Consider the following 72,089-nt stretch of genomic DNA (forward strand, 5'->3'; position numbering starts at 1 on the left):
CTTTGCTTACACACACACACACACACAACTTGCCCTTTGCTTACACACACACACACACAACTTGCCCTTTGCTTACACACACACACACACAACTTGCCCTTTGCTTACACACACACACACACACACAACTTGCCCTTTGCTTACACACACACACACACACAACTTGCCCTTTGCTTACACACACACACACAACTTGCCCTTTGCTTACACACACACAACTTGCCCTTTGCTTACACACACACACAACTTGCCCTTTGCTTACACACACACACACAACTTGCCCTTTGCTTACACACACACACAACTTGCCCTTTGCTTACACACACACACAACTTGCCCTTTGCTTACACACACACACAACTTGCCCTTTGCTTACACACACACACAACTTGCCCTTTGCTTACACACACACACACTTGCCCTTTGCTTACACACACACACTTGCCCTTTGCTTACACACACACACTTGCCCTTTGCTTACACACACACACACACACACACACACACACACACACACACATACTTGCCAATGCTTGCATTTCAGCCCTCATTTTCTCCCCCTCCATGAGTTCTTGTACCCGCCTCTGTTCATTTGGCCATTGTCTCACCGATGAGAAAATTTTTGTTGTCTTATCTGAGGGTTGTAGTTTGTACCCCTTTGTTTCATAAGGCGTTTCGACCTTCTTAGCTGTGGGAAATTCTCTTCCCCCAAAAAATGTTCCTCCATTGATTCCTTCTCAAATTTAGTGTTAATATCATGAGATTGTACATTGTCCTGATCTCAGGGCCTATTCATATGCCATTCCTGTGAGGGTGGGGAGGAATGATATGCCACATGATTTGAATAGTCCTTCATTTCTAGTCAATTTTTTAACCTTTCTGTTCTTAATAGAAACCATTTTCTCCTCAATTGAGTGAAAAATACGATCATATTCAAATTTGTTATTGTTGAAGGCTGAGTCACTAACAATCTGTTTATCCAAGACAGACACCTCATGGCTTAGTTTGTCAATTTCTTCTTGGTTATGTTTAATAACCATGTCCATATATTCAAATCCAAACTTATCAAATAAACTAAGTTCCTTGTGAAAGTTTGAACCTGGGATGAGGTCAGTAGGGTAACGCCAGATGTGCAAACCCTTTGGTACAACCTCTAGTCTTATGCATTCTTTAAAATATGCATTGTTCGTTTGCAGTTTTTTTATTTTAAGTAACAAACAACCAAAAGCAGAAAGCCGGTCATTCAAAGAACTAGTATGTGAAAAACAGTACTGTCTTTAAGCCAGTTAGTTAAAACAACATCATATCTTTGGTTGGGGTTATTGCTGTTTAAAACAGGTTCTGTAAGCATATTACTAACCTCCAAGCTACTAGCATCCAGTTTTGAGTCCAAATTCCTAATAACATTGCAGTTAGGGCACACAGCTAGTTGAAAAGTGCCCTCCATTTGTAAATGCTGTGTGGAAGCGCTTGAGGTGGGATGTAAGGACATCTGTGTCAGCAAAATCTGCTCAGAATGATCCATTCACTGACTGAACTGTGGTATAAGTAAATTAAGCTCACAATGGATGTAGAACCATTTCCGTTGCTCGTCGTTGTGTTCAGTACACCATTGGCTTGCTCCAACTTCATCCTTTGTGACCAAAACCATAATCCAAAAAATGAATAAAACTGCATGCAGGAAGAAAGTCACAAACCACAGAATGCAGGCAATAAGAGCCAAGGAATCCACACCAAAAGAGGATTTCCAGCCAAAAATGAATTAGCATGTATGCCAGGAATTCCAACAATCACTTTTAGTTTATTGCAACAGAAACAAGTGTGGATATAAGCGCTTTTGTCCCAAATAATAACAGGAACTTCATCAGATACAAACAAACTGCAGAAATGCATTCCTTTAACCACTTTTTAACATGATGTCATTTCCTGATCTAGTCAAATGCCTTCAATTAAGGCTTAAAGCAACACAGGAATAAAAAAGAAAAAAGTCAAATGCAGCAGTAATACATAAAATTAAATGAATTACTATAGCTACAGATGTAACCATCCCAAAATAAAACTAGACAAGAATAAGTTGTAGAATGCTGTTATGTAACAATTTAAATATATAAAGTGTATAAAACCACTATCTAAGTTACATATAAAAACTATCCTAAATTGATATAAAATGGATACAAAATAGCCCAAAAATTACATAATGAGTTTATGGATTCAACCCAATAGCAAAACAATAACAACACTCTTGCCAAGCACATTAGATATTTTCATAATCATAAATTTAAATGTATTGTCTTAGAGGTACAAGAAAATACATGACGGGGGGAGGGGGCGTATGGCCCTATCTTTTTGAGAAGGCTGAACTAACCTGGCAGTTATGACTAGATGCTCTACACTGGCCAGGTTTGAATGATAGCCTGCCCATTAGTTGCTTATTAAAACTTAAAGCACTTAGATGAATTTTTATTTTAACAAATTTTAACTTAATTTCACATATTTTTGTACAATTTTATATGTGTCATGATGGTTGGGCATTATTGCTTTGCTATTGGGTTGAATCCATAAGCTCATTATGTAATTTTTGGGCTATTTTGTATCCATGTTATATCCATTTAGGATAGTTTTTATGTGTAACTTAGTGGTTTTATACACTTTATATATTTAAATTGTTATATAACAGTATTCTACAACTTATTCTTGTCTTGTTTTATTTTGGGATGGTTGCATCTGTGGCTATAGTAATTCAGTTAATTGTGCCCAATTGTGAATGCTAGTGGTGGGGTTTTCTCAGTAAAAAAATAATATCAGTTTCAACCCAGATTTTCTATTTATTACAATAGATGTGGTTGATTTGTATTCCGTAATCCCACACACATTAGGGGTGGAATTTGTTTTTGATTATCTCCATTCAAAAGGGGTTGCACAGGAACGCATACCTGTTTATGAACAGTTATTAGGCATGGTCCTTAGGAATAATTATATCCTGTTTGACAATGAATACTATTTACAATTGCAAGGTGTTGCGATGGGTACTGCTTGTGGGGGGGGGGGGGCTGTATGCAAACACTGTTATGCTTGAATGGGAGAAAAGATTTTTGAGGACATCTACTTTTTTCTCCATTTTGTCACACTTACATGAGATATTTGGATGATATCTTTGTTTTATGGGAAGGCCCCAAAGAACAAGTTCTTGAATTTTTAGATTACATCAGTTTGACCACCCCTGTTTTGAAGTTTATCGATAATGTTAACAGCACAGAGATGTCATACCTAGATGTGTTATTAAAAAAGGATATAGTAGAAGAAATATTTGTGGCCAAAATATTTAGGAAGGAAATATATTCCAACAGTTTCCTTCATTATGATAGCTGTCACCCCTTTATACAGAAACATGCTGTGGTAAAAGGACAATTTGTACGAGCAGCAAGTATGATTACTGCATGATCAGCCTTTATTAATGAGTGTCACAATTTGAAAGAAATGTTCCTTAAGAGAGGGTACTCCTTACATTTAATTACCAACATTATGTCTGAAGTGAGAACTAAAAGAATGGATGGCCATTTTTAGCCAATTCTGGGTACATCTAATTTGAGGCCCTCCAATACTACGTCAGTCACTTCAGAGATGGTGACAGTAGCAAATGTCCCCAGTTCCACTAAGAATTTGAACTATCAAACTAATGGTATTCCAGTTGGGAATAATGGTAATTCCACACAACTTGTAGTTATTAACTACAACTCTAACTTTTCTACACCTTTGTCATGTGATGCACAACACATAAGGGACATTCTCAATAAAAATTCGATGTTACTTAGTCATGAGAGGAACCTCTTTAACATTCTGGGTGAGAAACCTCCATGCATATTTAAAAAGGGACATAATTTAAAGAACATTTTTGAACACACATCTAGACAATCCAGATATGGACATATGTTCAAGTGTGGAACTTGTTAATTTTGTTCACATATTTTGGAAACTGATATGTGCAGAATTAATAATGTCATGGTTAGAATCCCAGGTAGATGCAGTTGTATTACAGAGCGGGTAGTTTACTGCACTATTTGTTCAAACTGTCTATGTTTTTACTTTGGTAAAACTGAATGTAAACTTAAGATCAGGATTGGCGAACATTTGAGAGATATTAAGGATCAGTATGAAGTCAATGCTCTTGCCAAGCACATTAGAGATTTTCATAATCATAAATTTAAATGTATTGTCTTAGAGGTACAAGAAAAACATGACAGTGGGGCTGCATGGCCCTATCTTCTTGAGAAGGCTGAACTAACCTGGCAGTTATGACTAGATGCTCTACACTGGCCAGGTTTGAATGACAGCCTGTTTGTTAGTTGTTTATTAAAACTTAAAGCACTTACTTAACAGATTCATTTTTATTTTAACAGATTTTAACTTTATTTCACATATTTTTGTACAATTTTATATGTGTCATGATGGTTGGGAGTTATTGTTTTGCTATTGGGTTGAATCCATAAGCTCATTATGTAATTTTTGGGCTATTTTGCATCCATTTTATATCCATTTAGGATAGTTTTTACGGGTAACTTAGATAGTGGTTTTATACACTTTATGTATTTAAATTGTTACATAACATTATTCCACAACTTATTCTTGTCTAGTTTTATTTTGGGATGGTTACATCTGTGGCTATAGTAATTCAGTTAATTTTATGTATTACTGCTGCATTTGTCTTTTTTCTTTTTTCTTCCTGTGTTGCTTTAAGCCTTAATTGAATGCATTTGACTAGATCAGGAAATGACATCATGTTAAAAAGTGGTTAAAGGAATGCATTTCTGTAGTTTGTTTGTATCTGATGAAGTTCTTGTTATTATTTGGGATGAAAGTGCTTATATCTATACTTGTTTCTCTTGCAATAAATTAAAAGTGATTGTTGGAATTCCTGGAGTACTTGCTATTCATTTTTTGGCTGGAAATCCTCTTTTGGTGTGGATTCCTCGGCTCTTATTGCCTGCATCCTGTGGTTTATGAACTATACTATAACTTACCAGTAGTCAAAAAATATGAATCAAATATATAAATATATCATACTTTACCTAGTGAAGGATGAATCATGTATTAAGTATATATCATACATATAGTCTTAAGGATTATGTAGGATTTTATTTTTTTATAATACATTTGAGATGTCATCTATCTTAAGAGTACTGCTACATGGGGATGAGTGTACTTGCAAGTTAACCACTGAACTAGCATGTGTTTTTGTCATGTGTCTTCATTTGCTAAGACCTTTGCTTATTGTGAGACATTTATGGTAATACCTCAATCAGACATAGGGAGTGAAAGACTCAACAGCTGTCTATGGTATAAAATTGCAATGTTTTTATTGCTTATTTCCATATGTTAAAGAATCTGTAGCAGCTGTGTAACTACTTGATTATTCTAATTAACTGATCAAATTAGTAATCACCAGATAAAGCACCTTCTATGAACTTGAAAGAAGTTAAGAGGCATAAAATCTTAGGTATAGTTTGCAAAGAATTAAAAACAGTTCTGACATAGAAAAGTGGTTAATACCTAATCAAGTCACTAATCCAATGACCGGTACTAGTCCTGAAAAATATTTACATAGCAGTAGGTGCATAAATGTAGTTACACACTCTTCTGTATAGTAACATAGTTACACACTCTTCTGTATAGTAATATATTTATTTGGTACAAAACTATATGTTTACAAAATGTGATAGGTAAAATATAAAATGTGCTTAATGCTGTTGCAGTGGCAGACTTCTGATTTAAAGGTTGTAATGTCAGTTACAAGTTAACGCAGTTCCAGATGTGTATAATATGCTTGCCTCAGACCCCTGCAATCTGTACATCATGCTCAGAAAATGATTGGATGCATTTTTTGCACATTGTATAGTTCATAGAAAATGTAATGTAGTTCTTTTCCTACCCCAGAAACAGCATTCCAGCGAATATACTCAGCAGGTAATCCTAGTCTCTACAGTCAGATTAGTGTGCCTAAAAAGATGATGGTTATAGTTGTGGCAAATATTGTCCTCTGCTGACTGCAAAAAAAGAACTTGTGTGGACCAGGTATTCTTTGTTCTGTTAGTTATTTCATCTGTCGCACTTGCTACATTGTAATACTGTCCAGCCTGTTGCTTATTTGTTCATGTTGAGAATAAGCATTAGTAAGAATCCTTCAGGAGTCCTTATATGGAAAGCCATTGACTTATATGCATGTTTCTGTACTGCCATAATACCTAATATGTTTGGTAGACCTGCATATTAACAATGGGGATGGTAAAACACCATAGTCAAGGAAAGAAATACCATTGATCAATAACCTTAAATATTAAATATATATCAGTGTTATACATGCTGTTGAATAGCAAATACATAGACAGGGCTGTACTGGGAATACATTGTACTGGGGTAGCCAGTATTGATCACAGACCTGATCTATTCATAAATTCATTCTGCGAACTACCCAAAAAGAACAAATAGGGATACTTGGTATTAACATGGCTAGGATTGTAAAGGTTCTAGGACTATGAGCCTAGTAAACTCCTAAGGACCTATATACTAATGTAAAATGCTTCCTGACTATATAAAATATTATACATATATAGATAGATATATTACAAATGTTAATAGCAAGTTTCAATATCTCTGCACAATACCTGTATAGAATAGATAGCCACATTGTACTAGAGTGATGCAGAGGGGTGGCTATTCACATGGTCTGATTTTCCTCTTATAAATAGCAGTTGATTGAATTATGGTGAATTACCCTAGAATCCTTTACTGAACTTCATAACAATTCAAACTTATTGGTCTTCCTGGTTGTATAGATTGAAATAAGCTAGGCACTCTTGTTGATAAATTCCTTATCATTCGACCATCATGTCTTCATAGTAGTTTGGAAAACCTTCTATATGACTCATCCAATTTTCAAAAGCATATCCACTAGCTCCAAAAAATGTCTTAATTCCCTTCTATACATATCCTTTCAGACCCATTATTGAATATAAAGCAACTTTTGGCATGTATTTGTGTAAACAACTTGAAAAAAACTCAGAGATTCATAACTGAAAAGATCAGTAGCCTGAAAAATCTTAGTTATCAGGAGAGACTAGTAGTACTTTCCATGTATTTATCAATTGTAGAGTCCTTTCTGGCAATCTGTGTTTAGCCTTCTAGTCAAGAAAGATCCCTGTTTGACCTCCTATTCATTCTCAGAACTAATGGTACCTCAGATACTCAGTTAAAGGAACTAAACATTCATTTATTATTTATTTATTTTATTCTATATTTGATTACTGGGTTGGTCTGACTGGGCAATCAGGTGCCCATTTTCAGCAGAGACCCGCGAAGAAAAGCTCTACATACATGACAATCATAAAAATACAAAATACAAAAGCTCCACGTACATGACAAAAATACAAAAGTCAGAGATGAGTACAAATTAATAGAGCAAACAATAGTATATCATTGCATAGTATGATGAGAGGTTACAGAAGTGTACAATATACAGAGTGTACAGTAGTAAAGCAGAAAATATAATGTATTTGAGTAAGAAAGTGCAGTAGTACTGTATACAATTATATACATTAATTTAAAAATACAGTTTGCTATGGTAGTTTTTTTTATGTGTATGACCTTTGAGTAGTGCCAGAGGAAGATTTATCTGAATGGTGTCAGTAGGGTAGCCTTGGTCAGTACAGGTACATTGCCAGCTGAGATTGAGGTGGGCTTTTAATTGGGTTTTAAAGGTGGGACTCCTGTTTTGCAATCTGATATATTGTGGAAGAGAATTCCAGATTTTAGCAACTGTGTAGGAGTAGAGGGATTTCTCCAGCACTGTGTCTACAATTAGCTACTTCAAGAAGGGAATTGTTTGTGGATCTTAGTTGACAAGCAGAATTGTGAAAGTTGAGTAAGAGTGAGAGATCAGGAATCTTGTTTGGGTGGTACAGCAAGTAATTACCCATGGTGAATTGGTTATAGTTTAGTAAGTTGGTGAGTTCTAGCCAACTTAGTTGTTTTAGAGAGACGGTGGTGAGAGTGGAAATTAGAACTGGTTGTGAGTCTAGCTATTTTATTATAGCACATAGACAATTTGTGTAGGTCTGTCTTGTTAAAGTTTGTTAATGCAGGGGATGTATAGAGCAATGTAGAGAGAAGGTGAGTTCTGGATATAGGTTCATAGGTTCATAGATTAGTACTAGACTAACTGCCCTTGTGGGCCATTTTAAGCCTAGCCAATTACCCCCTGTGCAAATCAAACCCTGCACCTTGTGTCTGTAAGGTAAACACCTTAACCATTATGCCAGCCTCCCCACCATCAAGATTATATCATCCCAGATGGGACTAGAACCCACAATCCCTGGCTCAGAAGGCCAATGCCTTATCCATTAGGCCACTGAGGCCTGATATAATAATTCTGGTGTCTTTGGTGAGATAGTTTTTGCAGTGGTATAGAGTTCCAAGTTTTTTATGGACTTTAGATATGGTTTGTACTATATGATTGTCAAACTTTAGGTTTTGGTCAAGTATTACACCAAGGAGTTAAGCTTGTGATACTGGGGAGATTTGGGTGTTATTGGCAGAACTGATAGAGAAAAGAGCAGAAGAATCAATAGTTTTGGTAGGGTGGAAAAGCATAAGTTGAGTCTTTTTGGGGTTAAGTATTAGTTTATTTATTTATTGTCACTTGTTAACCGGTTTGGTCCAGCTGAGCCAGGGACCCATTTTCAGTGGAAACCTGAGGAGAAAGGTTCCAAAATACGAGTTACAATTTTATAAAATGTTTTTCTTCTATTTTTATACAAATTATAAAAAGTATGCTTTTATGATACAATTACAGTGGAGCATGTACTAGAAATTTTACATTAGGAAAAAAAGAGACATTAATTTTATTTATATAGTTGTGTTCAAGTTTCATAAAATAGTGAAGTATCAGAGGTATATTCTTCTGCAAAAATTTATACAAGTAGCAGCCACAGACTCAAATAAATAAAAAGCATGTACATGAACAAGATGTAGGTATACAGTAGGAAACAAAAAAGAAAATAATAAGGTGTGTTAGGGGTAAGGGTGTAGAAAGCAGCAACATTTTAGGTTGGAGATTGACAAGGACAGGACAAGGTCTTTTGTAGGTATTGTTTAAGCTCAAGTTTGAATTGTGTTTTCTGAGGAATACATCTTATGTTGAGGGGAAGGACATTCCAGGTATGAACTACAGAAAATTTATATAGGGACTTTCCAATGTCCTTTGTACATTTGTAGATATCTAGGGGATGTTTGTCAGATGTACGAAGCTGACACCGTGGGTTATAGAGTGATACAATGTTAGAGATGGAGGGACAGGATGTGAGGTTAAAGAGAACAGACTGAGTAATATGTAGTTGTGGAAGAAGTAGTTGTTTCTGGAACTCAGGCCATTGTAAAGATTTAAGGGCGAGACAGTGGTGGGTTTTATAGGGTAGATTGGAAGAGAATTTAGCTATTTTGTTGTAAATTTGTTCTAATTTTGAGAAAAGAGATGACTGAAGATTAGTAAGGACTGGAGCTGCATGCAGAAGACAGGGTAAGAGAAGAGACATGGCTAGGGTGGGTTTGGTGGAGGGGGAGAGTAATTTGTGATTAAGGTACAGAAGACCAAGATTTTGGTGTGTTTTCTTCATACAGTGATTGAGATGTATATCAAATTTAAGTTCAACATCAATAGTAATGCCAAGTAATTTAGTATAGGGTACAGGGCTGATGATAGTGTTTTTAAGTGAGGTAAGGGAGAAGGAGGATTTCTGGTGAGCCAGTGTTTTGGGAAGAAAAAGTAGCAGTTTTGTTTTTTTTTTGGATTTAGTTTTAGTTGATTATTGGTGAGCCAGGTTTCAATGTAGGTGAGGGTTTTTTGGGTACGAGCAAAGAGTTCAGGGACACTGTTGCTGGTAGTAATCAGGACTGAGTCATCGGCATATTGCAAGAGAGTGGAGAGTTTAGTGGCTGTGTGTAATTGGTTGGTGAAGATATTGAACAAAAGTGGACCCAAAATAGAGTCTTGTGGAACGGTGGTGTTGACGGGTAGGAAATGGGAGGTGACAGGTTGCCAGCGAATAGATTGTTGTCTATCAGATAGGTAACTCAAGAACCATTTTATAGAGGGGGTAGAGAGATGGAGATCAGAAAGTCTGGATAACATTTTGGGGTGTGAGACTGTATCAAAAGCTTTGGAGAGATCAAGGAATAGACAGGAAACTAGAAGATTGTTGTCACATGCTACAGCTACAGTTTGGGTGAATGAGAGTAATGTGGCAGATGTGCTATGGTAGGGTCTAAATCTGTGCTGGGTGGAAGATAAATGATTGTTATCTATTAAGTGTTTAAGTAGTTGGGTGTGGACACATTTTTTGAAAATTTTGGAAAGGTGGGAGGAGTATAGCAATGGCCCAATAGTTGGATGTGTCAGCGGAGTTTCCACCTTTATGGGAAGGGATAGTGAAAAAGGCCTTCTATATGTCAGGGGCAAGGGCTTTGGTAATGGTATGATTTATGAGAATAGAGACAGGGTAGGAGATGGAACTGGCAGTGATTTTAAGGAAGTGGGGAGGTAATTTATCAACAAAGGGTGAGCAGGGTTTGAGTTTATTCAGTTGAGTTTTGATAAGGTTACTGTGGTGGATGACTCTGTTAATGGTAGACCAATATTTTTTGGGGTTATTGTGTGGGCTGTATTGGTTGGAGTTAAGGAATTTTTTTGTCTTTAATGACTATTTTTTTTACACAAGTTTCTAAGTTCTTTGCAATGTTGTAGTAGGGAACCGGTTTTATTTTTGGTCCAAGTTTTCCAGGCAGCATCTCTCTGATGCATAAATGAGCATATATGCTTAGTGAGCCATGGGGCACAGTTTGATTTTACCCTGATTCTTCTGGATGGGGCCATGGAGTTAAGTACACCATGAAGTATCTTGTTGAAGGTAGTAACAGCATTATTAAGGGGAAGGTTATGAAGAATGTTCCAACTGATGTTAGATAATATAGAGTTCAACTTGACAGGATCAAACTGTGCCAGATTGTGACATTCTCTATACTGATGTTCTTTGGGTGAATGTTTGAAATTTCTGTGAATAAAAGTAGGGGAATGGTCACTTAGAGAGTTTGCAAGAATGCCAGGCCTATGACAGAGACTGTGATTGGAAGTAAGGATCCAATCCATTATAGAACCAGTATTAGAGTTTTTGTTGGTCCTGGTAGGTGAGGTAATAAATTGGTGAAAGCCAAACAGGTTGAGGGTATGAGTAGGTGGCAAGGAGGAAAGTGAAGCTCAGTCAATGTTGATGTCACCAAGTATAATAGTTTCATAACGAACATGTAGGGTGAGCCAGGAGAGGAAGTTTTAGAGAATAGGGGTGTTGTCACCTGGAGGGATATAGATGGATACTATGGCAAATTTTTTGTGAGGATTGAGATGGCAGTTTGCAATAAGGATTTCAGCAGCGACAAAGCTGGGTATGGGAGTTGAGAATGAGGAGAGATTAAGTTGGTCAGAGTAGAGGATGGCTACTCCTCCACCACTCTTGCTTGGTCTATCAGCACAAAGGATATTATAGCCTGGGGGTGGGATTTCAGAGTTGGATATGTGAGGTTTTAACCAGGTTTCTGAGAGGGTTAAGATATGAGAGGAGTTGAGATTGGTTCAAGAATGCAAAGCTGTGATTTTGTTAATGATGCTTTGGATATTCAGAGAGAAAATAGTTACAGATCTACATAAGGGAGAATGAATTTGTGGTTGTGTCTGAGGGGGAGAGGTAGTGGGTGATAGCTTGTGATAGTTTGGGGAGGTAAGTCCTGGATTGGGGTGGAAGTCCCCATCCAAGAGTAGAGAATATAGGAAAGTAAGCAAAGAGAAGAATAGGATTAGAGTGAAGGAAGTTCTGTGTGTTAATGGGTTGGAGGGAGAAATGTTAGTGTATGTTTTTATAGTAAAGAGATTAGAGGGAGAAATAGGGAATAGGTATGGGGAGATATGATATATGGGGGTGTTGAGAAGTGAGTGGCAGTTGTGAGAGAGGGTAGGTGTAGGTGTTTGGTATTGTAGTAGAGAATGGCATGATGTTGACAGTGATAGGACGAGGGGGATAGTAAGATATAGGGGCGACATGTAAGATATGTGTAGTGGTTATTTAAGTGAAGCAGTGAAAATTATTTTATTAGAGTAGAGAGGAGGGCAGAGTGGAAAGGTACTAGTGCAGTAAGCAGAGATGTATATAGGAGATGTAAGTAGAGTAGGAGGGGGAATAAGTAGATAGAGGGGGAGGTAATAATTGGTTGGAGGTGAGGGTCTGCTGGTGGAGATGGAGGATTGGCTACTTGGAGGAGGGGGAGGAATATAGAGAGTATAAATGTAATGAAAGTGGGGATGGGTGAGAATGGGAGTAGGGTAGGGGAGCAGAGTGAGCCCAAATCTAGTGAGGGTGAACAGACAGTGTTGACCCAACTGGGAGAAGCGCTTAAAAAAAAATCAACCAGGTATGCCTGAAAGCAGGTAGGTTGGAGAGCCACAATGCAGAGTGAGTGGAAGTAAGGCACTGAGAGCAAGGGCAGGAGAGAGCAGGCAGAGAAAGTGGTGTCCTTGTACAAAGAATGGCCATATGTTAGGTGAGTCACTGTCTTAACCTAGAGGGCAAGCGCAGCATTTAACCAGTTAGTCTATGTTAGCTGAAGTTAGAAATAAAGAAACAGCTAATAGCTTACAGTTCAGAGGTGCGGGGCACCGCTCCAAGAGACACAGCTGAAGGAGCTAAAACTGTTAGTGAACTAATTATTTCTAGGCAATACTGCCATCTAGTGGTGTACATGGAGATTTAAAGTAAGTGAAAAAACAGTGTACGATAAAACAATGCTGGCAAGGGAATAAAGAAATAACATAGGTTTGGGGGGGGGAGTCACTCGGCGAGTGTGCAGGCCTTTCTGATGCATATGCTAAAGTACACTAAAAGGTACTTGGCAGCACATTAGGCAAAAAATACCCACTTTCTTTCAAATAAATGGTGTGCGCATCCAGTTCTGCTCTATCCTGATGGATAATCAAGGAGTCCGATTCCGTAGAAGGTAATCTTGAGGAAGGCTGAGCTTTTAGCAGACTATTAGTCAGGCTGGATAGAAGGCTGTAAGTAAGAAGAAAGAAATACAATGTTACAATGGAGTACAGCTGGTTAGGTAACAGAAGAATGAAAAGGGAGACAACCAGAGAGAGAGAAGAGAGTAGAAGAGGTAGATGCAGCAAGGTATGAGACTAAAAAAATGCGTGCTCAGCAGAAAGTACAGAGAGAGGGGGAGGAAGGAACAGCAGTGCCAGTGGGAAAAGCAGTTAAAGGTAAGTAGACAGCAAACAAAGCTTGTGAGATAAAATCTATGGCAACAGTACAAGGCAAAACACATAATTGGTATCAAGGAATAACTATTACAGACATGTGCATCTCGACAGTTATCAAACATAATCATCGACAGAGCTTGCTTTCAGCTATTTACAATACAAGCAGCAGCATGTGTCTGTCCATGCCAAGAAGTACAAGTGGACATAAGAGTATAAAGATGCTCAATTCATTACAGTTCACTTAAAGCAGCCATCAAAAGAACAAAATGCCGCTACGCTATTAGCAAAGAGAGTCTAGCTCGTAAGTCCCTGAAGCTAATGTAACTGTAACCAGGAGCAGTACAGGCTGAGAGAGTAGTCAATCCACAACATGCAGTCAGGCACTGTAATACTGATACAGACTGTATGAGGTTCTAAAAAGCACAGAATAGCATAATTGGCATTTAGATGATGTGTTTGCAAAAAAAAAGGTATGATACGACAATCAATATAAGTTTCAAAAACAAAAGTACAATTGCATACTTACAGACAAGCACACAACGCCAGGGAGACAAGGAGTGTAGAGTGTAAATTAAAAATGGTGCCAGATAAGCATCTTCTCTATTTGTAAATTCTCTTTGGGGTGAGAGGGGATAAACACAACCTAGGATGTAGTATGCTAAAAGGTGGGGGGGTATACAGGATGTAATGGTGGACAGGAGGGTTGGATATTGCCTGTGAGGAATGCACAATTGACCCTGCTGGGAGAAGCACTTAGAAAAACAATCACACAGGTATGCACGAAAGCAGGTAGGTTGGATAGCCATAATGCAGACTGAATGGGAGTAAGGCACTGAGGCAAGGGCAGGAGAGAGCAGGCAGGGAAAGTGGTGTCCTTGCACAAAGAATGGCCATATGTTAGGTGAGTCACTGTCTTAACCTAGAGGGCAAGCGCAGCATTTAACCAGTTAGTCTATGTTAGCTGAAGTTAGAAATAAAGAAACAGCTAATAGCTTACAGTTCAGAGGTGCGGGGCACCGCTCCAAGAGACACAGCTGAAGGAGCTAAAACTGTTAGTGAACTAATTATTTCTAGGCAATACTGCCATCTAGTGGTGTACATGGAGATTTAAAGTAAGTGAAAAAACAGTGTACGATAAAACAATGCTGGCAAGGGAATAAAGAAATAACATAGGTTTGGGGGGGGGAGTCACTCGGCGAGTGTGCAGGCCTTTCTGATGCATATGCTAAAGTACACTAAAAGGTACTTGGCAGCACATTAGGCAAAAAATACCCACTTTCTTTCAAATAAATGGTGTCTGCATCCAGTTCTGCTCTATCCTGATGGATAATCAAGGAGTCCGATTCCGTAGAAGGTAATCTTGAGGAAGGCTGAGCTTTTAGCAGACTATTAGTCAGGCTGGATAGAAGGCTGTAACTAAGAAGAAAGAAATACAATGTTACAATGGAGTACAGCTGGTTAGGTAACAGAAGAATGAAAAGGGAGACAACCAGAGAGAGAGAAGAGAGTAGAAGAGGTAGATGCAGCAAGGTATGAGACTAAAAAAATGCGTGCTCAGCAGAAAGTACAGAGAGAGGGGGAGGAAGGAACAGCAGTGCCAGTGGGAAAAGCAGTTAAAGGTAAGTAGACAGCAAACAAAGCTTGTGAGATAAAATCTATGGCAACAGTACAAGGCAAAACACATAATTGGTATCAAGGAATAACTAATACAGACATGTGCATCTCGACAGTTATCAAACATAATCATCGACAGAGCTTGCTTTCAGCTATTTACAATACAAGCAGCAGCATGTGTCTGTCCATGCCAAGAAGTACAAGTGGACATAAGAGTATAAAGATGCTCAATTCATTACAGTTCACTTAAAGCAGCCATCAAAAGAACAAAATGCCGCTACGCTATTAGCAAAGAGAGTCTAGCTCGTAAGTCCCTGAAGCTAATGTAACTGTAACCAGGAGCAGTACAGGCTGAGAGAGTAGTCAATCCACAACATGCAGACAGGCACTGTAATACTGATACAGACTGTATGAGGTTCTAAAAAGCACAGAATAGCATAATTGGCATTTAGATGATGTGTTTGCAAAAAAAAAGGTATGATACGACAATCAATATAAGTTTCAAAAACAAAAGTACAATTGCATACTTACAGACAAGCACACAACGCCAGGAAGACAAGGAGTGTAGAGTGTAAATTAAAAATGGTGCCAGATAAGCATCTTCTCTATTTGTAAATTCTCTTTGGGGTGAGAGGGGATAAACACAACCTAGGATGTAGTATGCTAAAAGGTGGGGGGGTATACAGGATGTAATGGTGGACAGGAGGGTTGGATATTGCCTGTGAGGAATGCACAATTGACCCTGCTGGGAGAAGCACTTAGAAAAACAATCACACAGGTATGCACGAAAGCAGGTAGGTTGGATAGCCATAATGCAGACTGAATGGGAGTAAGGCACTGAGGCAAGGGCAGGAGAGAGCAGGCAGGGAAAGTGGTGTCCTTGCACAAAGAATGGCCATATGTTAGGTGAGTCACTGTCTTAACCTAGAGGGCAAGCACAGCATTTAACCAGTTAGTCTATGTTAGCTGAATTTAGAAATAAAGAAACAGCTAATAGCTTACAGTTCAGAGGTGCGGGGCACGCTCCAAGAGACACAGCTGCAGGAGGTAAAACTGTTAGTGAACTAATTACGTCTAGGCAATACTGCCATCGGGTGGTGTACAGGGAGATTTAAATTAAGTGAAAAAACAGTGTACGATAAAACAACGCTGGCAAGGGAATAAAGAAATAACACAGGTTTGGGGGGGTCACTCTGCGAGTGTGCAGGCCTTTCTGATGCAAATGCTACAGTACACTAAAAAGTACTTGGCAGCACAGTAGGAAAAAATACCTACTTTCTTTCAAATAAATGGTGTGTGCATCCAGTTCCGCACTATCCTGAGGGATAATCAAGGGGTCTGGTTCCGCAGAAGGTAATGCTGAAGAAGGTTGAGCTTTTAGCAGACTATTACTTGGGCTGGACAGAATGCTGTAACGGCATGCATACAACGTCGAGGAGACCAGGAGTGTACAGTGCAATTTAAAAAGCACTGGTTGTGAGTTTTTTAACAATTTTTCAATATTGGAGAAGGCCTCTTGGGTTTTAGTCTGGAGTATTTGGAGTATGAGGGCTGGGCAGATCAGTGTAGTATCATCTGCATATTGGACTGTTGTAGTTTGCTGGGTGGCAGTGTGGAGGGTATTTGTAAAGATATTAAATAGTACAGGTCCAAGAATGGATCCCTGTGGTACACCTACTGTTACTGAGAGAAGGGGGAGAGGAAATTATGCCACTTAACTGCTTATTGGCGGTTGGATAAGGTAGTTCTGAGACCAGAAGGAGGGGTTGTTTAGGTTGAGTTTGGCTAGGATAGTAAGTCGTTTGCTGTGGGATACTGTATCAAATGCTTTGGACAGATTGAGGAAGGTGGCAGATGCTAGGCTTCCTTGGTTCCTATATTGACTGCAGTGTTGGTGAAGGCTGTGAGTGCTGTGATGGTGCTATGGGATAGGCAAAAGCCATGTTGGGTGTTGGTAAGGAGGCTATTTGTTAGTAAATGTTTCATCACCTGGGAATGGATACATTTTTCAAAGATTTGTGATAGGGGGGATAAGATTGCTATGGGGCAGTAGTTGGTAAGTTTGGTTGAGGGACCACATTTGTGCAAGGGTATTATGTAGGAGGTTTTCCAAAGGGCTGGAATTTATGCTCATTAATAGACCGGTTGATAAGTCTTGAGATGTGACAAGCTATAGCACTTGTGGCAATTTTGAGGTACTCTGCAGGGAGTTTGTCGATTGCCAAGGTGGTGGGTTTTAGTTTAGTGAGGTGCTTGTATATTGTGTTGGTAGGAACTGGTTTGAGAGTGAATGGGGGTATGAGTTTGGGTTGCTGATTGGTTGTGGTGGAGTGTAGGTCTGGCTGTTGCTAGTTAGGTTAAGGATGGAAGAAGTGAAGTAATTGTTACATTCAGTAGCTATCTCTATATTATTTCCTCTGACATTGGGGGGAGGGGTAGTGGGTTTCATCAGCAAATAAATAAGACTCATAGGCATGATAGATTCATGCAACAATGTATCCCTCACCCCTGGAACAAACTTCAAATACATGTCAAGCAGAGTAGTCCCTGCCACCTTCAAGGTAAACCTAGATAACTGGATGGGCAAACTCAAATTCTCTCCTGGTCTACCTTGTCATGCCCACCATGAGGCTAGAAAGAATTTTTGAATAGTGTTTTTTTTGGTTAGGCTTGTAATGGTCTGCTGACCAATTACCTAGCACTTACCTAGGAACCTACTGCATGGTGGTAGAATTAAGGACCAGCTAACACCTCCATACTAATTCATAATTTAGTTAAGTGTAGATACTGAGGGAAGTTCCTTGTCCTATAAAACATTTCCACAGGCCACTGTTTAAAATTGTATACTATTGCAATGTTTTTGTTTTACCTTTGTAAACACTGAACCTGAAGTCACAGATTTATGTATGTGTTCTAATGTAGTAGAATTGGCAACTGCTTTTAGCACCAATGTGCAAAGTGGTGTAATATTTCTGAGGATGTAGACAAAAATAAAAAATGTGTGATACAGCATGTTGGATAGAAATCATTTTGTGTATTTTCCTTGCTTCCAGGTATGAAGACTAGTTCCAACTTCCGTTCAGTAGCTCTGATACAACAGTGTGCTGACACATCCTACCTAGGCATACTCTTGAATACTGAATTCTTTCTGCTCAATTGACAACTGCTCTGTGTTCTCCTCCCTGTCTGTTGCCAGAAATTTTTCTTTTTCTTTACTGGTTATACCATTCCTGTCCCTGTATTTGTTGACAAGTATAAGAGAGACACTAGACTAGTTATTGTTTGTCTCCCTATAGGTTTGAATGCAGGAAAAGTAGAAAGGTTTAGTTACAAGAATCCCCTTGTATTAGTTAACTGAGCTTCTTAGTGCTATCCTTTGAGGGTGTCATTTCATTAGAACTAAAACAGTGTAAGACAAAGTAGAAATCTATGCTGCATGTATTGTAAGAATGGCTACATAAGAAGAAATAATGTATTAATTAATGATACTGTTCTATTAGTTACCCCAATGTTATGACCACAGGAAAGACAAGACTGTAGTTACAGATGAAAAAGTTTATCTGCCTGCATTTGTGGGTTTATTATAGTGGTTGTTAAATAACAGATGGACACCGAGTGTGTGTTTCAACGTCCTGTGGATTTACTAAGAGTAAATCTCTACAAGGACATGTACCATAAGGCATGCAACATCCTATAGTTAGCTCTTTAGCATTTAAATATATGTACCCACATATACTACCCTTCATTGGTTATAAATATATATTTAGACATTAAGGCATGAGATCATGTAGGGTTATTTTCTGATAATTGTACACCCAAGAGGATAATAAAGCAAAAGTCCAGGCCAAGTGCCTCTATTCACTGATGTGTGCTGTTATCACACAATATTGAACTTTGTGGCATGTCTTAATTTGCTTAAAAAGATGTGGGTGTGCTAAAAGTTTAATTCTATTTTAATGTGTTCATTAATTGTTAACTATTTTAAATGTTTTTGTATATTTAAATTTTCTAACAGAATGCTTGTTATTGTTGATTTTTTTCACTTTAGTACGATCAATAACTGACTGAGTATTTGAAGAGTAATAAGCCGTAATGAACTTTGAATAGGGTGATCCTGTTGTTCAGCCTTTTCACCTCTACAGGAGTATGTAGTATGACTGAGACAGTTGTGCATTTTTTTTATAATTGGAAACATTATTTTGCTGCCTTGATGCTTTGCAATTGTTTGAGGATCTAAAGTAGTCTTTTTTTTTTATTTTCCACTTTGACTGAAATGTTGGAAATGTTGTTTTTTTTAATTTATTTTGTAAGCTTATTTCTGTTGGAACTGGCCATGTATGATATGTGGGTAGATAAGGATATAAAAGAATTATAAAAGAATATTTCATCATGTGTTTATTTTAATATTTATGTACTATTTTGTTAATTATGGGATTCTCCCATACAAAAGGCAGCTTTACTTTTAATAACACCTGCAGAACTGTGCAGTTTTGAAGGATGCTTTATTTTACTTACGGGTTTCTGTTGTTTAGTTTTTTAACCAAAAAAAAACACCTTTATTTAAATAATATTTTGCAACACCTAATGCAGACTGCTTCTACTCTCTTCTCTCTCTCTGGTTGTCTCCCTTTTCATTCTTCTGTTACCTAACCAGCTATACTCCATTGTAACATTGTATTTCTTTCTTATTAGTTACAGCCTTCTATCCAGCCTGACTAATAGTCTGCTAAAAGCTCAGCCTTCCTCAAGATTACCTTCTACGGAATTGGACTCCTTGATTATCCCTCAGGATAGAGCAGAACTGGATGCGCACACCATTTATTTGAAAGAAAGTGGGTATTTTTTGCCTAATGTGCTGCCAAGTACCTTTTAGTGTACTTTAGCATATGCATCAGAAAGGCCTGCACACTCGCCGAGTGACTCCCCCCCCAAACCTAAGTTATTTCTTTATTCCCTTGCCAGCATTGTTTTATCGTACAGTTTTTTCACTTACTTTAAATCTCCATGTACACCACCAGATGGCAGTATTGCCTAGAAATAATTAGTTCACTAACAGTTTTAGCTCCTTCAGCTGTGTCTCTTGGAGCGTGCCCCGCACCTCTGAACTGTAGCTGTTTCTTTATTTCTAACTTCAGCTAACATAGACTAACTGGTTAAATGCTGCGCTTGCCCTCTAGGTTAAGACAGTGACTCACCTAACATATGGCCATTCTTTGTACAAGGACACCACTTTCTCTGCCTGCTCTCTCCTGCCCTTGCTCTCAGTGCCTTACTTCCACTCACTCTGCATTGTGACTCTCCAAACTACCTGCTTTCAGGCATACCTGGTTGATTGTTTTTTTAAGCGCTTCTCCCAGTTGGGTCAACACTGTCTGTTCACCCTCACTAGATTTGGGCTCACTCTGCTCCCCTACCCTACTCCCATTCTCACCCATCCCCACTTTCATTACATTTATACTCTCTATACTCCTCCCCCTCCTCCAAGTAGCCAATCCTCCATCTCCACCAGCAGACCCTCACCTCCAACCAATTATTACCTCCCCCTCTATCTACTTATTCCCCCTCCTACTCTACTTACATCTCCTATATACATCTCTGCTTACTGCACTAGTACCTTTCCACTTTGCCCTCCTCTCTACTCTAATAAAATAATTTTCACTGCTTCACTTAAATAACCACTACACATATCTTACATGTCAATACAATAATATTTTGCAACACCTAATGCAGACTGCATGCGTGGTGTGCATATATCACCCAGTGGCTGCCCTGTTTAAGAATATTAATATCTAACCCTATGTCATTGTCTTAACTTTCACATACCAGGTACAGAGCAACACTTGAAGTCACAACAAGACAGTCCACATTCCTTAAATCCAGTTGATCAAACAAAAAGGCCTGTTCGTGGTTTATTTTCTACCAAACACTTTTCAATTTATCTGGTTAATTTTTAAAATGTCCTCTTCTATCAATGCTGAACTCCCATTTTTTTTCCTGTGAAACTGACTTGCCCTGTGTTTTACAATCTGGCAAAGGCAGACTAACTTTAACACATCGCCAAGGCTAGACTCCAATTTGATTTCTAATTTTTTGCAATAGTTTTTTTTTTTTTGTCACCGTGAACCAGTCACACTGACACTTTCACATATCAATTTACTGAGCACTCTTATACCTAAGTTAAAAGAAAGTTAATGTCTTTAATCTGCCAGTGTGGTATTGTAATCTTACCTATTAGCCTTTGTAGGTTCTGCCTAAAACTCATAAATTTGTTACATTTCAAAAATATGTCTCCAATCTTTTTTTGACGTTAGATTCATACCTCCAATGATTCTGACTTACCCCAGGGAAAATTTTGTGCAATCTATTAGGTATAAAAAAATATTTGTGGAGATACTTCAATTGAAAAATTCTGAATTTCTTAGTTTCATATTTTTAGCATATATCTTTCCTAAACTTTCCCACCATTCTACCAGTCAAGTTATTTTTCTTGATCATTTAACCTTTATTTATGCTCTATATACTCTGCTCACTAGTCTCCTACTTTTTGTGTCTTGTGATCTGGGTTTTACTGCTAACTTTATGATCTCATGTCTCTCTTTGCTCTTGCAATTAACATCTGCATCACATTTCACTAAAGTATGATATACTCCTCTAAACCTCGTTCTAATCCCATGAATCAGTACTTTCCACATATCCCCTCAAATCCAGTATTCTGTCCCGTTCTTTCATCTGCTCCCAAATAAAACTTTCTGTTGTTTTTCTACCAGTCTTTCATTCATTGTTTCAATCATGGGTGTCAGTTGGACCCTATATAATCCTTTTGGCTCTAATTCAAATTTCCACCCCCTACATTCTTTGTTCTTAATATTCTCTAATGCCAAATGTCTATTAACATCTCTCAGGTTTGCTCCTTGTGATAAGAAAGACTCTGTAGAGGGTATGCCAGCCTTAACTGGGCAGCTCTAAATTATCCGGGTCTATATTAAAATAGCGAAATGTCACTTACGTGAATGCCTAAACGCAGATACATAAATAATGAACGGCAAAAACACAGAATGTCCTGAAGCGGGAAATTCAAAATATTGAATTGTCATAGTTGGCTCTTATCCAGTACAGCTCCCTAACATAAATGTGCAATAGTTACGGACCTTAGGGTTAGGGTGTGGGTTAAGGTAAGTGCATACATAGTAATACATGTGAGCTTTACTTTAGGGTTAGAAGTAGGGTTATGTTAAGTGTATATATAGTAATATAGTTGTGTAGCTGAATGCATACATAAATTATACTTTTCCTGTAGTTGGGTGTTGCTTGTTTATAGTTAGATACATTTGTGTGTAGTGAATGTTTGATTAGGATATGGGATATATGGGCGAAGTGTAGATATGGGGAAGTGTGTATTATTTATTTTGTTTGGGTAGGTAGTATGCAGGGGGTGGTGGGGTTGGCCAACTATGGCAATTTGATATTTCAAATTGTGTGCTTCAAGACGTTCGGTGTTTTCACGGTACGCTATTTATGTGTCAGTGTTTAGGAATTCTCACAAGTGAGGTTTTGGTATTTTAATATAGACCCAATTATCCATATAGGTTCGGTACCATCAGTCCTCCTTCACTTGTTAGTAAGGTAATTTTTCTCCATTATACCTATTAGGAGTTTTCATTCCATATATATATTTCATTACTTTCCTTTGTAATACTTCGTTAAATCTCCTTCTTAGATCAGGAAAAAAATGGCCATGGCTATTTACATCTCTGTTGTACAGTTTTATTAAGTTAGTTTGTAATAGACATTTATGAGATTGATATTATTTATCTAATTTTATGCTGATGACTACTTTTATTTGTTTTATCAGTATGTTGGAAATCAGTGTGTATAAAATTATTTGGGATCTTTTTAATATCTAACAGTCATTGGTATCGTTTCTATATTCTACAATCATTAGACATTTTACTTATTTGGAAGGTCAGTTATGTTGTTTTGGTATGTTGTAAGTTTTAATGAGGAGTTACTGAGATGTTCAAGATAACAGTTGTTTCTTGCTTTCTGAAATTCAGATTGACTTTCTCCTTTATACATTTTTTCCAAATAATGCATTTTCAGTGAGATACTCTTTATACAAATGATGGCTTAATGCTTTTGTCCAATCAGATCATTTTAAAATCTGTCTTTTTTTATAAATATGATTGCATTATATACAATTTATGGGACAGCATGTATTATGTGACATCAGTTATTAGATTTATCTAGGTGAAATATGTAATTGTCTTTCTGTGTCAAATATTTTGTTTTGCAGATTCAAAAAAATATTTTAACAAGTGTAATTTACAAGAATTAGTATTGCGATAACTTTAAAAAAATATTTGTATATCTGCCTCCTTATTCAGTCTCTGACCAGATTTTGAGAATTTGATAGGGCTGCTCATTATAAATATCTCATCTCCTTTTTGTTACAGTTTTTGCTGTAATACAACTTTATGTGCAGGCATATCATGCTAAGCCTCTTCCTCATAATCTGTACTATCACAGGTCTTGCATTCTTTACTTGTATGTGACCGTTCATATAGACTGCCTTGTATAAAAGTCTGTGATTGTGCCTATACAGCTTTTTATTATCCTTACAAGCAACATAGGATCCTGGTTTGGCCACTTAACTAGTTCAGCTTCAGGATACAAATTTTTCCATGACATTCAAATTTTTTGCTCTATCTTTTGCAGCGCTACTACTCTTTCTCATAAGATTTTTTTGTTGTTTGGATAGTTATGTCCACTCTTCCCTGTGTACCACAGTCAAAGGCCCTTGACATTATTTGTTTGAACTCCCTGTTATAGACAAATCCTTTGTATTGCAGGTGATTGCTAGGTATAAAAATCTTATTTTTTCCATTTCTTGATAATATAGACTTTAATGTACAAATCACTTGAACTTCTATCTGCCAGTTCAATTTATCTGATCTTGAACCGTGAAATAATTGGCTCTGCTCTTGTACTGGTCCAGGATAGTCCTATCATTATTTTCACTATCGTACTCAATCTATGATAGATAATAGATCATGTATTTCATTAAACATATGACTTTTATATATCATTACTTGTCTTATCAAACTAACTTACATATCTGTATGTACCATTATTGCATATTTGCAACTACTTATAAATGATGGATACTTCCAAAATGTTCATAACTATTGTATATTCTGTCTTGAATTCATTTGTTAACACTATTATTATGTATAACTACATCACCTTTGTACATTATTGTTTTTTGTCTGGAGATTTTCTCCCCAGGCCTCCACTGAAAATGGACATGTGCCCAGTGAACCTTCCTGGTTAACAAATGTAAAATAATGAATAATAATAAATAAATAAAATAGCCTACAAATGTAGGCTATATGGCTTATTTTGACTTAGAACTGATGTTGTCCACTATGTCCGATGGGCAGTGATGATGTCTGCTTTTGAGGTAACCAGTAAGCATATTAATTAAAATCTTTTTTGTGATTTTTTTGTTAGGGTATGCATTCCAAATGGCACAGATCTCTACTTCATGCTCTATTTGACATTACATTTCTAATAGTACGTTATATTCCTTGTTCTTTCATTGTGCTTTGTTATTCCCATATCTGACGTGTGCATTCTTCCAAGTATTGTCTTCTCGTTTGATTGAAAACTTTTCTTTTGCCAGTTTAAACAATAAGCCACAGTCAAGATTATTTATTTTGTCAAAGAATAATAGGATGTTATTTCTTTCCTTACTGATTATTTTGCTCAAGCTAGCCTTTCACTGTAACATCTTTTAGTAATAGCATTTTTTAGCTATGGTCAGCACACTTTTATAATTCTTTTATGTTTACTTCTGTTATTGAATTTCTAGTTCTTCTAACAATTCTACATGCGTCACTGTAATTATCAAAAATACATGCTCCTTACAGCTCCTTCCCTGATCTATACTCTTTTTTTCCTATTATACTTCTCTGCAATCTTACAGGTGTTTTATGCAAAAACTTTCTGAATGCCTTTCATGGGCTTGTGGTCTGTTTCTACCTGACTTTATTCACCATAGACATATTCATTGATTTTCTCACATCCATACACTGTTGTCAACAGTTTATTTCCTATGTGAGTGCATCTGTTTTTCAGTATTATTAGTATATGCTCTTGACTGATAGGCAACTGGTTTACCCCCTTTGTTTGAGATTTTTACTGGTCTCTAGTTGTAAACCATTTAGTTTATTCACATCATAATGCTTAATTTTGGGCTATCTTTAAGTATTTCAAACAACCTTAGCTGGGGGCATCATGGTGGTTCAAATAATAGCATCTCTATCTCTCAGCTCCATTATCTAGAGCTTGAATGATCAGCAGTCATTAAGTGTGCAGAGTTTGCATCTTCTCCCTGAGTCTGTGCAGGTTTACAGTGGGTTCTGAGGTTCCCCCAACTCTTAAAACCATGTTTGCTGGCTACTCTTATGTTTTCATATGTATTGCATTTACTCTTCCACTGTGGCCCAAGTTGTGGCTGACAAGAGTCTGTGATGACCATTTCAACTACCCAATTGGCAAATGATTAAATAAATAAAAATAATTTATTGAGCATTTCACAATCATTTTTAATTATAATATAATTTCCCAAGTTATGTTTTGCCCTAATGGCTTTCTCAGAAGCATAGTTATCTCTGACATATTAGGTACAATCTTTATAATATACTTCATCATTTGTGGAAAGATCTGTAATGGCTGCTTATCTTCTGTCCTTGGCATTTGCACAACTGCTCTGAAATTCTTCTGCAAAAGGGTTTCAGTCTCTCTGACATTAACACATAAGTCATGGATTTCAGACTTGTCTCTTTGATTCTGAAATTACTTTTAAAAACAGTTTAAACTATTTATTTATTCTTCTTAGCAGGTGTAGAAGTGTCTTGTAGTATATCAAGGACTCTGGTCATGTTCTGACTATGTGAAAAAGTATGTTTTCTTAAACGCTTTTCCTGATATAAAAAAATACATACACCATTTTGTTAAGGAGCTTTCAGTGTATGTAAAGCCATAGTACTAAAACTGGCCATCAGAGAACAGCAGCAAGAAGTTAACCGCTTTTAAAGCTATAATGTAGCTCAGACTGCCACAATTCTTTCTGTATGTGTGTGGTGGCATAAAGTCTATTACAGTTTTTACAGCTGTTACAGGTCAAAGATTCACGTTGCTTCTGCCCACAGACATTCACTTAATACCTATGAGCTGTGGAATGCCACTTATGTAATAGCCTGCTTACATCTTTACATTCAGGAACATTTTCTGAAAAAAATAAGTTAAAAAGCATAAGACAAACAAACGTAAATATATTCTGAGCAATGAAAACTAGTAAAAATGATACAAACAGCAGTGTCATCAGTAAAAGAATTACTTTTTTTTACTGTCAACAGTCAGTGCATTCACATATTTTATATCAATAATGTTATGCAATGCAATGCATATAAACCCAGAATTATATTTTTCTCTGAAGTCTCACAGACAATTGGTCATTCCTTGAAAATAGTACTGTCTAAGTCTATATTGTGAAAATACTTTTTAAAATAGACAACTTTCATATGACAGCAAGAAATTCCTCTCTGACTGATTGTTTACTGAGATAGTTATAGAAGCATGATTGTTTATGCTTAATTCTATAATTAGCAATATAAATAAACACTGAATATCTCTCATGAAGTGAAACTTATAGTGAAAATATCAATTGCAGTCTTCTTCAACATCATCTATGGTGTCAGCTTATGCCAAGCAATAGTTTATAAGTCACTTAGTTTTGGAAATATTGAGGACTTTTGTAACTATTGTATATCTTTATAATTACTAACAAACAAACAGCAGTATCTCAAATACAGTGTTCTTTGTATTTTTTCCTGCCTCCCACCATGGCATTACACACCATGGCCCTCAAAAACATATTTCTCTGCCAGTTTTGAAAATATAACTATAGATGTTAAAATATGAATAATGGGTGGCAAACAGTGGGTAATACTACTTCCGGACATTGTAGATTAATAATCTTAGTGCAATTTTGTTTGCTTTTACATTGCCATTTCTAATAATATCTATTATTAATTGGTAAGTCTCTCAGTTAAGGAAGCCAGTCACAAAAAATGTAAAGACAACAGAAGGAGCTCTAAGTATTAACTGGTAGTATACAAAAAGGGAACCATAGTCTTGAATGAGTTAAGGCAGTGCTTTATAACAGTCACAAAGCACCAGGGTAGAAGCTTGACATCTGTAATTGTCTTTCTCATAATGAATGACCATGAAAGTTGTATATCTTAGAAGGATGTATAATTAGAAAAAGTTGGAGGTTAAGAATACCCCCTGTACATTTTTCTGAATTTTCTGTAAATCAAGTGTTTGGTTCAGTTGTCAGGTTTTCTTGTTAATAATCCAGAATTTCATGTTTCTGGATTGCTCCAGTCATATATTTCAGCAGATTGGGTGAATGTGACTTGACTGCTGCAGGCTGACAGCCATTCAGACATGAAAAGATCTAAACTGAGAATCCCATGTAATAGAAGTACAACCATGCTCTGGCACCATTTTGTGGTTAGAGACAGGGCTTCTTTTGGATTGTACACTCATTTATCTTTGTGACTGTTATTTGTGATAAGAGACTGTGGCTCTGTAGGGTGTTGAGCTTGACTGTAACTAACTAATTATTTATATATATATATATATATATATATATATATAGAGAGAGAGAGAGAGAGATATTTTTTATCAGGCAAGGGTGTGGTTTATTGTGCTGTAAAACACAGTGTATTGGTATACATGTTAAACTCACATCCCTTCCCCCATCAGTGTGACATTCGAGCTGGTCTTGCCCTTCTTAGTAGCTGTCATAATAATATAACTCTTATATGCTTTAAATAAAATTAATAATGATGCGGTACCTCTTATTTAACCAGAATATTAAGTCTGTGATTTTATCCAAGACAATATACTACATGGTTGGAAATATATAAACCTTAGACCATTTGGCAATCTAAATAAATATATATATATATATACATATATATATATATATATATATATATATATATATATATATATATATATATATATATGGGTCTACTTCATATGGTCGACAGGCCATATGATCGACACTCATTTGGTCGACAGTTCATTTGGTCGACAAGCAGATTTGCCCCCCAACCCCAAAGTTGTGTGACCCTGGAGTTGATATATATAGTTAGGGGGGTGTGTGGGGCACAGCCCCCCACATTGGGGGGTGTGGGGGATGAAGCCCCCCCACATAAAATGCTTGTTGACCAAATGAACTGTCGACCAAATGAGTGTCGATCATATGGCCCGTCGACCATATGAAGTAGACCCATATATATATATATATATATATATATATATATATATATATATATATATATATTTATATAAACAGGGTTCCTATCAGAAGACCGAAGATGCATTTTGTCGAATGCGTCTTGGTCGAACTTCAAATCTCAGAAACGCAAAATGACGAAGCGGTATATAAGAGAATTCTTTCCCTGGGTAAGAAGCCACTTGGCCGCTTCTGTCACTTTGCCATTTTTGGCACTGTAGGGGGGTATGGGTGGCACAGCCCCCCACTTTATGTTATATTTTAATGTGTTTTATTTATTTATGTTTTTATTTTTGGGGAACAGCGATTTTTTTTTCCCTCAGAAAAAAAATCACTGTTCTGGTAGTTCGATGTGTTGTGAATTCGAACTTTTGAGTTCGATTTAACATGTTCGATCATTTGATCGTTCGTTGTTATAATATAGACCCTATATATATATATATTTGCATGCAAAAAATGCATTGTGCAAATCATATTCTATTTTTATAACTTATTGTTAGAAAGCTTGTGAGGAAACTATTATTCTGTTATTTTTGTTTTACTTGGCTCACTTATCTGTGTACACTCAAACTGTTTAAAACAAAACCAAAACAAAACTGGAAAGCAGAACCAAGCTGGATAAAAACGGCACGGACTGTTTTATTCAAGGTAAGCGCTTTCAGCTAAGCAAATGTCCAGCCTTCATCAGACAAAAGTCACTCCACACAGCTCTATTTTTATATAAAAAAGTAGTTCACATTCATTAAACGTTAATAAACCAATCACTGTCATGAATCAATTTAAAATGGTTAAACCTATAATCATCATATTATAAAACCTTCCTTTCTTAATCTTTTTAGTCAGTGTCAAACAAATGTTTACTCAAGAAGCACCTATTCATACAAAAAAACAAATATAAAGTGTATATAATACAACAAAGTTACAAGCTACATTAAAAAAACACTCAATAGCATAAAAATAGCATAATAGCAATAGCATAAAAAACTGAATGCTTAAGGATAGTAAAATAATTAACTATATTATTCAAAGAGAAGCTGTCTCACATTAAAATTGCTATAAAATGCTATACAAATTGCCAAATAGCATTTACCTAAGAAGAGCTTTAAGTTTAAGCACACACTTTATGGATGCAAAATCATTTAACCCTGGGGGGAGATGAGCAAATGTTCTAATTTGCCAGAATAACTCTTGCTCTTCCAGATACAACTGCCAGGGTCCTCCTCTTATATCATTTCTAACCTGGTACAACACACATTGTTATGGACCCCAGCCATAAACAAACTTTACAACAATAGGAGAAAGCTACTACAAGATAGAGCAAAATCCTTAAAAGGGAAGACATCTCTGATCAATACTAGTAAAAAACTACGATCACTCATAAAATCATCCAAGGCCAACTTTGAGAGAAAAATCGCCAAGGACTCAAAAGACAATCATAAGGCCTTCTTTAGCTATGTTAGAAATCTGGGTGGAACCTCCCAGATATGCGCAGAATTAGTCCAAAATGATACAAAAATCACTGAACCCACAGACATTGCAAACATACTGGCAGACAGGTTCAGTGAAAATTTCTCCCCTCCCTCCCCCCCAAAAGGAGAAATATCTATCCCAGCAGAGTGTAGCCTCCCAATCATCTCAAATGCCCAGATGAGAGCTGCCCTCTCTAAAGCTAAAAACACAGCATCAATGGGACTGGATGGTGTCCCCGGCTGTGTGCTACACGAACTCAATGAGGAACTAAACCCACACATAAGGCTGCTGTTTAATCTTAGCCTTACCACAGGATCACATGCCAAAGAGTGGCATACGGCAACTGTGGTCCCACTCCACAAAGGCGGTGCTTCTACGGACCCTGGTAATTACCGCCCCATAAGCTTAACAAGCCTGGTCTGCAAAGCTATGGAGAGGATCATAATGGAACTCATAAATAAAGACATAGGGGACCTACAGACATTAGATCCTACCCAATTTGGCTTTGTCAAGGGCAGATCATGCCTCTTGAACTTGGTCGACTTTTTTGAAACAGTCACCAAGGCCATTGATGAGGGTAAGGCAGTTCACACAGCCTACCTTGACCTTGCAAAAGCTTTCGACACAATACCCCACTCGGGTATCATAGAAAAGCTCACTAGCTTAAATGTAAACCCATATGTCACAAGATGGGTTGCAAACTGGCTCAAGGACAGAGTTGCTGGTGCCATGTCAGACTCCAAGCCGGTCACAAGCGGTGTCTCACAGGGCTCAGTCCTGGGCCCCCTCTTGTTCGGCATCTACTTTTCAGAAGTGCAGGCAAACATAGGAGGATTGTGGCTGACAAAGTTTGCAGATGACTGCAAACTGGGTGCCATAGTTGAAAATCCATCAGACACAGATATCCTTCAGAGAGGTCTCATAGAAACGGATAACTGGTGCCAGAGCTATGGCCTTAAGCTAAACGCCAAAAAATGTAGTCATACCCTTTGGTAAAAACAAGGTAACCCCAAGTTACCACATAGGTGGCAATCCATTAAGCACAGAAGAGGTTATCAGGGACCTGGGGACCCAAGTTGACAGTAACCTTTCTTTTGACACTCACATTGCCAAAGTGGTTAGGAGGACCTTCTACATTGCCCACCTGATTATGAAGGGATTCACATCCAGATCAAGGGAGGTCATTGTTCCCCTGTACTCTTCACTTATCAGACCAATGATTGAGTACAATGCTCCATTCGGAATGTATATTACCCGACACCTGCAGCAATTGGAAAGACCCCAAAAGTTCCTCACCAAAAGGATAAAGGGGCTCAAAAATATGCCATATGCTGCCCGACTGAAGAAACTCCAGCTCTATTCAGTCGCATACCATCTGCTCAGAGGTGACCTGTGCCTGACATACAAGGCCATGTCCAACCCGGAATTAATGGACATGCTCCTCCTCAAAAAATCCAAATCCACCAGAGCCACAAGAGCAAGAGACTTAAACCTCAACACGGATATAAATAGGACATGCTGGAGGGACAGATTCATCACCCAGAGACTCCCTATGCTGTGGAACAGAATCCCAGTCCATGTGAGACAGAGCACCTCTCTGGCTCTGTTCAAGAGGAATCTTGACCAGTGGATGGGAGATCGTAGGTTTACCCCGGGGATCATCTCTGTATCACTGCTGGACAGAGGCACGGCAAACTAATGGGTATAGTATTCTTCAACCTAAGGGGTGGTGAAAGCCACACAACTCTGGCTAGGCTTATAAATGCCCTAGGGCAGATAGCCTAGTATGAACCTATGAACCTATAATAGGTGCTTCTTGAGTAAACATTTGTTTGACACTGACTAAAAAGATTAAGAAAGGAAGGTTTTATAATATGATGATTATAAGTGTAACCATTTTAAATTGATTCATGACAGTGATTGGTTTATTAATGTTTAATGAATGTGAACTACTTTTTTATATAAAAATAGAGCTGTGTGGAGTGACTTTTGTCTGATGAAGGCTGGGCATTTGCTTAGCTGAAAGCGCTTACCTTGAATAAAACAGTCCGTGCCGTTTTTATCCAGCTTAGTTCTGCTATCCAGTTTCACTTGTCTGTGTACATAATAATGGATTTTTGACTGGAAACAGACTGTCTACCCTGCTTGGATTACTTTTGAATACTCAGTAATTCTGTATAATATTTCAAATTATATATTTTTTCTTTTTTTCTTTTTACTTAGGACGAGTTTAAGTTTTCTACTTCTACTACTATTATCTGATCTGATTAATATACAGTGATTAACTAGATATATATGGCTTGACAATCTTCCACACAGAAACGTTTCTTACACTGTTTTGTTTTTAGACCCACTATACTGGTTTAGTGGGTTGTTTGAGACTTAGGGGATACCATGGACATTAGTTGTTTTTTGGTTGGCACTTTGGTTTCTGAGACCAAGGATTTTCTTCTGTCAAAGAATCCCTGATTTGGTGAGGAATTCCAGCATTTTAAACATGCATAATGACAGACTAAGAGATTCACTAGCTGTACCTATCTGGAATGATACAGAAGCAGATTAGATACAAATGGATACAGAAAATGGACAGGGAAAAGTGGGCCCAGAAAATATGAATTCAGAGACTTTCTCTAAACTAGAAAAGCAACTGAAATGCATGCAGGGTCTCTACTGGGAACATATTTTATTTACAATAAAGCATAGATACGAAGAGACTACCCAGAGGATTTCTACTGAACAGGCTTGTTGGCTGTTGGTGAAGCACCCTCCAAGAGGAAAAAATGCTGAGAGAAGAAGGGAGCCACTTTTGAGATTTTAAGTATTTTTTCTCTGTTTATTTGCTAAGTTTTTCTGCATAGCTGCCTAGCTTGAGCATTTTCTGGCTTGTTAAACTTGATTTCTGTATTAGTAGCTGTATTTAGAGCACAACCAAAAGCTGTTTGCTGAAATTCCTGTTTGCACTTAATTTTAAATCGTTTTTTTCTTAAAACTTGCATATTTTCTGTCCTTGACCTAGCACTCTTGTGTGGGGTCATTTACTGCACTGTTATAACTTGATATTACTTGTGAACCTCTGCTATCTCTGTAAAAAACAAAAAGTTCAGTTACAGGCTTGCTGTTCCTGAACTGTTTGAAAGTTTCTGTGAGGCCATTTTTGCTTGGGCTGGAGGAGGGTCTCTCTGTTGATCAGTGGCAGTGACTAACATTGAGCAGCTTCCCTGCCCCCCGTAGAGGTGGTTACTGACTTGAAACTGTAGTTTTATTTTCCCTTTTGGGTCTATTCCTGCTTCTTTCCAGCCCCTGCTATCAAGCACGCTTTAACGTGCTTTATCGCGATTTAGCGCGGAGTTGCCACTAGAGCAGCATCGGGCAGCGCCGGTTAAACAAGGATAAACTCTTTCTGGCTCCAGAAAGTATGTTCTTCAATTTTTCCCTTAGAACTGCTCTGTTAGGAACCTAAACAGTTTACACCTACACTAAAAAGTGCAGCACTTGTTCCAAATAGCTTTTTCTTCTCAAAAAGCTCAGCACTTGTCTTATAAGCATATCCCTTGTCTTATAAGCATTCTCTTTGCAGGTCATGCACTCCTATATTATACAAATCTCTCACTAGCAAAACCCCCCAGGAGTGTCCACTTCCCTGCTAAGCCCACTACTTTTCTGTCTCATATCAACTCATAATTCTTTCTAGCATGTCGAAGGGTCAGATGCTGGCGTCCTCTCCTGCCCAGTAGGTGAATCTGGGAATTCTGAGACAATGTTACAATTGTCTCATGTACACGGACAACCCTCTCCTCCTCCCACGTAACACTAACACTTGTGAGAGATGCAGCTATTTAGCCAGACTGGAGGCTGAGCTCTCTCAACTCAGGACTGGCAAGACCAGGCAGGAGGAGAAGGCAACTACACACACCACAATACCAGTCTCACATAACTCAACCACACCACTGAATCAAACACATAAACACACTAAGACATACTCGAGGCTCTGAGTAAAATTTACCTAAACAGCAGAGGCCTCCAAAGCAGACACCCAAGCAACTGCAAACTCAATACACTACACAAACAACACATAAACAACAAAATCAGTGTGCAAAGCAGTCACTGCCCTTAAGGCCAAATACAACACCAAACATACTTGTCATAGGTGACTCCATAGTCAGACACACTGACGTCCCGCTCACCAGACTGAGTAAGGAGAAGGTCACAGTAAGCTGCCTGTCGGGCGCTAGAATCCGCCACATAACACAAGCACTCAGGTCTCTCAACAGCAGGTACAAGTACGACTCAGTCATTGTCCACGCTGGTGTCAACGACCTGAGACATACCTCCTTGGACTACATGAAAAGAGACATTGAGGAGCTCTCTGATTATGTAGCCCAGGCAGGTATGACCCTGACCTTGAGCAGTATCCTACCTTCACCTAGAATGATGCCACAATACAGTGATAAGATGATCAGCTTTAATAATTGGCTTAAATTCTGGTGTCATTCAAAGGGGATCCAATGTCTGTCTGCCTGGGATGACATGCTGGACAAGCCACGCTGCTTAAGGGACGGCTTGCACCTGTCACCCCTAGGCTTCCGGATATTGGCAAAGGCTCTTGCCACCCCCATAGTGCCTTTTTTAGGCAAGGCTCAAATTCTAAACCTACCCTAGAACACAAAAAAGTAAAAAAACTAAGGGTAATGCTGCTCAATGCCAGAAGTCTCAATCTCAAGATGCACGCACTCGAGGCCCTTCTCAGTATGGAGAACATCGATGTCTGTGCTGTGACAGAAACCTGGTTCAAGGCTCCTGAGAGCACACCAGCACTAGCAGGTTTCACCTCATATCATGCGTTCCGGCCCCAAAATCCAGACAACACCAAGAAAGGAGGGGGGGTGTCCATATTCATAAAGGACACCCACACCTCAAGGTTGGTGGCAACGCACGATGCATCGGAGACCATCCAGGTGCAATTAACCATAGGCAAGACTGCTCTGCAATTTGTAGCATGTTACAGGCCACCCTCTCAAACTCAGAAACCTCACATGGCCTTCCTGAAAACAATGGAGGGGATAAATGTATCTCCAAACACCATCATACTAGGTGACTTCAACTACCCTAATATAGACTGGGAACACTACTCAAGCCCAAACACTCTAGCCCAAAGGTTCCTGGAGTTCATAAACTCAAATGCCATGGAACAACTAGTCACCATCCCCACAAGAGGAGAAAACATACTTGATCTCATCATCACGAACATGGGATCAAAATGTTCAACACCGGAAGTATACCCCTCACTGGTGAGATCAGATCATAAACTAATCTCGCTGGAGGTCCTCATCCCGCCCCACCTGAAATAAAAAAGACCACAGTGAAAAACTTCTCAAAAGCCGACTTCACACTTCTAAAACTAATGTGGTCTCCTTTAAGGCCCCTGAGCCAGTGGTAAACATTACTCAAACCGCTGAATCACTTACAAATGCCTTCTACCAGCACCTACAGGACTGCATGGATCGGGCAATCCCAAACAAAACTAAGACTCTTTGTACCAAAGGCAAGCATCCAGTCTGGTGGACCCCAGCCATAAACAAGCTCTACAACAAAAGGAGGAAGCTACTACAAGATAGAGCAAAATCCTTGAAAGGTAAGACACCTTTGATCATTACAAGTAAAAAACTAAGAGCTCTCATAAAATCATCCAAGGCAAATTTTGAGAGAAAAATCGCCAAGGACTCAAAAGACAATCATAAGGCCTTCTTTAGCTATGTTAGAAAACTAGGAGGAAACTCCCAGATATGCTCAGAATTAGTTCAAAATGATGTGAAGATTACTGAACCTACACACATTGCCAACATACTGGCTGACAGGTTCAGTGCAAACTTCTCCCCCCCCTCCCCCCCAAAAGGAGAGATATCTACACCAGAGGATTGTAGCCCCCCAAACATCTCCAACACCCAGGTGAGAACTGCTCTCTCCAAAGCAAAAAACACAGCATCCATGGGACCGGATGGTGTCCCCGGCTGTGTGCTCCACGAACTCAATGAGGAATTAAACCCGCAGTTAGGACAGCTGTTTAATCTTAGCCTCACCTCAGGATACGCCCAAGGAGTGGCGCACGGCAACTGTGGTCCCACTTCACAAGGGCGGTGCCTCCACCGACCCTGGAAATTACTGTCCCATTAGCTTGACAAGCCTTATCTGCAAAGCCATGGAGAGGATCATAATGGAACTCATAAATAAAGACATAGGGAACTTGCAGACTTTGGATCCAACCCAGTTTGGCTTTGTCAAAGGTAGATCATGCCTTTTAAACTTGGTTGACTTTTTCGAGACAGTCACCAAGGCCATTGATGAGGGAAAGGCAGTCCATACAGCCTACCTTGACCTGGCAAAGGCCTTCGACACAATACCCCACTCAGGTATCATCGAAAAACTCATCAGCTTGAATGTAAACCCATACATCACAAGATGGGTTGCAAACTGGCTAAGTGACAGAACCCACAGGGTCAGAGTTGCTGGAGCCATGTCAGACTCAAAGCCTGTCACAAGTGGTGTCCCACAGGGATCAGTCCTGGGTCCACTCTTGTTCGGCATCTACTTTTCTGAAGTACAAGCAAACACAGGAGGGTTATGGCTGACAAAGTTTGCAGATGACTGCAAACTGGGCGCCATAGTCGAAAACACATCTGACACAGATATCCTTCAGAAGGGCCTCACAGAAACGGATAACTGGTGCCAGAGCCATGGCCTAAAGTTAAATGCCAAGAAATGCATAGTCATACCCTTCGGGAAAAACAAGGTTACCCCTAGCTAACATATAGGTGGCAATCTACTGAGCACAGAAGAAGTCATCAGGGATCTGGGGACCCAGGTTGACAGTAGCCTTTCGTTTGACACTCATGTTGCTAAAGTAGTTAGGAAAACCTTCTACATTGCCCACCTGATCATGAAGGGATTCACATCTAGATCAAGGGAGGTCATTGTCCCCCTGTACTCATCACTCATTAGACCTATGATTGAGTACAATGCCCCATTCGGAATGTATCTGACCCGACACCTGCAGCAGCTGGAAAGGCCCCAAAAGTTCCTCACCAAAAGGATAAAGGGTCTCAAAAATATGTCTTATGCTGCCCGACTGAAAGAACTCCAGCTCTATTCAGTCTCATACCGCTTGCTCAGAGGTGACCTGTGCCTGACATATAAGGCCATGTCAAACCCTGATTTGATGAATATGCTTCACCTCAAAAATCTAGATCCCTCAGAACCACAAGGGCGGGAGACTTAAACCTTGACACGGTTATTAATAGAACGTGCTGGAGGGACAGATTCATCACCCAGAGACTCCCTATGCTGTGGAACAAAATCCCGGTACATGTGAGGCAGAGCACCTCGCTGGCCTTGTTCAAGAGGAATCTTGACCAATGGATGGGGGATCGCAGATATACCCCAGGGATTACTTCAGTGTCACTGCTTGACAGAGGCACAGCAAAATAATAGGCATAGTTTTATTCAAACTAAAGGGGTGGCGAAAGCCAAATAACTATGGGCTAGGCTTATAAATGCCCTTGGGCAGATAGCCTAGTACGAACCTATGAACCTATGAACAAAAGACCAATGTGGAAAAGTATGGGTGATTCATTTTCTAAGGCATGGGAATATATTTTAGAGGATGCCAGCTACAAGCTTATTCATCTGCTATTAAGGAACAACCTTAGTGTGCAGGAAGCTACAAAGGCTGATATCACATCTTTAAAAACAACATTGGAAAATGTGAATCACAATGACCTAGATGCTAAATTTAAGCTGCTTGAAGAAAGAGTGAAATGATATGAGCAGTCCATTAAAGAAAGAAAGATTAATAAAATGAAACAAGATCAACTGGACCAAGATGATCCTGGGAGCCTTACTAAGTGGTACAATAATAATAATAATAATAATAACAACAACAGGAGAACCGACAGCAGGTAAGGTTTTAGTTATAACAGGGGATATAGGAAAAAATATAACTGGGTCAGCAGACCTCAAAGGGATTTTCCCAGGGCAGATCCTCACACAAAACCAGACAGGGGTACAGTACAGACCATCAGGAGGCTGCCCCCCAACATCTCATTCCCCGCCACCCCAATCCCCTCTGGCTATCAGCACTCTGCAGAAGCCTTTGACATTACAGAAGGATCAGGACAGGAACATAAGCTACAGAGGCAACAAGAACTGACAGAGAGTTATACAGGACGAATTACAGGACTACCAGGACAACCAGGACCACAGACAATCCAGCTACCAGGGGCAGCAGCACCTTCACAGAGACCAGTTTCTTCAGGAAGACCAATATTGACAGCACAGATATCAAATACCACACTAATACCAAAGCCAGTACCATTATCAGAACAAGGACGACGACCACTACCAGAGCCCCAGAGCTTGTCCCTCTTACCAGGTCACCCCCACTACAGCCACAACAAGGAATATTACTACAACCCACCAAGATTCCAGAAAGCACAGGAGGAATTCCAGAGGTATCAGACCCTATCCATGAATCCCCAGGAAGACAGGAGAACCAAACAGTGGACAGGGGTGGATGGAAATACAATACCTGGGCAATCCAGACTGGAACCCTGACTACAACCGAAGTCCCAGGCTCAGACAGAGGAACCAGCCACAGCTACAACAACAGGTGCTCCACTTACTTATAACCAATCTGTTAAAGTACTGACTGAAGATGAAAAAAGTTTGTTGTCCAAAGGACTTACTTTTGTACCAAGCTGCAGGAGCAAGGTAGTTCAGGTACTGATAGACCTTAAAATGTTTGTGAGGAAGCTCAACTTAAAGGTACAGTTTCATGGCAAAATTAATGACGTTGAAAATAAGCCTATTGATGAAACTATAAAAAGGCCTAGCAGTTATTGTCCACCACTACATCAAACATTAGCTGCTTTTGAAGTGAAATGTAAGATGGATATCAGGAAACTACTTAAAAAAACTCCTAAGAAAAAAATGTATAACTTAACACTAGGAGAAAGAAAAGCATTGCTTGAGCTAGGCAATGATAAATCCAGGCATGTAATGAAGGCAGACAAGGGCGGAGGTAAACTTATGACTGATACCAATAGGTGCAACCAAAAGATGGAGAACATGCTGGAAGATAACAGATTTTATTTATTTACCATGGATAAAAAGAGCATATGATTTATAGAACACTAATCTCATCACATTTTGGGAAGAAAAACTTATTACTGAAATTCTTTATAATTATTTATGGACACCATGCTCTCATTTACCTTATTTTTTGGAATACCAAAGCCACACAAGAACAGAGAAGACCCACCTTATAGACCACTTGTAGCAAGTAGAGATTTTCTTACTGAAGCCAGAGCCATTTACCTTGATTACTTGATGAAATCTTTAGCAGAAAAGAATGTCATACATAAGAGATTCAATGGATTTTTTGAGGAAAATAAAAAACATTACAGTAGAAGCTGACAGTATTTAGGTTCATAGGTTCATAGGTGTGTAGTAGGCTAATGACCCTGGAGCCTTTATAAGCCTAGCCCATAGAATTTCCCCTGGCATCGTGCTGCCCAAAGTTAATTCTAAGTGCCTCTATCAAGTAAGGTCACTGAAGTGATCCACAGGGTGCATTTTCTATTTCCCATCCACTCATCAAGATTTCTCTTGAATAGCCAGTGAGGTGCTCTGCTTGACATGTATAGGAAGTTTATTCCAGAGCATTGGCAGTCTATGGGTTAAGAACCTGTCCCTCCAGCATGTTCTGTTGATTGTGGTAATGAGGTTGAGGTCTCTGGAGCGTGTAGCATGGAGGGATTGGGATTTCTTTAGATGTAGCATATTTAACAGCACTGGGTCAGACATGGCTTTGTAGGTCAAGCAGAGATTGCCTCTAAGCAGGCGATATGAGACAGAGAATAGCTGGAGTTTTTTAAGTCTGTCCATTTAGGGCATGTGTTTAAGGCCAAGGATCCTCTTTGTGAGGTACTTTTGTGGACTCTCCAGTTGCTGTAGGTGTCTAGTGAGGTACATGCCAAACAGGACATTATACTCTATTGGTCTAATGAGGGAAGAGTAGATAGAGACAATGACCTCTTTCTCCCTAGATGCAAAATCCTTTGTAATGAGATGTGCCACACAGAAGGATTTTCTGACCGCAGTGGTAATGTGGTTGTCAAAGGAGAGGTTGCTATCAACCTGTGTGTTTTCAGATCTCTTATAATGCCTTCAGTGTTCAGTGGACTACCATTGATGTAGTACTTCATGGTCACCGTGTTTTTCCCAAAGGGAATGACAATATATTTTTTGGCATTGAGCTTAAGGGCATGGTTTTAACACCAGTCGTTGGTCTCAGTGAGGCCTTTCTGTAGAATGTCTACATCATTTGGGGAGTTAGTAATGGCTCCCAGCTTGCAATCATCTGTGAACTTGGTCAGTCAGAGTCCTTTTGTGTTGGCCTAGACTTTAGAGAAGTAGATGCTAAACAGGAGAAGACCCAGGACCGATGTCTGTGGGACTCCACTCATGACTGGTCAGCATTCTGACTTGGAATTCACTACTTTCACAGTGTGGGTTCTATCAGTGAGCCAGTTTGCCACCCACCTCATGATATAGCTTAGTAAGTCTATCTATAATTCCTGAGTGGGGAATGGTATCAAAGGCCTTGGCCAGATCAAGGTCGGCTGTATGAACTACAGCCTACTTTTAATTAACTATCTACGTGGAATCCTTGTACCCAGTGCTCCCTCACAATTACTGTATAACAGCAGCTATGGAATATTTTAAGAAACATATTCAGGGCACACAGGCACAACTGCAAAGGTTAAGCAAGCTCATTAATCTTGTACTGGACTTTAATTTCATTACCTTCGATGGCAAACACTACAAACAAAATCTTTGTTTTAAACAGCACAGACTACATGCAGCATAATCACATGGTATGTCAGTTACATAGATTATATCTTTATTGTGTGGGAAAGTGACACCTTGCAGCTTGGAGATTTTATCACTTACCTCAGTCAAACAGTCCCCTTCCTGAAGTTTATCTCTTCCCATAACTATACCTCAACCACTTTCTTAGATAATGCAGATTTTCAAGGATACCAACAATAACAGAATCACCAATGATCTATTCAGAAAACCAACTAAGGTTAACTTATTACTCCACACTAAAAGTATGCATCCTGCAAAAACCAAGTATAATGTGGTGAAGTCCCAGGTCTATAGATTAGCTAGAATTACCACAGAGATTGAACCATTTTTGAGAAACCTGAACAACTTGGAGAATGATTTTCTAGTGAGAGGCTATGAAAGTCAGATGTTAAAAAACATCCTGGAATCCATTAAACAACTGAAAAGGAATGAAGCACCTTCACTCAACCTCTCCAGTTGGAGAATGCTATGAAATTCCACAGAGAATAACAAATGCAAAAATACCTGCATCCTGACATACACTTTGGATTATCACAGTATTAAAAATCTTATTGAAGAAAACTGGGCCATTGTCACAGGAAACCCTTTTCTGATTAACACCTTAGGTGAAGCCCCTTCCTTTATTTGCAGGAATGCCAAGAACATTAGACGTTTTGTTGAATTTAAATCTAGACGCTATGACAGAAACACTCAAAGATGTGAAGCTAATTGTACATTGTGTATATTTATACAGCAAGGTGATAGTTTTTATTGCCCTTATTTAAAGAAAATTATTAAGACCAGTGCAGGGGGTGACTGCAACAATACAAAAGTAATTTACAGAGCACAGTGCAATGAATGTGATGTATTTTATGTGGGCAAGACTGTAAATAAACTTTAGCATAGGATTTCATGTTGTCTGACAGAAATCTGCTCTGGATGTAGTAATACTAGCCAAACACCTTGCTCTTCATAAAAGACACACAGGTTTTTAATTTCCAGATACTGGATTGCATAGACATGGGTGATCTTGAAGGGGACATCTTGAATATGCTGGAGAAATGTAAACTCATGTGGTAATTAAAGCTAAACTCTTTTAGGAAGCCTGTACTAAACTATTACTGTTCACTTAAAACTGTACTGGAACTTAAAAAATTAACACATTGTTTACATGACTAATTTAATTTAATTTTATTCTTCCAGTTAGTTTTAAATGCCATGTTAAATCATTTTTAATTGAAGTGTATATTTTGTTTCTATCATCATTCATTTTTTTCTTTTTCTTATTTGTTTTTCCACTTTATTCAAAATGATGTGTAATAACAATATAGCTAATTATAAAATAATCTATTTGTAGATCATTTTTAGGATTCTTGTGCACAGACCTGAAGAAGGCTAGAAGGACGAAAGCGATCTGTGTTAAAAATAGGTTATGGAAATAGAATATGATTTGCACAATGGATGTTTTACATGCAAAATGTATATGTATATATTTATATATATGTTTAGATTGCCAAATGGTCTAAGGTTTATATATTTCCAGCCATGTAGTATATTGCCTTGGATAAAATCACACCCTTAATATTCTGGTTAAATAAGAGGTACCACATCATTATTAGTTTTATTTAAAGTAGATAAGGGTTATAGTATTATGACAGCTAATAAGTAGGGCAGGACCAGCTCGAATGTCACTCTGATGGGAAAAGGGATGTGAGTTTAACATGTGTACCAATACACTGCATTTTACAGCACAAAAAAAACACTCCATTGCCTCATAAAAAGTATATATATATATATATATATATATATATATATATATATATATATAGTTAAAACGCTTGTGAGGAAGCGATTATTCTGTTATTTTTGTTTTACTTGGATCGCTTGTCTGTGTACTTAATAATGGTTTTTGACTGGAAACAGACTCTCTACCCTGCTTGGATTACTTTTGAATACTTAGTAATTCTATATAATATTTCAAATTACATATTTTTTATTATTTTTTTTTTTTACTTAGGATGAGTTCAAGTTCGCTACTTCTACTACTATTATCTGAGCTGATTAATATACAGTGGTTAACTAGATGTATATGGATCGACAAACTTCCACACAGAGAAGTTTCTTACACTGTTTTGTGGTTTAGTGGTTTGTTTGAGACTTCGGGGATACCACAGAGATTAGTTGTTTTTTTTGAGTTTCATATTTAAAAGCTCACTGTTCACTGCAGTTAATTCATGCAGATCGAGCAAGGTGCTATATAACACTCTGCTAAGTCTGCTTTTTAATAATCTCCTCTCTTTTGTTGACAACTCATCCAACATGTTGTGTTTAGTGGTGACACAGCCAGCCAGCCTGTAGTACAGCATGCATTTTTACCTTATTTTGTACAGTTAGCATTTTGTGAATGCGGTAAATATTTCCTTCTCAGACCATGCTGAAGAATAAAATGATTTTCTCTAATTGTATCTGCCTTCTGCTGTTGTGCAGTGTAGCTGGCAGATCAGTCCTTTACTGAAAAAATAATGGTTCAGTCATGAGATTTGGGTAACCATTCGGATTCCACAGTTTCATCTGATATCTTCTCATTTGATTGTGAGATGAAAACTGGGATTTCTTATTTAGCTAAGAAACAAACCACTATAAAACTAAAAACCACGAAAAAAGCGGGCAAGAAATAATGAAAGCTGGCTGAAATTCGTTTTTGGAGTTCAGCCGGCTTTCATTGATTCTTGCCCGCTTTTTTTGTATTTCTTATTTAGCTGCAGGTGCTGTGAGATTACTTCTGGTTTGTGACTGCATTGGATTTTGGATTGGATTTATTCAATTAATGTTTGGATGCTTCTGTTATTTATTTATGTATTTGTTAGTATTATATTCCAGTTAGTTTTATTTTAAATTTTGTTTTACCTTAACGTTTTTTTTCTTAGTGGTTTAAAAGTTCTTGCCTATGGTAATTTAGAATGCATTCATTTTTCATTCACTGATTAAAAGGAAATTAATCTAGCTAATAACTGGTAGGAGCTGAGAAGTGGGATTTCTTACTTAGCTGCATTGCTGTTTAGCTGCAGGTGCTGTGAGATTAATGCTGGTGTGTGCATTGGGTTTTGGACTGGATTTTTTCACTTTAGATTTGAATACTTCCAGTTATGTTATTATTATTTCTGCTTGTATTGCATTACAGCTTGTTTTATTTTAAATTTTCTTTTACCTTAACATATTTTTTTGTAGTTTTAAAATTCCTTGGCTAATATCATTTAGAATGCATTCAGTTTACATTTACTTATTGTTAAGTATTTAAATTTGGTTAATTAGTTGGAGAAGTGAGATTTATTATTTAGCTGAATTCTTACTTAGCTACATTCCTGTTTAGCTGCAAATGTTGTGAGGTTACTACTTATGTGTGACTGCAGTAGATTTTGGATTGGATTTCATAATTTAAGATTTGGTTATTTCCATGTTTTTGCTCATATTATATTAGAGTTTGTTTTATTTTAAATGATGTTTTGCCTAAACTTTTTTTCTTAGTGTTTTAATAATGCTTGGATTACTTAGAATATGATTGACATAATTGACAGACCACGATGCTATGCCAGAGATGGTCTGCACCTGTCGCCCCTGGGATTCAGGTTACTGGCTAAGGCTCTTGCCACCCCTATAGTGCCTTTTTTAGGCAAAGTTCAAAGGACAAAACCACCACCATAACAGGTACAAGCATGCAAAATCTGAAGGTAATACTACTCAATGCTAGAAGTCTAAACCTCAAAATGCACTCTCTCGAGGCACCCAAAAATGGAGAACATCGATATCTGTGCAGTAACTGAGACCTGGTTCAAGGCTCTAGAGAGCACCCCTGCAATACCAGGCTACAACTCTTACTACACTTTTCGGCCACCAAACCAGGACCGAAACACTAAAGGTGGAGGAGTGTCAATATTCACTAAGGATATTCACACCACCAGGCTAGTTGCCCAACACAATGCGTCTGAAGTACTCCAGGTGCAACTAACACTAGGTAAGACTGCAATCCAAATTGTAGCTTGCTATAGATCCCCCACCATACCCCAAGATTCTCACTACACCTTTCTAAACATACTGGAAAATATTAAGATAGAACCAAACACCCTAATACTGGGTGATTTTAACTACTCTGCCATTAACTGGGAAAACTACTCTTGTACCAACACCTTTGCCCAACGGTTCTTGGAATTCATAAATTCCAAAGCCCTGGATCAGCTAATCCATAGTCCCACCAGGGGCTCCAATATCCTTGACCTGGTCATTACCAACATGGGAAATTGATGCTCCACACCTATGGTCACCCCCTCGTTAGTCAGGTCTGACCATAAGCTAATCACCTAACATCCACATCCCACCAGTAAAGAAACCTCCATAAAAAAACTTCTCCAAGCCAACTTCATGCTACTCAAGTCAGAAGTGACAAACTTCATGACACCCATGCAGACGGGAACTGAAAGTTCAACTGCTGAATCCTACACTAAGGCACTGTACGAACACATCCACTCATGCATGAATCGTGCCATCCCAAATAGAACCAAGATGCTCTCATCCAAAAAAAGGAAGCCAATCTGGTGGTCCCCTTCAATAAACAAACTTTACAACAAAAGGAAGAAACTGTTGCAGAAAAGAGGAAAATCCCAGGATGCAAAACCTCCCTTACCAGCCTCAGTAAGAAACTGAGATCCCTCATAAAATCCTCCAAAGCTAGTTACGAAAATAAAATTGCCAAAGATTCCAAAGAAAACCACAATGCATTCTATAACTATGTCAAGAATCTAAATGGCAATGATCAGATCTTCTCTGAGCTAAAACAGAATGGGATTAAATATACTGATCCCAAGGATATTTCCAATATCCTGGCAGATTGATTCAGTGCCAACTTCACCCCCCTCTCACCCCCTAAATGGCCCATCTCAGTACCGGAAGATTGCCAAATTCTGGTAATAACAGCCACACAGGTAAAAAACACACTCTCCAAAACTAAGAATACAGCATCCATGGAACCAGATGACATCACGGGCTGTGTACTACATGAACTACAATATGAACTGGCACCTCACCTAAGTGTCATGTTGAATCATAGTCTCACCTCAGGTTTTGTGCCTACTGAGTGGCGTAGAGCTACAGTTATCCCACTCCACAAGGGGGGATCCACCTTGGATCCCGGAAGCTACCATCCCATCAGTCTGACAAGCCTTATCTGCAAGGCCATGGAGCGTATTATCATGGAACTTATAAACAAAGACATTGGCAACCTTCAAACACTGGACCCCACCCAGTTTGGGTTTGTGAAGGGCCGATTCTGTCTCCTGAACCTGATTGACTTCTTCGAATCAGTCTCCAAAGCCATGGACAAGGGTAAGGTAGTCCACACAGCCTATCTAGACCATGCCAAGGCCTTTGACACCATCCTCCACTCTGGAATCATAGATAAACTTACTAAGCTGGGCATTAATCCCTACATCACCCAATGGGTTGCTAACTGGCTTACTGATAGAACCCACACTGTAAAAGTAGCCGACTCCAAATCCAGCTCCAGACAAGTGACAAGTGGAGTAACTCAGGGTTCAGTCCTGGGACCGCTCTTGTTTGGCATCTACTTCTCTGAAGTACAGGCCAACACTATGGGACTCTGGCTAACAAAGTTCGCAGATGACTGCAAACTGGGAGCCATTATTGAATCCCCAAATGATGCAGATACTCTACAAAAGGGCCTTACAGAAACAGATGCTTGGTGCCAGAGCCATGGGCTCAAGCTCAATGCCAAGAAATGTATAGTTATCCCCTATGGGAAAAAAATATGCATCCGTGAATTACCATATAGGTGGCAGTACACTAAACACCGAAAGTGTGATAAGAGACTTAGGGACAGAGGTGGACAGTGGTCTCACCTTCAATAACCACATCGCCACAACAGTCAGGACATCCTTCTATGTGGCACACATCATCACTAAGGGCTTTTCATCCAGAAAAAAGGAGGTCATTGTCCCACTGTACTCATCCCTCATTAGACCCATTATAGAATACAATGCCCCATTTGGTAAGTACCTCTCAAGACATCTGCAACAACTGGAAAGGCCGCAGAAATGCCTCACTAAAAGAATCACAGGCCTAAAGCAGATGCCCTACGCTGACCGCCTTAAAAAACTCCAGCTATACTATGTCGCATATCGTCTACTCAGAGGCGATCTCTGCTTAACATACAAGGCCATGTCAAACCCAGAGCTGTTGGACATGCTACACTTAAAGAAATCCCAATCCCTCAGAGCCACACGCTCCAGGGATCTAAACCTTGTCATCACAATAAACAAAACATGCTGGAGGGATAGGTTCCTGACCCAGAGACTCCCCAGACTCTGGAATATTTTGCCCATACATGTCAAGCAGAGTGCCTCTTTGGCCCTCTTCAACAGGAACCTTGACGAGTGGATGGGAGAAAGGAAATTCACCCCAGGGATCATGTCAGTTGCCCTGCTAGACAGGGGTCCAGGAAAGTAAATAGTGTGGGAAGAAATAGCCAGGGAATTGTTATGGCTAGGCTTGTATAGGCCCTAGGACTGATAGCCTAGTACCAACCTATGAACCTATGAACCTATTCCCTGACTGAAAGTGAATTAAATCTGGATAATTAATGAAAGGAGATGAGGAGTGGGCTTTCTAATTTAACTGCATTCTTATTTAGCTACAAGTGTAATGCAATTACTGCTGGTGTATGGCTGCATTGATTTTTTTCCAAACAACCCACACAGTCCTTATTGAACTTTTAAATTTTGTTGCTTTTGAAATGCCTGCCCCTTCTGTAAATCTGGTCTTGGAAGCTCCTCCCAATCTCATCTCATCTGCTCATTCTATTAGATGCTAAGAGATCATGCTGGGAAGGCCCTCCCCTTAGACAGTTAATGGTTGAGTTAGCACCTCTTTCATATCATCCCACTGATGTAATGCACACTACAATATTCATATTATTAATCCACTTTTTTCATCTTACTTTTAAACTCTGTAACAACCTGGACTAGAGTACGAATCACTAGAGAGCCAAGGAACTACTTTTCAGGAATTAGTCTGGGATTTTTGTTTCTGTTTTGCTTCTGCTTATTGAAGGAGCAGAGGGACATTATTTCCTAGCCTTCCATTTATTGCAAAGTCCGAAAATCACTTCTTAAGAACTAGACTGGGATTGATGCTACTATTTTGCTCCTGGTGAGAAAATGAGCTGAAGGGCACTCATTTCTGGTGATCTCTTATTGATAAGTATGTATGGGACTACACTGAGTGGTCTGGTTGCAGTTTTGATGAGAACCTCTTCTGAGCCATTGTGCAGCTTGGCTTTTTATTGCATCCAACTGCTGTAGGTTTTATCCAGGATATATAACAAGAAAAGAATATGTCTTTGCATTGGAACACTTCCCCACCAGATGCGCAGTAACAAGCACCACCCAAATCCCACCCAACACCCTCCGTGTGATGTTTAGTGTTTGTCTACTTCTAGATAAACATAAGCACACCTCTGTCAGCCAAATGAATATGTAAAACATTGATTTGTAGTGCATTCACAATAGTTGCCAATGAAGTGTCTTTACTGTTTATATGTTATTTACATGCAAACACCGAGAAAGAAGCTAGTGGAAAACCTCTCACTGTTAATTACATTAAAAAGCAGCTACAGAATGCAGTACATTTCAACTAGTACATTTTAATCGCTATTCCCACTTTTTTCTAGCAAAGTATTGCAAATATAAATATATTACCAATATAGGCAAGCAAGCTTCTACTTTCACTGTGGAAAACCATAGTAAAGGGTAGTTGTGGGGGTGTGGAAATATTTGTAAAGAACTGAGCAATTTAACCAAGAAAATGGGGGGTGCAGGGGGACCTGCCTCTCCTGCAAAAGTGATTACTGTGCAAAAGTATAGTAAGGACTACTGGGGGGTTAATACATAATTATTAAACAGAATTAAAGCATGACATAACCATGCCAGGAAAACTGTACTATACTAAAACAGTAAAACTACAGTACAACCGCAAAACTATACTATACTACAACTGTGTCTTTGTTGCAAGCTCTTATTTTGAGTCAACTCTACCTCATGTTTCACAGGGACACGTTTTCTTTGAGAACTAATCCTTCTTTTATGCCAAAAGTTGTATCCAAGTTTACTTTAAGCCAAACTATCCATCTCCCCATTTTCTTCACTGAATCTAAAAATGAGGGAGAAAGGATACCCCATACCTTGGATATCCACAGACAACTCAGTACTGTCTTGACAGAACTATATCTCTCAGATCTTTGGATGGATTATTTATTTCTTGTGAAGCTAAGAATAAAGGACAACCTGTGTCAAAACAGACTATCTCCTAATGGTTGTCTAAGGCTATTACTTATGATATACTCACCATAACAAATCTATTCCAGGCAGGGTCAAGGCCCTCTTTACTAGGGCCTTGGCTTCATCTATGGCTTTTTGGAAAGGGTTGGACTATATAAATATTCTAGAAGCTGCTACTTGGTCCTCTTTACATACTTTTACAAAGCACTATAAGCTTGATTCCTTCTCTGAATCCAGATTAAGCTTTGCTAGGACCATTCTCCAGGATTTCCGGGACTCTTCTCCTTCCGACTCCCAAATGTAGTTAGGTATGGTAATCTACCCATGTAGCTAAGGCTACTTCAGCAGTGATCAGTATGATGAACATATTATAGTTGTGTTAAGTTGAACTTACCATAACAGTAGATGTGTGAATGATCACTGCTGTGGTAGCCACTCCCACCATCCAGTCCCCTTGTATTTTGTATGTGTTTTTTTATGCCAGGGTATGGATATTAGGTTTTGTTGTTTCTAGTATAGTCCTTTCAGAACTCAGCCTACTTTGGCATGAAAGCTCTGAATGACTTCCTGCCCAAATGTATCTTTTAATCAGCTCATCTCGGGACGATTGCCAGTTTAGGTGCATGGGAGGTGCTTGGGTGCATGGGAGGTGATCTGAAGTTTTAGAAGCTGGCTGGCTGTTATACTTTTGGCAAGATATAACCCACATTGCTAAGGCTACTGCAACATTATTCAAATATCTACTGTTACAGTAAATTCAACTTACACAACTATACTGTGTAAAGCAGTGCTCCTCCTCCCTTATCCTCACCATTTATTGATAGCTAATATGGCCACTTAATAGGGGAAACATACCTCTCAACCTCTTAGCACAAGAAATCTGGATAAAGCCCAAAATAAAGGGGGGCAAAGTCCCAAAAATAGGGACAGATTTTAAATACTGCTGTAATAAATTTAGAATGTTGCTAGAATAATAGGTTTTGCATTAGTATATATTTTCTGAATGATATGATGCCTGGACATCAAATGGTTGACATTATTTAGTGACTTCAATCCTCAACAATTTGACAGACAACTACAAATTTTATGAGGAAGAGACTAAAATATAAGGCAAAAATTTCGATATTCTGCAGAAACGTGGATAGTTGAAAGGTATGGAGGGAAGCATTCTCTCAACCCCTTAGCACAAGAAAGCTGGACAAAGCCTAAAATAATGGTTGGACAAAGGTCCAAAATAGGGACAGTTTTTAAATATTGCTGTTATAAACTTAAAAAGTTGTTAGGATAATAGAAACCATGTTAGCATGTATTTTCTGAAGGAAATGAAGTTTACAAGTCAACTCAAATGTATGTCACTATTTAGTGACTTCAGTCCTCAGGAATTTGTCTGAAATTCATACATTTTATTAGGAAAAGACCTAAAATATGAGGTGAAAACCTGGACAGTTGAAAACACTGGGTAGAAGTGCGCCTCCCATGCTCCTCAATTAAATAATTATTTATAATGTACCCAAGAGCAAGTAAAGGAGTTGAATTGGGGAAAGGAGGAGAAAGTAGCACCCCACCCCATTCTTAGATAATAGTCAGACGACTATTCTGTAAGTAGGTAAAATTAATAATAAAGACTACTGGGGGGGGTTAATACATAATTATTAAACAGAATTAAAGCATGACATAACTAGACCAGGAAAACTGTACTATATTAAAAGAGTAAAACTACAGTGCAACTGCAAAAACTAAACTATACTACAGCTGTAAAAAATAGCCTTGTTGGCTTTAATTTTCTTTTCATGATCATTATTAACATTATTTATTATCATTATGTCTGATGTTGGTACCGGAGGAGTGCAGCAGAAAAACGTTAACACAGATAAGTACAGAGTTTGCACCTGCCTATGAAGTGATTCTGTTACTCGGTATAATAATGTTTAATAATGCCATTCTGCTTAATATAACTGAAATCCACAGAATTAATAAGACAGAATAATTCCCTGAGAATGACCATTTTCTGCAGAATGTACAGTACGACGAGGGTATGAATATTCACTATGAATATTCATTACTCCACATTCAAATCTGCATGCCTTGTCAGTCAGGCATGATTAGCATGCAATGTCACACGGTCTCATCTTCACATGCCTATCAAATACACCACACCCATTTCTGCACACAAATACCGGTGGGGTAGTATTCCAATACAAAGCCAAGAATATAGCAAGTGTACTGAATGCATATAAATCTGGGTTAATACTACTTCTCTGGAAGCAGGTTGGGATTTGTTCTACTCTTCTTCTTCTGGTGACAGAAGGCACAAAGGATCTTTGATTCTCAGCTGTATGCAACTCTCTTAAGTCCTGCACTATCTCCACTACCAGGCACATATCAACTCTAGTAATCAACACCAAACCTCATAGGTTTTACTCCCCCTTCAACCCATATTGGGAAGCACTTAGAACTGTAGATTTGTACTTTCCAACCGTCTCTGTAACCAGCTTGATCCTGAGACAATATAGCAATTGTTTTATGTTTGCTGACAACCACTTACTACTTAAACTGACTCCGTGTATAATACATGTAGTTATACAATGATACTGGGGACAAAGCTCTCACATAAAGCCACCGCAAATAGCAAACAGGTTGCCAGTTCTACCAGAGCAAGTTCATAGTCAAATGGGGCCCTAGGCAGGGTAATGATTCGCCTCCCATAGCCCCCCCCCCCACACACACCACAGCCATTCCAGTTTCCTATTACTTGGCTATTTTCCCCAATTACCACAAACATTGTTCAGACTTGTCAGTGTGCATACTATTGGCTTCTTTACTTTTGCAGTGATTACACATATTTGGATTTAATTTAAAACTTTTATTTCAAATTTTATAGCACAAACATTGATAGCCATTTGCTAAACAACACAATACAGTCTCACAATGAAAATAGTCTTAGCATTTACAACAGAAATCTTCTCTGTCCTTGATACTCACATTCATGGAAACTGCATTGAAACCCACATTCAAAGAAAATGCATCTGACCAGTGGTGGATTAAGTTTACTTTTTCGTTGTTTTCAAACCATAGGTCCCTTGCACACATTGGTGGGAACATGCATACATACATGCATGTGTTCTTTGATTCACCTTCATGATTGTATTAAATTATATTCCTTGCAGAATATTGTACCACTTGATAGAGTGCATTTTAACTGTGTACCTTTGAACGTTTCCAGTAAGCAGTGAAACAAAATATATGAACCAATCATGACAAAACTACCCATTTCAGAACATTTCAACCATAAAAGGCCACTCGAACTTCTGTCATTGCAATCTGCCAATATCAGTCAATATGCAGAATCTTTTCAGAAGTAAATTTCATCTGAATAATTCCACATTAAAGAGATCTGTAACTAATGAAAAGGTTGCTGCTGGAAAAAAAATTTACATTTCAGTGTTTCATCAACAAATTTGGTGCCTGCTGCCCTTGAAGAATAAATTGCCTATGTTACATTAAAAAAATAAATAAATAAATAAAAGTAGTAAGTTGAGAGCACTGCAGTAGGGAATGGCTACCAAACCAACAACAGGCTCATAGTTACTAGACATCACAACCATAGGAGGCCACACTTCCACCTCTCCTTAAATTGCACCACAGTGTCAGCAATTCATCTACATGGCATGGGAGTAGACCTTACAACCTTCTGCACCAAAGACAAGTATGCTACCTGTTATGGTACTAATGCTGCTTTTAAGTTCTATAGCACAAACACTGAGGGTTATTTAATAAACAAAACAGTTGCACATTGAAAAAAGACAGGATGATCAACGTTAAACTTCTTTTACCTTGAAGCTTACAATTCCCTGAAAATGGACTGAGGCTCACAATTTCTTGAAAATACATCCCTGGTGTAGTATGGCAGTTGGCGTAGAGGATTCATGCTGTTTCTTCCTGGAACAAAGATACAGGGCTTGACCCTGAGCAAATAAATTAATTAACAAATCTGCCATCCCTGACTAAGGCATCACACACACACACACACACACACACACACACACACACACACACACACACACACACACACACAGACGCACACGCACACATGCACACACACACACACACACACACACACACACACACACACACACACACACACACACACACACAAGCAGTTCTCAGTTCCATGGCTCATCTCTCTCATAGCAGCACGCTTCTCTCTCTCATGGCAAGTTCTTTTGAAAAGTTCCAGTGTTTAAATCTGGCAACCAAAAGCAGGAGGAAAGTTCCCCAGTGTTCAAGCCTGTGATGCAAACACTTGAAGTTAAATTTGCCATGCCAAAAGCAGGAAGTTCCTCAATGTTTAAATCTCTAAAGCACGCTGCACTGCATCTGCGATGCATGCACAGGAAGTTCATATCTGCAATGTGACTCATGCACACATGAGTGCATCTATAAAGAATAATGCAATTATTTTTTTGTGTTTTAATTAAGCGCTGTGGCAGCCACCCCAGGCAGAGACATCTCCCATGCCAGCAGGCCCTAGGCAACTAGCAAGGTCACCCAGTGCTTGATCCTGCTCTGAGTAGCGCACAGCAATAGACTGTCTTTTTCACAAACAATACAGACCAAACACTTAGACCTGCATATTATGAGGCCCATAAAAGTAACCTACCTAAACCACAAAGGTTTCCTAAATATAACCTAAGAAACAAATACCCTCCGCAACCTCACTAACACTCAATTCAGGCAACACCTACCGCAAAGCATACATCTAAGACTCACAGTGTCTCACCTTAAAAGCTCATAAGGCAAACCTCTACATAATCTAACATTCTAGTCATAGCTGACTCCATAGTGAGATAAACTGATGCACCGTTCACCAGGCTGCATATGTAGAGGGTCACTGTTAGTTGTCTATCTGGTGTCAGGATTCACCACATCATGCATGCACTAATGTTCTTACATCACACTCATATGATACAGTCATAGTGTACGTGGGAGTAAACAACTTGAGACATATGTCCCTGGATTACATAAAGAGAGGCATGACTGAGCTTTCAGAATAGTACATTGAGGCAGGTATGAACCTAGCATTGAGCAGCATTTTACCATTACCAAAATGATACCGCAATACACATAAAAGGTTATCGACATCAACAATTGGCTTCGCTTCTGGTGTCTTTTAAGGGGAAGTCAGCCTGGGATGAGATGGTAAACAGTCCTAACTGTTTTGCCAAAGATGACCTGTACCTGTCTCTACAAGGCTTTCATATATTGGTTAAAATCTTGTCCACCCCCATTGTGCCTTTTAAGGCAATGGCAGCCTTTGCATACTTCCAGTTTAACAAAACATAATCTGGATAACATAAAGGTAATGCTACTCAATGCCTAAAAATCATTTCTTACAGGCACTAATTACTGTGGAATGCATCAATATATGCACTGTTATGGAGGCCCTATTCATGTCCATCGAGGACATCTTATCAGTGCAGGGTTTCAACATCTACTACAGATTCAGCCCCATCACAGTAGACAAAGGCACTAAAGGCAGTTGCATTTCTATGTTCATTAAACAAAGTTTCGCCTGTAGGCTCATTAGACACGATAATGATTTGGAACTGCTCCATGTTCAACTTAGCATTAACAAAACCCCTTATCACATCATAACTAACTAAAGGACACCCTCTATGTCCCCCTTAATCCATACTCTTATATGACTAGTATGGAGTCCCTATGCTTTAGGCCAAACAACTTTCTCTTAGAGGAATTCAACTACCCTTCTATCATCTGTGAGACTTATACCTTACCTAACATGTATGCACAGAGATTTCTGGACTTCATAAATACAAGCACTCTTTGGACCAGTTGTTCCACATTCCAGCTAGGACAACACAGTCCTAGACTTGGTCCTCACCAATATGGGACACTTCTGTTCCACACCAGTTGTAATTTCCTCACAAGTGAATTTGGGCTATAATTCACCATAAGACTGAAGCCAGAAGTATGTTCAAATGCCTCTGTATTCAGAGAGTATGCAAAGGCTAATCTACTAAAACAGAGTGATGACCTGGCTAAATTCAGTTTCCTTCCAACTTGATGACCCCTCCGTGTAGTCCCCTTCCAAAGTAAATACAATGCCAGATTTAAAAACAAACCTCTATAGTGGATTCCAAAAATAACAACAGTCATTACTCTGTAATAGATGGGAAATCAAAAGACCCAGGTAACTGTAGACCTATGAGTCTAACCAGCATTATCTGTAAGGCTATGGAGAGGATAATTATGAATTTAATAAATAAGGGCATAGGTAAGCTATAAACTGTTGACCCAATCCAATCTGGTTTTGTCAGTGCAGGTCCTGCCAGTTTAACCCAGTCAATTTCTTTGACACAGTTACTGAAAGAAGAAATCGGCATTCTACTCCATCTCACACTCAGGTAGTGTTGATAAGCTCTCCCAACGAAATATTAATCCCTGTGTAACTCATCAGATAGCAAATGGGCTCACAAATGAAACCCAGGAAATTAGGGTAGGCATTGCTACACCCTACAAAAGACCTGTCACTAGAAATGTACCCCATGATTCAGTTTTTGGGCCAGTTCTTTTTCGCATTTACTTCTCAGAGACCAAAGTTAACGTTAAGGTTTATGGTTGTCACAGTATGAAGATGACTGTAAAATTGGTGCCATTATAAACTCTCCAGAGGATTACAAGATTTTCCAAGATGACCTTTTCCAAACAAATAGCTGGTGTGATAACTATGGATTAAAACTAAATGCCAAAAAATATATAATAGTTTCCTTTGGCTATCATGATGTCCTCTGTGATTATCACATTGACAACCTACACTTGAAAATTGATCTGATAATTAGGGTCTGGGAACCTATGTGGACATCAAGTTGTCCTTCACTTACTATGTATCCACTATTGCACAGCTTATTAGCAAGTGTATGGCATCTAGGTTGAAGGATGTTATCTTTTTTAATGTATTTGACACTTCAACACTTATTAGGTCAGTCACTAAGTATAATGCCTCCTTTAGTATGTATCTCTCCATACACTTAGAACCATAACTTGCTCATTTGGTGCCCAGTGCTGCTCCCCAGTCTGATGCCCCTAAATGAGGAAGAGCATTATGTCCTAATGCCCTACATACTATCACTCTGCTTGAAAGTTGAAAAAAAAAGCCATTCCCAATCAGGCTCCCTGTCTTCTCTTGTAAAGTGGAGCACCAAGTCCCTTACTTCATGCTGTATGTCAGAGATCTGGCACTTCTTCCCTACTATGGTAGAGTACCAGATCCTAATGCCCTCTTGCTCTGCTCCTGTTCACAAGTTATGTGAGATACATCCATCCACAACCCCTTTTTCCCATTTTTGCACATGGGTTTGGGGTGTCACTTCACCAGTGAAAATCATCTAGAGCCAAACTTTACACTGCCGGGTGACTAGCCCTGCTGTGCTAGTTCTCCACAACACACACTCACACCTATGACCAATTTAGAATGTTCAATCCACTTACTGCATGTCTTTGGAATGTGGGAGGAAACTCACACAAATAAAGGGAGGACATGCAGACTCCACACAGATGGCACCCCATTAAAATGAAAAAAAAAAAAAAAAAGGATCTGCCAATTGTAGCCTTGACACCTTGCATCCAGGGCAGCTGCTCACCTGACCCCACTCTGGCAATGATTCTGGTATAACATTGTGGTCTTTATAGACAGCTGTCTCCTGTAGCTCTTTCATCGACTGCTAAAAATCATGTTTGTTAGGTCTCTTTACTTACAATATCTAGTTATTGTTTTGTTGTACATTAATGAAATTAATTGTATTAGGCCAAAGGCTGACAGCTAACATTGGGTAAGACAGCGATTCAGGTTGTAGCCTGGTATAGGTCCCCAACCATGTCCCAAGACTCACACTCCAAGTTCCTAAGCACCCTGGAGAATATTAGGGTCCAACCTAACACTCTCATACTGGGTGACTTCAACTACCCCTCCATTAACTGGGAAAACTATTCATGCACCAATACACTTGTCCAACATTTCCTGGAATTCATTAATTCCAATGCCTTAGACCAGCTTGTTCTTACCCCCACTAGAGGTAGCCAAATCCTTGACCTGGTCATTACTAACATGGGCGACCATTGCCCTACACCAATAGTCAACTCCTCCCTGGTTAGATACGACCACAAACTAATCACCTTGGAAATTCACATCCCTCAAACCCCCACCCCCGCAAAGGTAGCCGCCATGAAAAACTTCTCCAAAGCTAAATTTGGGCTCCTAAAAACAGAGTCGTCTAACTTCACTGCACCCGTGCAAATAGAGAATAGTTGCATGACCACCGAATCATACACCAATGCACTGTACAAACATGTACACAAATGCTTGGATCTCACCATACCCAATAGAACCAAGAGGCTCTCCTCCAAAAAAAGGAAGCCAATCTGGTGGTCCTCTGCCATAAACAAACTCTATAACAGAAGGAGGAAACAGATGCGGAATAAGGTGAAGTCCCAAGACTGGAAAACCTCCCTTATCAGCCTCAACATAAAGTTGAGATCCCTCATCAAATCCTCTAAAGCTGCTATGAAAACAGAATTGCAGCAAATAGTAAAGACCACAAGGCCTTCTATAGTTATGTAAAGAATCTCCACTGCAATACCCAGATTTGTTCTGAGCTACTGCACAATGGTACCTCCTATACTGAGCCAACAGATATTGCCAATATACTGGCTGACAGAGTCAGTGCCATCTTTACCCCTCTTACCCCCCAAAGGACCAATCATAATACCAGTAGATTGCCAGGCAACCCAATATTACTGCTGCACAGGTTAAAACAGCACTGTCCAAGGCCAAGAATACAGCTTCTATGGGACCTGACAATATCCCTGACTGCGTTCTACATGAACTACAGAGTGAACTGGCACCTCACCTGTGTGCCCTGTTCAATCACAGCCTCACCTTAGGCTTTGCCCCTACCAAATGGCGCACTGCTACAGTCATCCCTCTCCACAAAGGAGGAGCAACTACAGACCCTGGGCACTATCGCCCCATTAGCTTGATAAGTCTTATATGCAAAGCTATGGAACGCATCATCATGGACCTAATAAACAAGGATATAGGGTATCTCCCAATGGTGGATCCCACACAGTTTGGTTTTGTGAAGGGTAGATCATGCCTGCTCAACTTGGTCAACTTCTTTGAGTCAGTCACCACTGCTGTGGATGAAGGCAAGATGGTTCATACAGCCTACCTTGATCTGGCCAAGGCCTTTGATACCATTCCCCACTCAGGAATCATAGAAAAACTCACTAAGCTAGACATCAACCCCTATATCACTAGGTGGGTTGCAAACTGGCTCACAGATAGAACTCACTGTGTGAAAGTAGCTGACTTCAAGTCAGTCTGCTGATCAGTCACGAGTGGAGTTCCACAGGGATCGGTCCTAGGACCTCTCCTGTTTGGTATCTACTTCTCAGAAGTCCAGACCAACATGAAAGGAATTTGGCTGACAAAGTTTGCAGATGATTGCAAGTTGGGAGCCATTATTAACTCCCCAAGTGAGGTTGACATCCTACAGAAAGGCCTCACTGAGACCAACAACTGGTGTCAGAACCATGGCCTTAAGTTCAAGGCCAAAAAAAATGTGTCTTCATCCCCTTTGGGAAAAACCCATTTCCCATGAATTACCACATCGATGGTAGTCCACTGAACACAGAAGGCGTTATAAGAGATCTGAGAACACAGGTTGACAGCAACCTGTCTTTTGACCACCACATTGCCACTGGGGTCAGAAAGTCCTTCTATGTGGCACATCTCATTACTAAGGGTTTTCATCCAGGAAGAAAGAGGTCATTGTCTCCCTCTACTCTTCCCTCATTAGGCCAATCATCGAGTACAATGCCCCATTGGGCATGTACCTCACTAGACACCTGCAACAACTAGAGAGGCCACAAAAGTACCTCACAAAGAGGATCCTAGGCCTTAAACACTTGTCCTATATGGACAGAATAAAAAAACTCCAACTATTCTCTGTCTCATATCGCCTACTTGGAGGCGATCTCTGCTTGACCTACAAAGCCATGTCTGACCCAGGTCTGTTAGAAATGCTACATCTAAATAAATCCCAATCCCTCCACACCACATGCTCAAGAGACCTCAACCTCATTACCACAATAAACAGAACATGCTGGAGGCACAGGTTCATAACCCAGAGACTGCCTATGCTATGGAATAGACTTCCCATACATGTCAAACAGAGCATCTCACTGGCCCTCTTTAAGAGAAATCTTGATGAGTGGATGGGAAATAGAAAATTCACCCTGGGGATCACTCCAGTGGCTCTACTCGACAGAGGCACTGGGAACTAAGGTTGGGTGGCACAATGCCAGGGTAATCCTCTGGGCTAGGCTTGTAAAGGCTCCAGGGCCATTAGCCGAGTACATACCTATAACCCTATGAACCTATGATAGGAAACCTTTATTTTTTGATCATAGCCTATTAAAAGTAGGAATGGTGTAATATCTGGGAACTAGGTTTATAACCTCTGGCACATCTCTTGCATCTTAAATTCAATGCCATCTAATCCCAGACAACTCCAGAAAATATGAAATCCAGTTCTGTATAGCCCCATTTCACATCTTTAACATAGGAGTGAAGGATACACTCTCATTAGCCTAGCTGGGGTATGAAAAAAAATAAAAAAGCATTGCCAGCCAAAAATGTATATTTCTGGGGGGTTTTTGTATGTCTCTGATATTGAATTATATTGGACCATATGTCCTGAGTAATCACCAGCCCTTGCTCTCTTTCTTAGACTAATTTGTGTTCATTTGTTACACTAATGTTTAGACCTAGAAAAATGTTATAGGTGATTGGGATGAGACCCTTAACTGATAGCTTTCTCTCCCTTGTATCTACCCACCACCTGATCCATGCTAACCAATCCCCTTTTAACTGTTCAATCTAACCCAGTTCTAGTGAAGGACTGCAGCAATGTGCTCTTTCAGTGATCATCACTGCCATGTAGCCAAAAGCGTCCTGTATCTCTTGCCGGGTCATGTGGTTCAACTCCTATTTAAGCTGGTTTCAAAATTGCAGTACATTATGTTTTATTAAGTTGATTCCAGTGCCTTTCTGTTCCCCTGTTCATTGTGTCTGCCCTATCCCCCACTTACACTTTAAACTAAAGTTTTAGAAGAGTTCCAATATTGGCATTATTTGATTGGATCCCTCTCTAGCTAGCCTGTTATATCCAGCATGGAGCTAGCTCCACCCAGGGTATTTAATGCAAGACTTGGAAACATGCTAAAATCCCTGAACTGTGAGGAAAGGGAAATTGAAAAGAAACCTTTTACTTCAATTCTACTTAAATATTTGTGTTGCATTTATAATGACCTGTGTACTTTCCTGCCTTTTTCCCATGTTTTAGCCAAAAAAAAGTTATATGTTTGAATTGTTTTAGTTTGGTCTGGGGCCTTAGTCTTGTAGCTTAATTTGTAGTTGTGGGAAGATTGTGTTTCTACATTACATTGTACTTTTGTCTCCACAAGCAGAAATACCCATAAAGGCTAGTTGTTTGCATTTTAAACCCTGTTGGGCCTTAGTATTGTAGTTTCATGCACAATTAAGGCAGAACTGTGAATTACTGCCAGATTTGAGCCTTATTTAATCATGTTTACTGCATTTTTCCATAAGCAGTGTTACTGGTTAATTGCTGCTCTAGGAGCTGTGCTTCAGTGGTCTTGCTTCTACCATCTTATATTAGCTTATTATTTACCTGCTTAAAGCTGCATTTCAGTGCCTTTCTGTTCCCCTGTTCTTTGTCTGCCTCATCCTCTACTGAGACATTAAGCAAACGTTTCTGAAATTCTAACCTGTCTGGGGTCATTGACCTATTGCTCAGAGAAGTTGCATTCCAGAACCCTTCTGTTCCCCTTTTCTTTGTGTCTGCCCACTTACCCTGAGACATTAAGCTAAAATTTCTGAAATCGCTCCCAAATTGCCTTTATTTGATTGAATCCCTCTCTAGCTATCCTGCTTCTTCCTTGAAAATTTTCCTAACCCACCACCCTTTTCCTGTGGTTTTATAAGTCTGTGTTTCTGACATCCGCCCCTTATTGTAATCTGATTACCAAAGTCCCTCCCTCTCCTCTGTCATTGCTGTTGTCTGTTGTGTAAGCTATTTAATTACCCATTGTTTTCTATAGATCCACGATACTGAGTGCCCACCCAGCAAACCCGTATTGCTCTTGATTAAACCTCCTTTACTACATATTGTCTCCTGTTCATTTTCCCAGGGCTCACAAAGCTTGGCATACTAGCTTGTGTTTCAGAAGTGTTTTACTTGTATCCAGTGTCATTCAGGTAAAGCTAAGTACTTTTGATTGCTAAATCACACTTAGGTTATTTTCAGTGATCACTACTGTTTCCCGCTTTTATTTGGCATTTTACTGTATTTTTGTAAAAACAATTGTTTATTTATTTATTTATATGTTTTTGTTAACCAGGAAAGTCCACTGGGCTGAAATGAGCCCATTTTCAGTGGAGGCCCGGGGAGAAAAGCTCCAAAGAAAAAAAAAAAAAAAAAAAAAAACAATGTACATAATTAAGAGATTATTTAGAGAGTTAATAACAGCATTTAACAGTATACAAAAGTAATAACAGCATTTAACAACATTCAGTAGAATAATATAGGAATCAGAAGTGACGCAGTAACATATGCAATGTATAGCAATATTTTGTGGAAGACTCGAATGCTTGGCAGGTATTCAGTAGATCAGACATATAATGATAATCTGCACTTACACAATGTTTGCACACCATGTGAGGCAGGGTGAGGCACACTGTGCTGTGATTAAGGGTGAGTGCACAATAGGGAGAGTGAAGAAGAGTGTGGGTATCTGAGAGATGAGTCAGGTTAGTATTCAGGTGACTGAGGAATTGGGGATGGTGCAAGGGCATAGCCAATGAGAGGAGAGATGTTGGTAGAGTGATTTTTTTTTTGAATGACGGGGCATTATTTATAGTCCGTAGAGAAGGTGGAAGGGCATTCCAGAATTTAGCTACAGTGAAAGAGGAAAGGTATTGGCCTACAGGGAGTTTAGGTCTCTTAACTTGGATAAGTGATTGATTTTCAGATCTTAGCAAATGGTTTCGGTTGATAAAGAGTCAGAAGTGAAGACAGGGCTGGGCATTTGGAAGAATTATAGATGAATTTGTGTGCTGTGGCTAGTTGTATGTAAGTTAGGTGTTGTGGGAGTTCTAGCCAGTTCAGGGATTGTAATGAGTGACAGTGGTGGGAGGAATATATTGCTCTAGCAACGAATTTAGCAATTTTGTTATAGCAGCTCTCCATTTTATTTTTTAATGATGATTGGATGTTTGTCAGAATGGGGGCACCATAGAGAAGAGAAGAGAGGAGAAAAGTTTGGGCTAGTGTTTTTCTAGTAGAGTAGTTTAAAAAGTGTATATGTCGGTAGAGGGTACCAAGTTTTTGGTGTGATTTTTTGATGGTGTTGTGGATGTGTTGGTCAAAGGTTAAGTTGTCATCTAAGGTTATGCCAAGTAACTTAGTATGGGAAACTACCTCTAAGGCAGTCTTGTTGGAAGAGAAAATGATGAAATCAGATTTATTAATGGTGGTACTTTTTTTGTGTGAAAAGAGCAAGAGTTTTGTTTTATTTGGGTTGAGGGCGAGGTGATTATTTGTCATCCAGGTTTCGGTAATAGAGAAAGCATTCTGGGCAATGGTCAGACGTTCGGTTTCAGAGTTACCAGAGCAGATAATAGTGGAATCATCCACATATTGAACTACAGATGCATGAGTGAGAGTGGAGTGAAAGTCATTAATAAAAATACTGAACAGGAGGGGGCCTAAGATGGATCCTTGGGGAACTCCGGTAGAAGTAATGAGAAAAGGAGAGAAAGAGTGCAACCATTTGGTGGATTGTTGTCTGTTTGTGAGGTAACTGGTGAACAAGTTAAGGATAGGTGAGGACAAGCCAAGGTGTGAGAGCTTAGAAAGGAGGAGACGATGGGAGATGGTGTCAAAAGCTTTAGAGAGACCAAGAAAGAGTACGGAGACAAGTTTGCCATCATTGCGGCTGTGGTTAACAGTGTCTAGGAAGGATAGGAGAGCAGTTGTAGTACTATGGCCAGGGTGGAATCCATACTGAGTTGTGGAAAGTAGTTGGTTTTGGTATAGGTAATCCATGAGTTGAATTTGAGTACATTTTTCCATTATTTTAGAAACAGGAGATAGAATGGCTATAAAGTGGAAATTTGAGATGTCTGAATTATTACCGTTTTTATGTAAGGGTATGATATAAGCTTTCTTCCAAATGGATGGTACATAGGCTTCTTGGATAGATCTATTTATGAGAATGCTTATGGGATAGCTGATGGATTTGACAGACATTTGAAGGTATTCTGGGGGTAAACTGTCTGTCTGGGGTGGTGCTACCGGGTTTGAGTTTTAGCAGGAGTTTAGAAATAGTGGAAGTGGGAATGTGAGAGAAGGAGAAAGACTGGTGGGAAGGCTTTTCTGGGGTATGGTTTGTAGAAGTGGGATTGCTGTTGTGAGTAGTTGTAGGAAAGGTGGAAGCAAGTTTGGATATAGTGTCTATGAAGTAGGAGTTGAAAAGGGTAGCTAGTTCAGCAGGGGTTTGTCAGGGTTTGGGCAAGGATTGCTTTTGGTGCCAGGGTTTTCTCTCACTGTTTTTACTGTAAGAATGTCTTGAAATTGCCTTCAGTAAAGAATTTCCAACTAGTTGTTTTATCTGGTTTGTATTATCATTACACTTGTTTGTTTCTTCTACTGTGTTTTTACATTAAGAGGACTGGGTTATTCATCTTCTGGCAGGAGGTATTTGTCTGCTCTGCCTGAGTTTTTAAACACACAGAGAATTCACAGTGTAGTCATTTTATTGGCCAGAGTCTCATTAGTTAGTTTTCTGTTTTTTTTTCTGTGCTGCTATAAATTTGGTGCGTTTACGAAGAGCTGCTATCCATGCAGCAGTGGTTAGCAGTACCCTGTACAGTAGCAAACATCTAGAAAGAAAAAACTTCCCTATAGAACGGTCCTTAAAACTGTCCCCTGTAAAGCAGTAAATATAGAGAAAATACATTGTGTGCCAACAAGCTTAGAACAGCTAGATGGGTGTCAATTGACAAGACCAACATACTTAGTAGAATTCAGTATTTTGTAAACAGTAAAGTTAGTAGAATGTAGCACTGATTAGCATAATATGCCCCAGTAAGGCATCATTATTTATTTGCACCAACAAAGCACTCTTAACTGCCTTTTAACCCCAATATACCACCCCCTCTAGCTCACCAGTCAAAAAATTGGACAGCACTGATATGCAATTTCTTAACTGCTCTGTAGCCATCTTGGTGGATATGAGCATTTTGAGACAATGTAGCAATTGTTTATGCTTACCAACAACCACTTAAAGAGAGGTGTACTTACACAGTGACACTGGAAGCTAAACTCTAGCATACAAGTGCACACCAGATTGTTGAAACCACACACAAAACGCCCACCTCACATAGTGCATAACACACATAGATTAAAGTAGGATGTGTCACTTAAAAAGCAATCTTCCTGAACAACAATGATCACCTCAATCACTGGGTGGCAAAGCTATGTTTCAGCAAACCCAAAGGCATTCAGTAAAAACACCACCTAACTTCACACATGCAGTCACACTCAATGGAGCTCCAAACAATAAGCCCCTAAGGCAAGCAAACGCACTTCTCAGGACTCCCGTCATAGGGGACTCCATTGTAGAACATACAGATGCCACTCTAACAAAGCAGAATAAGGAGAAGATAATGGTTAGGTACTTAACCGGAGCCAGGATCTGCCAAATCATGCATGCACTCCATTCATTACACCACATGTACCGGTATGATTCCATTGCAGTCCATGTAGGTGTAAGTGACCTGAGACGTACCTCCCGGGACTATATGAAGATAGACATTATGGAGCTCTCAAATTGGTATGAGCCTAGCATTGTGAAGAATATTACCATCACTGAGGATGATGCCACAATATGAGGAAAAGATGATTGATTTTAACAACTTGCTCTTTCTGTTGTCCTTCTAAAGGGATCCAATATTTGTCATCTTGGGAGCACATGATTAACCTTGCTATGCCAAAGACAATCTGCACCTATCCCATCTAAGCTTTCTAATACTGGCTAAAACTTTATCCACCCCATACTGCCTTTTTTAAGCAATGCCAAATTGGCAAACCTACTGACATAAAAAAAAATTAACTCAAATTAACTTCAAGGTGTTACTGCTCAATGCCAGCAGCCTAAATAAAAAACTACACGCCCTCCAACCCCTTTTCACACTGGAGAATAGAGACATCTGAGCAGTTACTGAGACATGGTTTAAAGTGGCAGACATTACCCCAGCAGTGCAAAGTTTCAGCATCTTTCACACTTTTGGACCAGTAGCTGCACATACAAAGGCTAAAGGTGTAGGTGTCTCGATATACATCAATAACAAGCATACCTTGAGACTGGTGCAACAGGATGACATGCTGGAGTTCCTCAATGTGTAGACTGTAATAGACAAAATCCTGTACCATATCTTATCCAGCTATTGGTCACCATCTATGTCCCAAGAAGCTCACAATGTCTACTTGGACTTACTGGAGATATTTACCATCAAACCTGACACCCACTCATAGACTATAATGACTTTTCTATAGACTGGGAATACTATATGGCCTTATATATACAGGCAAAGAGATTCCTGGACTTTGTAAATATAAACACCTTTGGCCAAACAGTGCATTCACCTACTAGAGGCTCCAACATACTGGATTTCATACTCAGAAATATATGAGAATGCTGCATCCTCCCTCATGTCTCATCTTCCCTGGTAAGGTCTGACCATAAAGCTGTCTCAATCAAAATCAACTCTGTAACTCCAGTAAAACCAGTAATTGTTACTAACTATTTCAAGGCAAATTACCTTTTATTAAGTGATGGTTTGTCAAAATTCCATTCCCCTCCAAACCCCAAGAACACAGCAGAATATGGAGAATTGCTCTCAGAAACTCTGTACAACCATATCAATGGCAGCATATAGGATACTGTACCTACCAGGAGTAAGTCCAAAACTATCCACAGAAACAAACTGCCCTGGGCATATGCAACAAAAGGAAAAGAATTAGGGCAAAATCAAGAAGGGTAATTTCCATAAAGATAAAAATTCTCTCATCAAACTAAATAGGGCTAGTTAGGTCAACAAAGCCAAGTTTAAGGCTAAGATAACCTCCAAGGAGGAAGATAACCATAAGGCCTTCTTCAGCTATGTCGGAAACCTCAAGGGCAGTATATAGCAATATGTTGAACCGGTAGTTAATTGTGCCACATTTACTGAGCCTAGCAATGTAGCAAACCTGTTAGTGGACAAATTCACATCCAACTTTACCAAGTTTTCACCCTCAAACATCCCTCAAGAAATACCCTCAAACATAACCTCTCCAGCTATAACTAGGGAGCAAGTACTGGATGTGCTCACTAAAGTAAAGAACACAGCCTGAAATGGCCACAGTAACAGCCTGGGATTCCTCCTGAACAGTCTTAAGTATGACTTATCAGGATCCTTGGAGTCACTATTTAACTATAGTCTTAAAACAGGGCTTGTGCCATGAGAATTGGGGACTGTGATGACCATCCCTCATCATAAGGGAAAACTTTCAACAGATCCTGGAAACTATAGACCCATTAGTCTGATCATTCTTATTTGCAAAGCCATGGGAATAATTATCATGGAAATTATCAACAAAGATATAGGAGACCTCCAAATACTGGTTTCTTCGCAGTTTGGCTTTGTCAAAGTAAGGTCATATGTAATGAACCTGGTTAACTTCTTTGAAAAGGTCAGTAAGGCAATGGATGAGGGGAACGTGATGCAGACTGCCTACCTAGGGTTGGCTAAGACATTTGATAGATTACCCCACTTGGGCATCATCAATAAATTTATGGAACTACTCCTAAATGCCTTTATAACATGCTGGATAGCTAACTGTCTCATGGATAGAACCCAAGGGGTTAGGATTGGTGAGGCCGCCTCCACAAAGAGGCTGGTCACCAGTGGAATCTCTCAAAGGTCTGTGCTGGACTAGCTCCTCTTTGGCATCTAATTCTTGGAGGTCAAAGCCAATTTCAGAAGCTTCTGGTTGACCAAGTTTATAGATGACTGCAAACTGTGAGTAGTCATTGAATCTCCTCAATGTGAGAATAACCTTCAGGAAGGTCTAACACAGACAAACATTTGGTGCCAAAGCTATGGCTTACCCTCAATGCCAAGAAATGCATTATAGTACCTTTTAGGAAGTTGGCCACCCTGGGTAACTATGTCAGCTATAAAACACTTGTAAAAGTTGATTCACTAGTCAGGGATCTAGGAACTCATTTAGATAGTAACCTAGTCTTTGACCAACATGCGCCCAAGGTAATAAGAAAATCCTTCTATGTTGCTCAAGTTAGGAGAAAGGGCAAGGCATCTAGGTTCAGAGAAGTAATTGTTCCACTGTACTCTAACTTTATCAGACTCATCATTGAATATAATGCTCCCTTTGGTATGTATCTGACACATGCAGCAACTGCAATGTCCACAATGGCTTCTTACATAAAGAATACAGGGAGTAAACACAATGTCCTATGCTGATCACCTCAAAGCCCTGTCTCTTTACTTGGTATCATACAGACTTCAGAGAGGTGATCTTTGCATAGTTTACAAGGTATTCCTGAACCCTGTTTTGATGAATCTTTGTGCATCTGCAAAGAAAACAGTATCAGAACTACTAGATCAAAAGACCTACATTTTGCTTGAGACATAAATAGGACATGATGGAGAGACAATAATGTTTCTCAGAGAATTCTCATTCTCTTGAACAAGGTTCCCATCCATTTGAAGCAGAGTTCCTCCCTGACTCTATTTAATTGCAACTTGGACCAATGGATGGGTACTTGGAAATTCACCTTTGGTCTGATGACCACATCTCTGATGGGCAGAGGCAGTCAATAAATCACCCCTATATAAATCAAATTTTGGGTCTGCTGTGAGTAACATAACTAGGCATATAAGGGCCTTAATTGTTGTGAGCCTAGTATACACCTACGAACCTATGAACCTATAAAACACTTGGCTGTATAATTCCTGGGGTCCCATTTATTTATGCAAATACATTGGAAGGAGAGAGTCAATCAATTGTGCTGTTTTTATATATTACAAGGCCTATTGCACTCTTTCCAATATTTCCATTAGCAGTGTGAAATCTCCTGGTTGCTAAAGATTTGTAAATATTACCGTGAACTCCACTCAGTTTCAAGCAAAGTAGTTTCTGAATTCTGTCATAATTCAGTGAGAAAAATCTAAATAAAACCTACCAGTTAGCCTCCATAGTCTATGTTTCATAATTTGGCAAGGATATTCTACCTTGTTGATTAGGGAGAATCAAGTAGTCCTAAGCACTCCTAGGTTTATTTTCTGCCCACAAAAAATAAGTTATCATATACTTTAGTTATTGTATAACTTCTTGATTCAGTATGATGGGAAAGGCCTGTACTGCATAGATTACTAATGGCAAAATATACATTTAATAGTTAATATTTTCTGCTGAAAGTTCAGCTGCAAGAGAAAGATCTTCCAGACTGAAAAAAATAGTACCACATTTTGCTTATTATCTTATTACAAATATTTGTGCCACTAAACCCTTTAATGCAGATACATTTTTTATCCATGGTAAGTCATAAACTGATTGTCATCTAAAAAGAGATATTTATACACTAACTCAGGGCATGGCTCTTAAATGACCCTGACTCCTGCAATCTTCTGGATCTTTATTCTATAGCCTAAGAACTAGATTATCCAACTACACCAACTTGATAATTTACTTATAATGAGATTCTAGTGAGTATCCCTGTATGTCAAATGCAAGCACCATTACAGACCCCAATCTTAGTGTCAAAGGTTTCAAGTAAAGGGCAAGTACCAAAGGATACACGGGGCATCCTTGTCTTGAACCCCCTTTGAAAGAGTATCTATGATGAGACCACGTTATTCACTTTGACCCTGATAACCATGCTCTTATAATTAGCTTTAATTAATTCTGTAAGATCCCAGGGGAAGCCCGTTTTGTCCAACACCAGCAAGTGAAAAGCCCAGTTCACCCTGTCAAAAGCATCTACCATATCTAAACTGGTAAGAAGCAACTTTTGCTTATGATTTACTGCATGTTCTAAAATCATTGAGGTTTTCAACAGTTTATCAGTTGTCTTATGGCCATGATGAAGCCTGTCTGATCCTTCCCTATCAGGGCTATCAGACATTGAGATATTCTGTTTTGGATTGATCTACATCCTCCCTCTAAAACAGATTGCCTTTGAAAAACAATATTAGAGTTAGACATGCATTACTATAGACATTAGGAACAAAACACAATGTTCACATCCAAGTTGCTGTGTATCTGTTACATGGTTTAGAGATATGACCAAATCTCATAACATAACAATCCAGACTAAATTTTGCAACAGGGACAGTCTTCAGTCACAGGAATGGGAATATTCTCTGGAACTTCGTCTGGAACTGGAACACTGGACAACTCACTCTGAGATAAAAAGTCTTTCTCACAAGCTATGTGCTGTGGTATAGGCTTGTATACTGGTCTCATATGTTTCCAATTCTGCCTAAAGTCTGCTCCTTGTGATTTCACAATGTATGATCTCGGCTCTGGGTGAATAGTTTTCACAACACCGATCCGATCATGACCTTTGGATGTCTGCATCCTTACCACTTTTCCTTCTCGTAATGGATTGAACAGTTTGATGGTCTTATTGTAGTAGGACTTCTGGGTTAAATGCTTCTTCAACAGATTGGTTTTCACTGACCTATTGTTCTTAACACATGGAACCAACAATTGACTATTGAATTGTAATGGGGTTCTGGTTTGTCTTGACAGAAGTCTCTGAGCAGGTGAACCAAGATGTTTATCATGAAGAATGTGTCTGAGATTTAAGAGATTCAGGAAAACATCACTATTGCTTCTTTTGACTTCTCTACTAACTGTTTTGCACTTTGAGCTGCATGTTCTGCTAAATCATTTGACTGTGGGTACTCAGGGCTACTTGTGACATTAGTAAAGTTCCATTCTTTGGCAAAACTTTTGAACTTGGCTTGTAAACGGTGGGCCATTGTCAGAAATAACTTTACAGACTACCATTTACTGCTAAATGACACTTCATCTTATTAATTACACTACTGGTTGCTAGGTTAGGAAGTAGGTCAATCTTGAGCCAATTGGAGTAAGAGTACTAACACCAAATAATATTGACCATTCCACTGGAAAATTTCTGTGGCTACTGTCGACCAAAGTAGTTCAGGAATCTGGTTTAGCTGAAATGGTTTCTTCTGTTGATGTGGCTTTGTACTATTACATACGGAACAAGATAAAAGTGCTCTCAATGTCTTGTGACATAGAAGGCAAAAATAATAATCCTCTCACCCTTCTTTTGGTAGAGTCATTTCCTGGGTGACTACTATCCAAAATAGTAATGTACTTTGGTTGCAAGGACTTTCAAACAGTCACTTTCTGACCTTTCATAATGATATTATTGTCAGACAGAATCTCATCTCTGTATGGAAACTAAGGTTGCACTTCTTGAGGTAAACTAGATTGCTTTGATGGCCATCGTCGATTGATAAAGTATTTGAGCCTTTATAGAACTGGATCTGTGATTGTGTGATCTCTCAGCTCATCAAGACGTGTGGAAGAAAAATGTCTCACTTCCATGACTTCAAAATCAAGATTCTCATTCTCGTGCTGTTCACTAGTGTTTCTGGGTGATCTGAACAATGTATCAGCAAGATAAAGAAGACTGCTTTTCTTGTAGATGACAGTGAAATTATACTTTTGCAATCTCAACATCATGCATTGCAATCTGGCTGGAGCTGAATGCATAGGCTTTCTCAAGATAGTGACCATAGGTTGGTGGTCTGTTTCAATCTGGATAGGTCTACCATAAACATAATCATGGCACTTCGAACATGCGAACACAATTGACAAAAGCTGTTTCTCGATCTGGGCATGCTGCATTTCAGTTTGGGTAAGAGTTCTCATTGCATAGGCAACAGGTTGATCCTCTTGTAGAATGACTGCACCAAGACCAAATTTCAAAGTATCACAGGAAGAGTAACTGGCTTGTGAACATCATAATATCTGAGAGTTGGTGGACTAGCAATTCTCTGTTTCAGGACATCAAATGCTCTTTGGTGCTCCTCTAACAAAGACCACGATGCATCTGTGCATGTCAGCTCTCTAAGTCATGATGAAAGTTGTCTCAAGTCTAGAATAAACTTGCCTAGATAGTTAACCATGCTAAGAAAACATTGCAGGGTTTGAACATTGTCTGGAGCTTGCATCTCGAGAATGACTGTTTGCTTCATGGGGTCTGGTCGCAGGCCTGAACTAGTAAATAAATGACCAACATAAGTAACCTTGTAGCCTGAATTTGCATTTCTATGGGATGAACTTAAGATTTACTTGACGTGCCCTTTCTAGAGTTTTTCTGAGGTTTCTGTCATGTTCAGCTTCACCATGACTTCCTATCAGGATGTTGTCTACTATGACAGCACAAGGATACCCTGAAAAAAATTGCTCCATTGCACGTTGAAAGAGTTTATCCCAAATGGCATTCTCAAAAATCTCTACCTGCCAAATGCAGTACTGAAAGTAGTGATCAATGAGGATTTCTTGTCAAGCTGAATTTACCAAAATGAACTCTTTGCATCTAAGACAGAAAAAACAGTGGCATTTGGCATGAAGGCTGTGACTTCTTCAACTGTGTGCATTGGATGATGAGTTTTTTTTAGTACTTTGTTCAAATCTCATGGATCAATACATATTCTGATGTCATCTGAGCTTTCTGTATGAGCAACCATCATGGAAGATACCATTTCAGTGGGAGTTGCAGAACCAACTGGACAAATCACACCTTGTCAAACCAT

Source organism: Protopterus annectens, chromosome 4.part0 (assembly GCF_019279795.1).
Source record: "Protopterus annectens isolate FY-2018-M chromosome 4.part0, PAN1.0, whole genome shotgun sequence".
Taxonomy (NCBI): Eukaryota; Metazoa; Chordata; order Ceratodontiformes; family Protopteridae; genus Protopterus; species Protopterus annectens.